Below are 72,089 nucleotides of genomic sequence, written 5' to 3'. Positions count from 1 at the left end.
ACAAAAAGGAGGACCGTACATTGAAAATACAACTAAAAAAAAACATGTCTCATTTCAAAATACAAGAAGATGGTTCTATCCACCACAATTTAAATATTATATAACCAAAAAATATTTGCTTCCCAATCCATTCTCTTGGACACAAAACTTGTTTGTACATCGACTTTCTTGGAATTGTTGCAATAAATCCTAAATAAAAGAATGTACAACCAAATACAAAAAAAAAAAAAAAAAAAAAAAAAAAGAAAAGAAAAGAGAATGAACACAGTTTAAGAAAATCAATATATTCTAATTAAACAGTAACTGGTCGTACTGTAAATGATGATTGGTTGGGATGTATATGCATACTAGATGATGATGTAGAAGGATATGTCATAATTGGCAAAGAGTCCTAAAGATGACTGTCAAACAAAAAAAGAATAAATAACAAAAAAAATCTATTATATATAGAACAATTTATACTAAGTAAAAAAATCAAATACATCATATACCTGTACGTACAAAACTTGTGTGGCACAATATATTTGCTAAAACTTGTGTAGCACAATGTATTTGCTATGACTAACGAGTTTAACCTTACTATCGAAAATTCCTAATTTAAAAAATTAAAAGTTTATTTTTGAAATATCAGTAAAGGTATGTATTATCTTCAAATTGAATATATTATAATTACATGACCCCAGTTTGACTTTGTTGATGTACTGACTCCCAGTGTGGTGTCAAGCTTGTATTTGCAACATCTCTACAAGAAGTAATTTTATAAACCAAAAATTTAAATAATAAATTAATACACTAAATCAATAAGGTCATGTAATTACCAGGAATGTTTATGTGATAGACAATTGCTTCTCACATGGCTCGTTTCTTAGTGAATGCTACATTTTCTCTTCTTTGTCAGATGTTTTTCTTTTGGATGTTTTTGTCTCAAAGCTTTAGACTGTCCCTTTGAAGGAATATGTGGAGGGTCTCGTAAAATAGTTGGACAATTTGATAATACTTGATTGTTTAATGTAGTATTATCAGGACTTCCTAAATCATCAATGTCATAAACATCTTTCATGGAAGCTCCTCATGAACCTTTTGTAAATTTTGTTCAAGATGCTTGTATTTCTTCTCTAATTGTGACCCTGCCTCTGCAACTTCCAAAAATTGATGTATAAAACTATTTCTCATTAAGGTAGAAGAAATTTGTGGCTCCACTTGTACGACATCACCAGATATGTCATGTACAATACGCTTCTTGACATTAATTGTCCATTTTTCTAAAATATAAAGTGATGGAAGAAAGTGCACAAGAGATTTCTTCCCAAAAATGGTAAGAATATGCGTACAAATAATTCCAACAAACTCAAACATATGGCATATACAAATAGCATTTATCTCAACAATATCAAGTGACACTTCATAAAATGGACTTTCTTTCCTATGAGCTACCACTTTATATATCTTCTTCACTCCTTCTTCACGATATTTGGATGCCCTATATTTTTTTACTATAAAATAACTCTTATTGAAATTTCATAAACATCTTTTTTGTATAAACTTTTGCCACCTCTGCTTCCATCTTATAACATGTTTTCAAAATTGGCTCTAAATTTTTTGTCTTTCCATCATGTTTTTTTCTCTTTAAGGTAACATGCATTCAACGCTTGCTCATATTGATACACGAAGTCACTTATGGTTGTACTTGAACGAACATAATCTTTAAAAAATTTATTCATGCTTTCACTCCTTTATGTTGTAGAATCCCAACACAAAATTTCCTTCTTAAGTAAGCTGGAATCCATTTTTCACTTCGCTTATAAAGGTTTGCCAACCAATCATTATCCCCCAATCCATAATTTGAGTTTTATATCACAAAACAAAATATTAGATTAAGCTAAAAAGAAGTTATAAATTTATGGAACCTTATATGTTTATCACTTTTAGTAAATGTGTACAACTTTTGTCATTTTTTGTGTCTCTATAATGTAAATTTATATTGTACTGTACAATATAAGAAAAGAATTTCCCTAAGTTTATAATATGAAAAAAAAATTAAGTATAGAAACAATAAAATCTAATACATTGAAAGCACTATTACAATTTAACTTAATAATAAAATCTACTTTGCAGGAAATTTGTTTTTAGAAATTAAAACCTAAAGTTTTTAAGAAAAATTAATTGACAATGATGATTAATGTAGAAATTGTATATATATATATATATTTTTTTTGAGAGAGTTTCAACCTATGGCGTCCACTCCTGATGATAGCTCTTTATCATCAAACCAAAATACCAATCAATTTTTGGTGTAGACAGGGATTGAACCCCAGATTTTTTATACAACCATTAAAGACTTTACCAGTTGAGTTAACTGGAACCCACTAATTGTATATATTCTTGATCTTGTATAAAAGTCAAAATTTTCATCTCAACTTATTACAAGATAGTAGTGAAATGGTTAATTGTAGTAATGATGTTGGTCATTTTATTTATTTATTTATTTTTTTGTTTTGGTTTTTTGGGGTTTATCACGTGGAGGATAGAATTGGATAAAAAAAATGAAAAAAAATATATTGCATTTTATTATTTAATTGATGCTATTGGTCTTTTTTTTTTTTTTTTTTTTTGGTTTATCATATAGAGGATAGCATTAGATAAAATAGTGAATAAAAAAAGAGAATATTGCATTTTATTATTAAAAATATATAAAGAGATTAATATATTTTTCTTTGTTTGTCAAACTTAAATAAACCTATTCACCAACTTAAACATTCCAAGGTCAATCGAGCATCTCTTGTACATAACCATAAATTCTTCATAACCATAAGGATAAGGTTCATCATGGTTCCAATGTCCCATTTCAGTTTTTTGGCAAGTTTGAAAGTTTGGACTTTGATACATGGCGGTTCCTATAGCAAGTAGTCAAAGTATTCTTCAACATTTTAGAAGCCTACGCTTTCCATGTTCGTCATTCAAAACTTTCAAAGGGTTACCTATACCTTCAAGATTTGATTCATAAAGCAGCATGACTCCATGAATATATGTTGCAATAAAATCATCACATCCAACAGCTTCTTCATTCAATATTTTTTTCCTCAACGACTTTTTCATTCAAGAAGTATTTGTTTGTTCCCAGTATGAGTAGTGCATGGGGATTCTTTGCTTCATAACATGAAAAGAAAAAAAAAATTTCATTTTCTTTTTTTGCTTTGGCATCTTGTAGGGCTAGGTGACTGAAATATGGAGTGAGACAAATTCTTTGGAGTACTAATCTATTTTCTGTTAATTCATTGAAGCTTTTGCAACTGATTAAGAAAAAGGAAAGAATTTAATTAATAGATTTCATAACTTATATAGAGGGAAATAAATTAGTATATATACACTGAAAAAGTTGTTTTGTTATACCTTAACTTGATATTTCCCAATTATAGTATTGCTGAATCATTTCCCACTTTTGAAAATATTTCCTCCAACATGTCATTTGGAAGATTTTGTAAAGTATTCATTTTTTTTTTTTTGTTTGAAATAGTGTTCTAATATTTCATTCACTATTTATAATAAAATGATTTTTAAAGATTTGTAGGATCATATTAAATTACAATAAATGATAAAAATGTTTTTAAGACTTTTTAAATGAATATACATGAATTTTGATAGTCAAATGATTAAACTTATCTAGATTCTTGTATTGAAAATGGTTCTTAATGAATTTGGAAGTGTGAAGTGTTTGGTTAGATTAAATTGTGGAATTGAATTGTAGTGATGCTATTGATGTTAAGCTTGGGTTATTTAATAATTTTCATGATACTATTACGCATGGAAATATTCAATTGTTACTATTCATGTTAAGAATGGTTTATTAAACATATAGGATATTAGTTTTTATCCTATGGGTAATTATATTTTATAATAAAATATGAGAATGTACTAAAAAGATTAAAAAAGTATTTTTACATTACATATGTACACAATGAAAGTAATTTCATTATCTTGTTTCTTTGATAATTCTTCTCAATCCTTCAACAGATTAAATCCATACATAAAATTTAACTATTATTATTTTACCTTTTTTTAGCTATTAATCAGTGGACATCCTAAACATTCTCTATAATTTCATAATCCATTGACTAAGAGCATTTTCATCCAATATGATAGGCCAAGAATGTATTGACCCCTTGTGATGAATTAACAAATTAATTAGCCAAGTTAATTAATTAATTCAATTAGCATGCAATACACGTGGTAGCACAAACAAATCACCATTTAACTAAATGCAGTGGAAATTAAATTGACATAGTAATTTGTTTTCAAATAGGGAAAACCTACATGGAAAAAACCCTACCGAGTGATTTTAAGGTCACCACTCCTGAGAATTCACTATTATCACAACAAGCGGTTACAAGTAAAGGAATCCCAGAACCTTATACCAACCTATAGTTGGATCCTTACCCCAATACCCAATTGGACTTATTTTGTAGTGACAATCTCTCATTTTCAATGCATGGCTCCCAGTACATGACTAACCAATTCGATGTGCGGATCTCAGTACGCAGCTTACTCACCAACTTGAGAAAGATGTTGGCTGCAAAGTTCATCAGTTCATCACACAACAAGACCAATATACATGAGGTAAATGTAAAAGAAAAGAAAAATACATAAAAAACCTCACTACATCCCTCATAGACACTCCCCCTATCACAAAAATCTCCTATGCTAACTCACCCCCTATTTATATGACTACTCTCATATCAAAACTACTCCCTTTTTTTGTCACGAGTGACAAAGGGTAAGTACATAAAGTAGACATCTCATCATCACTAGGCAAGCTAGCATCCTCATCCTCATTAGCATCATCAATGCTGGAGCCATCATTACTCTCATGCTCTGAAGTAGGTGGAGATGGAGAGGTAGCAACAGTGAAACCACCCAAGACAGCCTATTGTTGTGCGATACGACCAACACGGGTGTTCACCTAACACAACTCATCACTGAGTGTGTCAAGGAAATCATCCATGTGTAGAAGCAGTGCCATGATGGCCTCGAGAGTCATTCCACCCGCAGAAGACGAAGGAGCAAAGGTGGATGGAGCGGTAGAAGCTGGAGGAGTTACCGTCTTTGTCCGGGGCTACCTCAGTCTAAGCTGTGACTCGCTTCGCCAAACGGTAGCAGCGTCTATGGCACTCATAACCGTGAAATGAGGAGACTCGGGAAAGGAGAAAGAAAAATGGCAAAGAGGCCTTGTGATAGAGGAAGGGAAAATGAGCTTATCATGAGTCGCCGTATCCCTATAGACATTTATAAAGGATAGAGTAAAATGAGAAGGGAAGTCAATAGAAATATCCTCTAAGAAGGATAACAAAAATCGAACACAAGGCTCTATAATAGAGTTATAGTGAGACAAAGGATGTAGAATGAATGTCATCACCATGTTAAGGAATCTCGGACCTTTTGCAAAGCCCGCGCAATGGGTGTTTTGACGGTCACCTTAAGATGAAGGTGTCTCACAAAAGAGAGACGAGAGTTCGTCTTTAGACATAGTCCTCAAACGATCGCAGCTAGCATAGTCAAGATGCGCTACCCTAGGAACATGTAGTGCATCGGATACAATATTTGAAGTAACTACAATGTATGTACCTCGAACACAGGATAAAAAATGAGGTATAGAAGTATCAAATCCGTGCATATTAGAGTAAAACTCTTGTATGATCACAGTGGGACAAGTGATCGAGATGTCACACAGTAACCCCCAACCCCGACTATAGATGACAGTGGGAAGGTTAGTATCGAAAAAAATTGATAGAATGAATTGGCGTTCCGAATGAATGCCTCATCGAGAAAATTTCTCCGAAAATTCCTTTCAGGCTTTATCATCACAGAATCGTATATGAGAAGGAGTAGGGTCAAAAGAAGAAGAAGTGGATGCCCCAGAATTAAAGGGTTCTAGGACGGAGTGGATTTGTGTTTGGGTGCCATAAAGCAAACTAACGCAAGAAGGAGAGAGAGGGAGAGAGAGAGACAATCAGAAATGCACCTACAAAACAATATAAAAGATTACAAAGAATTGAAGATACGTATACATGAAAATGCATGAACATGTGACATGCAAACTTAAAAGCATCATGGGCTCAGCCCAATCCAAACCTACTAGCACACAACAATTTAACATAGTAATCACACATCTAAAATGCATGAACATATAGTTAAAATACAAATGTGATGCAATGCATGAACATTCAGGATATTCACACAAAACCCAACCCAAAAATTTCACAAAAACTTCATAATTTTGAAAAACCCCAAAAATTTTCAAGAAAACCTAAAACCTAGGTCCAAATGTGTGAAATACATGAAGAGTGAGAGATAGAGAGATCATACCAAGTGATTTAGGACAAGAAAAGGCCGAAAATCACATGGGTTGGAGGTTTTGAGAGAGAAGAGGGTGTTTGGGAGGTGAAGAGACAGATTCTATCGAGAGAGATCGAGGAGAAGTGAAGAGAAAATCGTGCAGATCCTTTATATAGAAAAACCATAAAGCTTGACAGATCGAGAGGTGTCGAGGTTTAAAACGTGTGAATCAGCTGTCTAGGATCAGTCAAGAGGTGTCCACAACAAAAGGATCTCAATGGATCGAAAAGCTATCAAGAATCTATCGAGCATTTACAAAGTTTCTCGATGGATCAAGCAGCTATCGAGAATAAGATAAAAAGTAGTTGAAAGGGCTCGATAGATAGCCTAGTTGTCGAGAGGTGTCCAGTAGCTATCAAGATTGCTTAAAATAGTTTTTCTTAAAGATAGTTTTTCAAGAAAAGAAAAACACAGATATGAATGCAATCAAGCATGCTATACAACCAAGGATCCAAACAACATTTTAAGCTCTCAAATTCATCTCTCAACAAGAAAAATGTCAAGCACATAGATCCAAAACACACACATACACACACACACATAAGAAGTCTAACCAATTTTATATTTCAAAAACAAGTTAAGATAGTTTAGTGAGCATACATTAACACATGTAATGGCCAAAACATATTGTACCTGCACATGTATCAAAAGTAGCAAAGGTTATTGTGTGTTGTGTGTGAAAAACATCACAAGCTTGCATAAATGTCTACATGTTAAGACGATTTGAGATATGAGAAAAATACTTTAACTCATACACAATCATAACTGTTTGATGGGGACTATCACCTTCGAGCTACATCCTACAACTCCCACATCTCCTACAATACACGCTTGCAATCATATATAAAATATTTTGATTCTTTTTACTTTTTATTTTTCTTTGCATCTTTTTCTTTAAAGCAAACCATGCATAGGCATATAAGAGATAGAAAATAAACACCCAATGATGTTAAACATTTGACATTCCACTTTTGCTATGCCGAAGCATACAAATGTCATTTCATGATTGGCGGGCAACAGTGGTGAGACGGTTATTTATGCCTTTCTCTTAGGATTTTCTAGTCCTTCCCGTCAAAAAGAGTGACACGAGTGTTAAGCACAAGATATTACTTAATCTTACTCATCACAAACACAAGCCATAAAGCTCACTTGCTTAGTTGTGCATAGAGATGCTCATCTAAGTTACAAAAGATACAAAGTTTAAAAAACTTTATTTCAATGGCCATCAAAGGTACACAAGTACAAATGTACACAAACACACACTGTTTTTGTATTTTTTTGATTTTCAATTTTTTTTTCTTTTTATGAAAAAAAATAAAATAAAGTAAAACTGAAAAATAAACAAACAAAAACATGTTAAACAAAACAATGCATAAAACTAGATGCAAATGCATGAGGAAGAAGGAGAAGAAGGAGAGATCAATCTATGGAGATGACACCAATGTTTTGGTGAAGGAATTCAAACCGTTTGCTATCAAAAGGTGTGGTAAACAAATCATCCTTCTTATCATTAGTGTGAATGGACTGAAGAGCAAGAGTACCATCTTCGACAATCTCCCGAATGAAGTGATGTCGAATCTTTACGTGTTTAGTTTGAGAATGTTGAACCGAATTCTTAGAGATGTTGATGGCACTGGTATTGTCACAGTAGATGGTAAGATGTTCTTGACAAATATCGTAATCATGGAGGGGTTTTTGCATCCATAGAAATTGGGTGCAACAACTACTAGCAATGATGTACTCAGCTTCTGCAGTGGATAATGAGATGGAATTCTACTTTTTGCTCATCAAAGAGACAAGATTATTATCCACATAGAAACACCCTGTCACGCCCCAAACCCCAAAGGGTCCAAAGCGTAAGAAAGAAGTCTCAAGTACCTGTAGATTTTTCATTTTTGACAATCCAATCCACATAAATCATATCAAGTACCAATATTAAGGATTATCATAATAATTCCATTGAATATACTCTCAAAGTAAGTCAGAGCTCTAAGCAATAATTATAAGGACCATTGGCCACAAAAGAATAGAGGTCTGAATACATAATTACATATCATCAGTTTGTCTCATCAGTGGGAATAACATCACAACCACTATAATATACAAAAGAATGAGTCAAGCCTATTATAAGATGTACATCATCTAATATCTCCATTACAAAAGTCAGCCTCCATCAGCAGTTAGTCTAGCTACCGCTAGCCACCAAAAAGTTGTCCCTAAATGATAGTTGCCTACTCTAAAAAAGTTTGTAAATTATTGGAATGAGACAGAGCCCAGTAAGTAGCATAATTAATGGGGGTGGGGGAAATACAAGTTTCATGATGATAACAATTTACAAATCATGTTTTAATTTCAGAATTTCCAAATAATTTCTACAAAACCATTTCCAAAAATAATATGACAAGAATGAATCAAATGTCATGGCACAAAATTTCTCAAAATTCTCTCATGAAACTACATACTATAATTTGTTGGCCACATGATAATTCTGTCACAAAGACGAAACTAATCTACCATCACAAAGATGGAACTCATCGCCGACACACAGCCAGAACTAATTATGCCATCACAAAGATGGAACTAGTCGCCATCACAAAGACGGAACTCAATAACCATCACAAAGACGGGTGCTAAAAAACCAATGTCACACAGACTATAGTATCTAGCTAGGTAATCACCGAGCAATCACATGTCACAGCACATGGGCAGAACATAAAGAGCTCACAAATTACCTTTAATTCAAAATACATAATTCACTTCTAAGAAGTTTCATAAAATATTTGAATGCCTAAGATATTCACAAGGCTCTCAAAGCCCTCAACTCATTTCTTGTCAAAATGATTTTGTATTAACTTCCCAAATAACATATGTCAAGATAAAGCATCTTTATATTTTGCAAATATTGCACTAAATCCATAAAACTCATTCTCAAGAATTTAATCAAGATGCTAGCCTTTTCCATGCTAACAAATCATGCAATTCCCCATATGCAATAAGAATATGCACTTTCATATATAATCATAAATAGTAGGGTCACAACATAACACTTTTTAGAAAAACATAGTTCCACCATTAATTTCCCAAAATTTGTTTGACCCAAAAATAATGTTTATGCAACATGGTTATTTTCAAAAAATCCCATTAAATGCTACTTACCTCACAACCCGCAAAAGCCTAATTTTCCAAGCTCCAAATGAAATTAGCTAGAACCTAAACTGTAAGGTTGAATTTATTCAACCATCTAATTGGCTTTATTCCGTGCCAAATTTGCTTGTATTTCAGCATTTAGTAACCCTGTATTTAGGTGAGTTTGATGTAAGGGTAGTGAGTGAGATAGAGTGAAGTTTGCTCAAGAGTGTGCAAGAAAACAGAGACTTGCGGCTTGGCCTCGCGGGTGACTCGTGGCTGCAAGCCGCCAGACACAGCACACGTGCCAAGCATGCCGGAAGGTGAACAGTCATGCTAGCTGGAGCACTACAGGACAAAACAGGACAACTGGCCATACGGTTATCTCGCGATTGGATCTCGCGACTTAGTCAAGCCGCGAGCCACCCCTGTTTTGTAAAACCTGACGTTTCACATTCCTCTCCCACTCCAGTATAAATACCCCTTTTACCCACGATTGTAAGAGAGCTTCCAGAGAGAATTTTGAGAGAGAAACCCTAAAGAAAAATAAGATTGATTCACCCACAATCTATACATTAGAGTCTCTTCAAATTCCTCAACTCTCTTCCTCTCCATTGTCAAATCCTTGAGAGGCATTTTACCAAACCTTGTTCTCACCATAATCATCACTGTGAGAGAGCTGTTTGGATTTCTGGGAAGCAGTTAGGAAGGAACCAATCTTCATTGGTTGATGCTACGGTCTAGTAGCGGAATCCGGGAAGCTAGAAAAGAAAAAGGTTCGGCGCAACCTCGTTGGAGCAAGAAGCTTGGAGGGCTTAGGTGCACTGGGTAGATTAGGCTTGGAGGGTCTATTGCTGTCCATGTATCCCAACTATATTTTCTAGTGGATTGTTTACCGCTTGGAGGGCGGCGGAGAGGTTTTACCCCGAGGGCTTCGGTTTCCTCTTCGATAACACATCGCGTGTTGTCTTTGTGTTTGCATCTTCCTTCCTCTTTATCTTTGCCTTTTTATTATCTGCTGTGGGTTGTGATTTTAATTTGGCTTAGATAGTTTTACCAATTCCATATTATAGCTTATGTTAAGTTTCCGCACACTAGTTGTTTGACATAATGCTTGAATTGGTTAAGTTGTAATTTGGGGGTCTAAACGTTCAAGGGTGTTTATACACATATTTGAACTTTCATAAACAATACCAAGCAAACCTATCAAAATAAGCATAAAGCTTGAAATTGTATCTAGATACCTATTAGAAATTGCTAACTAAGAAATTAAGTAGGCAAGCCTAGCATTTAACCTCACAAATAATGTATACCACTTCCAAAGTTTCTCAACAATTTCATTACAAGGCATAGACTCCAACTTATCATCATGTCATTCCAAACTTCACCTTTACCATAAGAGATCTTAACACTTTATGAATTTCTTCCTCAATATACATGTCATTTTCAAGAGACCCACAAAACAACAACATATATAACAACACCCACCATTACAAACCCCAGATGTAAATCCTCCACTAGCTCCAAATACACAATAAAATTTTAGATTCATCAACTATCTCATATTAGAAAGCCAAAACTCTCAAATCTTCACCACTTAGCTAACCACCATTGCAAAAATCATACACCCACTTGTCAAATACATCCACCAAGACCAAAACCCATACATAAGAACACATAAATATCACTTCTAATGCTCATAAATCACATGGGTATTATTATTAAAGTTTAGATAAACATAACCCAAGTAAAAGCATATAAACCCACCAAAAGATTGGGAGTCTTACCTTAAATCAAAAGAGATGAAGGTGCCTTTAAGGTTACTAGAGAGTTTTCCGGTGATCTTGTCGAAAAAATGATGGTGGATGTGGTGGTGTGGAGTGGGTACCGTGGGAGTGTGAGGGAGTGAAGAGAGGAGTGTGTGTTTGTGAGAAAAAGAAACAAAACAAATAAGGAAGGAAGGGTGGCCGACTGAGAGAAGAGATATTTTTGAGTTTGCGGTGTGTAGTGGGGAAATAAAGGGTTGGTGGGTCACGTGTGGCTCCTTAAAATCCGACCTTTTTTTCTTTTTTTAATATATAAAAAGTGGGCGGGGCGTTACACACCCCCCTAATGTACTCTTTCTATCATCAGCATTCCTAGCCCAGTTTGTGTCTGAATACCCAACTAAGACATCATTTGTATCCTTGCTATACCACACACCAAAGTCGGCAATGGTTTTGACATACTTGATGATCCTTTTCAAAGTAATCATATGAGATTCTTTGAGATTTACCTAATGTCTAGCACACAATCCCACACTGTAACTAATGTCAGGTCTACTAGCAATAAGGTAAATAAGACTACCTATCATGCTTTTATAAAGAGATGAATCTACACTTTTACCTAACAAGTCAACAGTGAGTTTAACATTTGGGCTCATAGGGGTTTTAACTGCAACGTCCCAGTCGGACCCAAAAAAAAAAAGAAAAAGAAAAAAAGATTAAAGATCAGATTTTTTTAAGTCACACATGCCTCCCAACTACCCCAGCTACCACATCACTTCCCCACCACTCATTTTCAATCTACCTTGTTCTCTCTTGGCCGGCTCAATTCATTCCTTGCTCTCTTTTCTTTTTTCTTCTTTTCTCTCAAACGCTCTTCTCTTCACTCCCTCACACTCTCCCACTGGTACCTCCATACCACCATCTCCACCATCATTTTTCCAGCAATGTCACTGGAAAATTCTTAGGAACCTCTAAGTATATTCATCCCTTTATTTGAGGTAAAAGTTTCTAATATTTTTGGTGTGTTTTACACTTTTTCTAATAATGACCCATGTGATTTATGAGCATTAGTAAATTGTGTCCTACCTCGTGTACCTATGACAAGTTGACAGTTAAACTGAGTGTGGATTTATGAATTGAAAATGGTGTATCTCTAAAATTATTCTAATTGAAGTGGACCGAAATCCAACATTGATAATGTATATCCATGTGATTTATTTTTAATCGAAAGATTAAAAAAAAAATCAAATAACAATTATAAAATTTAATAAAATAATCATTTTAATATTCATATCTATAAATATATATATATATAATTGAACACGGTTTGACTTTTGGTAGATCTTATAATTTTTTGCCACATGAGCTTTTGATACTTTAAAATTTTATATGTCATTATTCTAATATATATTTTTAATTAATTTTAAATTATATCATATATTTAAATTTCCATTAAAATTTTGCCACAACTAAAAAATAAAATTATTAATAATTATCATAATTATTAAATTTCATATTTAGACAAAATGTTAAAGAGAAACAAAATTCACATTTTGATAAACTTTCTTACGCATTACACTTTTTATATATATATATATATATATATATGTAAAAGATAGAATTCTACTCTAACTTAATCTAAATATATATGTGTGTGAAGCTCTCTCTTAGAGACTTAAACCCCAGCTCTTACCTCCCACACTCCACAAGTATTTATACTAGTGGAATGACCATCGCATCAAGGGTGTATGGTGGTAAATTACACTTATTACTAATTAGTAAATGAATATATAAATTCTTTTCACTCACTACAGGTTTGGTGGGGTCGAAATGATTTATAGTCTTTATAGTGTCAAAGTAATGATGAGATGAGATTTTAGATAATGATGAGATGAGATTTACACTTATTGTTTCTTTTTTATTTAAAAAAAAAGAAAAAAAAAAGAAAAGGAGAAGAAGGTTACAAAAGAAAATTAGAGTTGACAAAAAGATCAACTAGACCCAACTCTCCAATTGTTCACTCTTATATTGCTCTACCCAAAATTCATTTGGGATGGATAGGCTGCTACACTTTCATCCCTTGAGCTCTAATTCAAAGTATCGTTAAAAGTCATACCCTTTCCTCCAGCTATTAATATATTCTTCTAATCCAGTAATTATCACTATTTGTTTTTAGACCCTTTAAAACACAACCAGATTAACCTAGTTAATTAGCCAAGTGATTATTTAGTCAAATTAATTAGATCTAGGTTAACACACATATATCATATCAATGTAAAGTGAGAAAAATAAAGAACACAAAGATATGATGACCCAGGAAACCAAACCGGTAAAAACCTGGGGAGGATTTAACCTAGCTATCCTCAAGGTAAACCTGAATCCACTATGAAAGAATTGAGGTTTACACAATAGGGACTTAGACCACTAACATCCTATTTCTATCTCGAGTAGGAAACTTATTACCATGACCACGTGACAGCTCCGAGTCCACAGACTACTTCTTTCTTGGATTCACAACAAGTACAAGCACTCCCGCTTGTGTATCTTTAAGCTCTTATTGCAGCAACTGAATCAATCACCAAGTTCTTGACATAATCTTGAATCTTGGAAACCCTAAGTATGTGTGAAGGCAAACACCTCTTGATCTCATAAAAGATTCACACACACAGGATAAGGAGCAGCCTAAACCGTGGCTAGGGTTTTCTCTTTTATGCTTAAGACAAAACATAAAACCCTACACGTCAAACAGGCTTGGGCTAAGTTGGAAAATCTGCAGAAAAAACAATCTGCACGAGCTTCGATCGATCAAGCCTAATTTTCGATCGATTGAGCCAGGTAGATTTACATAATAAATCCTGCAGCTACTCGATTCCAACTTTACATACAACCACATACTTTGAGCAAGTCTAAACAGACTAAAATGTTTTGATCATGGTTTACCAACAATACAAATTGAAATTCTAATACATTTAAACCTAAAGTCTTAGAACCTAACAAACTCCCCCTTTGGCAATCTGTGACAAAACACAAACTAAACAAAAATGCTCAAAGTTTATAAAAATAACCCATTACAAAATGAGATGGGTTCAAGTTACACCTGGTGTAACTTTAAAGGGTTACACCTTTTTTAAACCATTGGATTTACGTAGATTCAACGGTCAAAAAAAGACTATCATTAATGCTAATATTTTAATTGATCTCATTTATTATTTCTTATTTAATACATTCTATACTTATTTCTAAACCCAAAAAAAATTATACGGCTGACTCTTTCTTTCTCCACTGCACGTCTCTCTCTCTTTCTCTCTGCACATTTTTTTCTCTATCTCCTCCAAGGCTCTTCCACCTCCATGGTCAAATTGCCAGCAACCAAAAAAAAAAAAAAAAAGCCACGGATGCTGCAAATTCAACAAATGGTGTAGTACTCGTTAATGGTAACGAGGCTAAACAAGAGTGGTGTAGAATAATAAAGGAACCCGTCTGCCTAAAAGCAATTGGTCATGGATGGAAATAGTGTCAACATCACAGAGAAAGAGTGGATACGAATTCAATAGATGGAGCAATACTTGTTAATATTTTGTCATTGGCATGGTAGCGCATTGAATTTTGTCATTGGACACATAGTATAAAATGTTTCTTAGCTTCAGTTATTATCTTTTTTTACTCTCTTTTTTAGCATATTCTGACGTCTTATCCACAAAATCTTTTGTGCCACTGTGAATGTAGAAAAAACTGAAGTAATGGCTATTATTGAGATTTATTTTTCTTTTCATTGTTCAAATTCAAAGAACTTAACATTAGCTTAAAAAAAACTATATAATCACATCAAAGTAATTATAGTCTCCAACCTATTATAATTTTAAAGGTATGGTTAAATTCAATCTCCTTAGAATCAAAGAGAACCAAGGCCGGTAATACTTTCCAACTATAATTATCATCTACATGTCAAAGGACCAAAGATAGAAATGCAGTGGAGAACAACATGTATGGCAGGCTGTGGTTTTTTTTCTTTTCTGTTTTGGCTGCCGGCAACCTCGTATGGTTGTAGGGGTGGAGGAGTCATGGAGGAGAGAGAGAGAAAGAGTCAGCTGTACAAATCTTTTTGGGTTTAGAAATAAGTATAGAATGTATTAAATAAGGAATAATAAATGAGATCAATTAAAATATTAGCATTAATAATAGTCTTTTTTTGACCGTTGGATCTACTTAAATCTAATGGTTTAAAAAAGGTGTAACTTGAACCCATCTCTTACAAAATTATTGCCCAACACAACAAATCCAATCTAACTACTATCTATTAGTTGCAAGTGTAGATAGTAGTATGACTGAATCAACTTGTATATTTTCTGAAACACTCAACAAACGCATAAACGCATGTGTGGAAAATACAAGTAAAACTTAAATAACTTCTTGATTTCACATAACACAAAATAAAGACATATATCATGAATAACCTCATAAATATAAATTAATAAGCAATGTGAAACAAGAAACATATACAATCAATGTATCTCCCCCTATCATGAATAACCCAATCAAAACAAAGAATACATCAAGAGCCAAAAATGTAAATACACAATGAAGCACCTAGATACAATCTAATAGCTCCACAAGCTCCACAAATACAAAAATTTCCCCCTAACTACAAAAACCCTCCACAAATGTACTCCCCCTTTTTGTGACGGAATGCCAATGGACAATCACACATCATCAAAAGGAGGAGGCGGAGGCGACCATCTCAAATGCTCTAAATCTGCTCGCAAGGCACGAAGCTCATCAAGTATGTCCACCAAAATCTGACCATGAGCCGCCTGAACAGTTATGACAGTCTCCAATATACGTTGAATGTCTAAATCATTTAAAGTAGAATGTGGAGGAACATCAGTAGCAACAGCAGGATCAACAGACTCCTCGACCATAGTATCACTTGTAAAAGAAGGAGGAGGAGCTGCAACATCGAAAGGCCCAACCCTAGGACGTTTAGAGCTAGCTATCATCTGAGTAGCCCTCTGCCTAAGAAAGGTGGCATCTATGGGAGCTATGATATGGACAGGCTCAGAAGCCGAAAACTCAATAAAACCTAGATGCAAAGAATCCGATGAATAAAAACGGGGAAGAAAAGAGCATGAGCAGAAGAACTACTCTTATGAACTTCAATCAAAGAGCGAATGAAAAGATGAGGAAAGCTTATAGGAGCATTAGAAAAAAGAGCATACAAAAACGCACATCTCTCTAATGGCATGGTATGCAGATGAGAGATAGGCCAATTGGAATGGCAAGAAATTCGAAAAAAGAGATAATGAGTCTCGGTCAACTCGTGAGAGGTGATCCGAGGATTGAAACCCCACTGGATAGAAGTACTAGTGATAAATGACATAATGTCATCAAGGGGTGGAGACTCATCATAAGGATAAACCGGATGCTGGACCAATGGCACCCCAAGGGCATCAGCCACTACCGAAGGGGTAATGGTGTACCCTACACCCCGTACTGAACTCCTCACTAGAGTGTTGGCATCATAGGAGTCAACAGAAAGGTTCTAATCAACGTAGCCGAAGGAGGATGAGAAATATCCAGCAGAGGAAGCCAACCCCTATGCTCAAAGTTTCTCCTAATCTCACTAACTAGCTCATCTAATAGAACCTTTCGCTCAGCCCAAATGTTTCTCTTAAGGTTAAGCTTCTCAAAGTTTTCTTGGTTTTTCTCACTCAAGAACCTCTCACTATCAAAGGTGAAGGAAGGTGAAGAAGTGGAGGTCCTATTTGCTCTAGTCTTCCTAAGCATGATGCTAAGGAAAGGACAAGACAAACAGAAAAGAACCAAAAAGGAAACAAGAAAAACCAAGGGTAGACTGTAAATTAGCACAAAACAATATAGAAAATAACAATCTATATTATGCATGAATAGTATAATCAAATGATGCATGTCTTAATGCAGTGAGAATAAGTTCAATTTAACTTTAAAATCATAAAATTGGCTTGAGCATAGAGTTTATAACAAAAACCCCAAAATTTGAAAAACCACTTGTTCAATTTTAAGGAAATTGACCAATTGATCATTACACAAGATAGATAACACATTATAATGATCAAATGAATCAATCTAACAAGCCAATTTCATCAATTTAAACCAAATTGAACAAAAACCCCAATTCGGGTATATTCAAGCCCTAGGAGTTTCAATTTCTCACAAATCACCAAATTGATCAAATTAAACCATCAAGAATAGTTATATAGCATCTTATAACAAAAACCCATTGATCAATTGTGATAGAAAAAGCTTAAAACATCAAAAACCCCAAATTTTTCAAGGTCCAAAAATAGCCCTTAAATGCATGAAATAATGAAAATAAATTGAAAAAGAAGGGTAAAAAGGTCTTACCGGTGTATGAAGATAAAAACCCTTGAAGAAGTTTTGAAGAAAACGACAAAAAACTTGCTAGGAATCTTGGACTGATCGAATAGAAAGAGAAAAGAGTTTTTGAAATAGTTTGAAAGTGACAAACCATGTGAGAAACAAAGGTTTTAAAAAACTCTCTATTCAACTTTCGATTGATCAAAAATTAGATTCGATTGATCGAAAATGCCTTCGATTGATCCAGAACCAATCGAGCATCGATCGAAACACACAGAGCCAAACCAATATTTTAAACGCATTCTCAAGCTTCATACACATTTTGCATAATATTCAAGGAATTTTCAAACTTGGTTGACCAAACCAAAATCACATACAATAACATGTACAAAGTTTAGGAAAGAGTAACTTGTGTAGTGTGTGCAACTCACAAAAGCTTGAGATACATGTGAGGTGATATGAAAATAGAAATCAAGCACAATTTCTACAAAATTCATCACATAGATTTGAAAAAGACTATCACCTAAAGAGTTACATCATATAACTCCCGCATCTCCTAGAATACAAGCTTGCAATCATGTAAGTTTCTTGATTTGCCTCATAATGTACACATCAATTTTATTTGATCAGAAACTTATTAAAATAGCCGGGATAGTGTACACACCAATTTTATTTGATTGGTTTATTTAAAGTCCAATAATGTACACACCAATTTTAGCATTTAAACCGAGGCGACACCTTATGTTCTTTTTGTGCATGTGCTACACTTTCTCGAGCACAAAGTCATATGTTATGCACTAAGGTGTTCATGATTGGCTAGTAAATAGTGGTGAGATGGTTATTTATGCATTTCTCAATAAGTTCAAGTCCGACAATCAAAAGCATGTGACTTCAAGATTAAGATCATGTGATCAAAAACTATAAACATCTTCCCACACAACATGCACTACAAGGCTCAAACTAATAAAGTGTAATAAATAAGCTCATCCAAGCTAAACAAAGTACATAAACATATTATGTAAAAATAAATTGGCCAACCTTGATTTCAAATCCAAGAAAAATAATGCAAACACATTTTGCTTCCTTTTTTTGTTTTTGTTTTTTTTAATTTAAAAAAATAACAAAATAACCTAGAATGAAATGCATGAATGTTATGCAATGCAAATCCTAGAGACAAAGAAAACAAAAACCAACAAAAAAAAAAGGTCATAAAGAGTAGAGCAATGAAGCACAAGGACCAAGAAAGCCAAGGATGATTAGGGACACAGAATCACACCAACTTGACGAAGTGTCTCAAACTTACTTCTATCAAGAGGTTTGGTGAAGATGTCAACATTCTAATGTTCAGTGGGGATATACTCAAGAGACACAATCTTTATTTCAACAAGATCCCTAATGAAGTGATATCTAATCTCTATGTGTTTAGTCTTAGAGTGTTGAACACAGTTCTTATAGATATTAATAGCACTAGAATTATCACAATAAACAACCATGGTATCCTGTGATATCTCATAATCGCTCAAAAGCTTTTTCATCCAAAGAAGTTGTGAGCAACAACTTCTAGCAGAAATATATTATGCCTCTGCAGTAGACAAAGACACAGAATTTTGCTTTTTACTCATCCAAGCAACAAGATTGGCTCCTACATAAAAACACCCACCAGTGGTGCTTTTTCTATCATTGGCATTACCGACCCAATTAGAATCAGAAAATCTAGCAAGAGATAGATTAGACTCTTTGCTATAAAATAATCCATAATCACAAGTTCCACTAATATATTTTATGATTCTTTTAACAACATTCAGATGTGAAACCTTAGGATTAGGTTGAAATCTAGAACAGACACCAACACTAAAAGTAGTATCAGGCCAACTTGCAGTCAAATACAAAAGACATCCAATCATGCTTCTATATAATGTAACATCAACAGACTCACCTGATGGATCATTGGTTAATTTTGTATTTGCAGCCATTGGTGTTCTAGAGTGGGCAGCCTTGTCCAGTCCAAATCTCTTAACTAGATTTCTTGCATACTTTGCTTGATTGATGTAGATTCCTGAGTCCGTTTGCTTCACCTGCAATCCCAAGAAATAAGTTAGTTCACCAACCATACTTATTTCAAACATTGCCTTCATTTCATCTGCAAAAGAATGAGCAAGAGAATCATTAGTAGCACCAAAAACAATATCATCAACATAAATTTGAGCTATAACAAAACAATTCTTATCCTTTCTTATGAAGAGAGTAGTATCTGCAAATCCCCTTTTGAATCCATGCTCAGTGAGATATGCAGAAAATCTATCATACCAAGCCTTGGAAGCTTGTTTCAAACGATAGAGGGCTCTCTTCAACTTGTAGACATCATCTGGTCTGTGAGGATCAACAAAACTCTTTGATTGTTCAACATATACCTCTTCTTGCAACATCCCATTCAAGAAAGAACTCTTGACATCCATTTGATACAACTTGAAATTCAGATGGCTTGCTATGGCCAAACGTATCCTAATGGATTCCAATTTGCTACTAGTGCAAAGGTCTCATCAAAATCAATCTCTTCCACTTGTGTGTACCCTTGAGCAATAAGTCTCAATTTATTTCTAATAACTGTACCATGTTCATCTGACTTGTTCTTAAAAATCCACTTAGTTCCAATCACATTTATTCCCTTAGGTCTAGGAACTAATTCCCACACATCATTCCAAAAAAATTAGTGAAGTTCTTCTTGCATGGAATTAACCCAATCAACATCTTGAAGTGCTTCATCCATCTTTTTTGGTTCAAATTGGGATAGATAGCACGAGTGAGTAATCACATTCAAGGCTTTTGATCTCAAACTCATGTTATCATTTAGACTACCCAATATATTCGTGGCAGGGTGATTCAACTTAACTCTAGAAGATAGACTTTTGACCAGAGATGTGGAGGTACCTTTCTGTTATGATGAAGGACTAAGCTCACTTTGTTCTTGTTGAGTTTCATGAACCGGTGTGGATGGTTCTGAAATTGATGGTACTGAAACTGTATCATTCAACAACAACAGCTCTTCCTTACTATGCTTCCCCACATACTCAGCAAGAAGTGAATCATCAACTTCCATATTCCTTTCTTGAACAGGAGAACTATTTTTTGAAAGACTTTCAGAACTTAATTCATCATTGATCATAACATTGGAAGATTCCATGACTGTTTTGGTTCTCAGATTGTACGCTCTATATGGCTCTACTAGGGAAAGAGTATCCTAGAAAGTATCCCTTATCACTCTTTGCATCAAACTTTTCTAGGTTCTCTCTATCACGTAGAATGTAACAGTCACTGCAAAATATCCTGAAATATTTGACCACAAGTTTCTTTCATCTCCAGAGTTCATAGGGAGTTTGCTTGGAATCAGGTCTGCAATACACTCAGTTAAGTGTATGGAAAGTAGTGTTAACTACTTCTCCCTAAAAGGATTTGGGCATCTTTTTATTGTGTAGAATGACATGTGCCATCTCTTGAACAACCCTATTCTTCCATTCCACTATTTCATTCTGTTGTGGTGTCTTGAGTGATGAGAACTCTTGATGTATGCCTTGATCATTGCAGAAGGTAGCCAGCTTTATATTTTTAAATTCTCTTCCATGATCACTTCTGATTTTGGCTATCACAATACCTTTCTCAACTTACAATTTCTTGCACAAATGTATCATCTTCTCAAGAGCCTCAGCTTTATCTCTTAGAAGCACAACCCTAACATCTACAACTACTAGAATATATTTCTTTTCACCTAAACTCTGAACTCTGGCAGGACCCATAAGATCAATGTTCAACAACTCAAGAGGTTTAGAAGTTTGAACCTCAGCTACAGATGGATGCTTGGACTTCACTTGTTTACCAATCTGACATGGTCCACATATGCATTTTTCTATCTTCTCAAACTTGGGCAAACCAATAACTACATCACACTTGGAAATCTTCTCTAATTGCTTGTGACTTGCATGTCCCAACTGTTGATGCCATAAGTCAACTTGATTAATCTTTGCACTAAAACACTTGTTGCTTATACTTGGTGTTATACCATAACAGTTGTCAGCTATCCTTACACCAATACACATACAGTCACCTCCTTCATCAAGTATCTCACACTCATATTTAATGAAGAGAACATTCAGACCATTATCACAAATCTGATTAATGTGAGTAAATAAACCTTCAACCCATCTACATACCAGACATCTTCAAAACCCGGCAACCTTGGAATGTCCACAGTTCCAATGCCTCTGATTACAGATTTGCTTCCATCTCCAAACGCGACTGTCCCAATCTTTCTTTCAAAGAGTGTCTTGAACAAAGCTTTATTTCCTGTCATGTGCATGGAACAACCACTATCCAAATACCAAAGACAAGAATCATGTGCCTTTAAGGCGATTAAAGTAGTATAACACTCACAATTAACATCACATGTAATTATATCAAAATGCTCAAGGAAAGATTTAACAAAAGCAACAAGAGTCAAAATCAACAAGTAGGGAAGATGGCATGTAAGCAATAAGATTTTCCAAGTATCTATGACAACAGGGGTTAAGGATCAACTCTTAGATCAAAAGATCTACAACAAGAGAGCTACCCGCTCTGATACCACTTGTTTGTCATAGATTAACCTAGTTAATTAGCTAAGTGATTACTTAAAACACAACCAGATTAACCTAGTTAATTAGCCAAGTGATTACTTAGTCAAATTAATTAGATCTAGGTTAACATACATATATCATACCAATGTAAAGTGCGGAAAATAAAGAACACAAAGATATGATTACCCAAGAAACCAAACCAGTAAAAACCTGGGGAGGATTTAACCTAGCTATCCTCAAAGTAAACCTGAATCCGTTATAAAAGAATTAAAGTTTACACAATAAGGACTTAGACCACTAACATCCTATTGCTACCTTGAGTAGAAAACTTACTACCACGACCATGTGATAGCTCCGAGTCCACGAACTACTTCTTTCTTGGATTCACAGCAAGTACAAGCACTCCCGCTTGTGTATCTTTAAGCTCTTATTGCAGCAACTGAATCGATCACTAAGTTTTTGACATAATCTTGAATCTTGGAAATCCTAAGTATGTGTGAAGGCAAACACCTCTTAATCTCACAAAATATTCACACACATAGCAGAAGGAGCAACCTAAAACGTGGCTAGGGTTTTCCCTTTTATACTTAAGACAAGACATAAAACTCTACATGTCAAACGGGCTTGGGTTGAGTTGGAAAAATCTGCAGAAAAACAATCTACACGAGCTTCGATCGATCGAGCCAGGCAGATTTACATAATAAATCCTACAGCTACTAGATTCCAACTTTACATACAACCAAATACTTTGAGCAAGTCTAAACAAGACTAAAATGTTTTGATCATGGTTTGTCAACAATACAAATTGAAATTCTAATACATTTAAACCTAAAGTCTTAGAACCTAACAATCACTTTTGAACAATGTATGGCGGTTTTGTTTTCATTAAAGCAACCGTAAAATTTGAACAAATTCTTCGTAGTTTTGTTTGGTATTCCAAAAGAAAAGAGCACCATGTCCACTTTGTTTGTTATTTCTATTTCTAAGCTCTTTTATGCTCATGTTGTACCTTGTGTCTGTAATTTCGTTTATATAATTCCTGATCGTTTTTGAAACTTTCCCATTCGATATTTGTCCATAGCCCTTGGGCAAGTGTACTTGGCTATCATATGGTTTAGTTACAGAAGGTTTCAATCATTGGAGTGGTACAAGGGGCTTAGAATCCAGTATAAGTTTATGAATGCTCTCATAAAAGATGTAGACCATGTTTCAAAAAAGGGGAAAGAGATAAATGAGAAATCCCATCAACATTGGGATTCACAGTTGAGACTAGGAGCGACTGTGCAACTAAGTACTGATGAAAGAGCATGGGTGGAAGAACTTCTTGAATTGGTTCGCAACGCAAAGCCTTACTTTGTTAACTTCGAAAGACTGAGTGGAAGAAGGCTATTTTTAAGTGGTTTTACACCGGTTTAATGGATTTCAGAAAAATTGGTGGCCTCCGCTCTAAAATAAATGGGACTAGGGATGAGATATTTGATCTTATTTACGCTAGGACATATAATTTGTTGTAAAAGCGGAAGATTTAATACCAATTTTTTGAGAGTAGCAGAAGCATGAATATCAATTTGTTGTGTGTGTATCCAAATAACAGTGGGTTTATGCAAAATAGAAATAGGAAGACAAAAGAAACAATCACAAGGGAACAAAAAGATTTACATGGTTCGGCTTTTGGCCTACGTCCACGGGCGGCGTCGAGGAGAAAGTTTCACTAACAAAAGAAAGAGATTACAAAGGTGGTACCAAAACACCGACGACGGCATCGCAACGTCCTTTCCCATTCCCTTTCACGATGCTTTGGCTTTCCCAATCCTCTGGCTTTCCCATCGCATCCCCACCATCGATCATCGATCATCTACCTTCTTCAGACCATTGATCTCTTCATCAAACCACCGACGACGGCATCACAACGTCCTTTCCCATTCCCTCTCCCATCACATCCGATATCTCCTTCATCAGACCACCGATTTGCCTAAGACCATTGATCTCCTTCATCAGACCACCGACAACGGCATTGCATCCACCATACCCACCATCGCATCCGATATCTCCTTCCTCAGACCACCGATTTTCCTAACACCATCGATCCACTCCTCCTCAGAACAGAAATGGAGGCCCATTTGCCGTGGGTCTTATCCAGCCCATGGCCCAGCAACTATGTCAGTCGGCAATACAACTGACCCAACCCGTCGAGACCGGCCCAAAGGTATTATCTTATAAACCTATAAAATATATATATATATATATATATATATATATATATATAAACCTTTCACGATCCTTTTTTTTTTTTTTTTTTTCACGGCTGTTCAATTTCTAGGTTTATTGCTATTGCCTTTCTCTTCATTCTTTTCCTCCATTCGAATAAGAGTTAAAGGTATGGTATTTGTTTGCCTCTGTGATAACCCCAGCCTATTTTTAGTGTGGATTTCTTAACTTTTTTTTTTTAGTTATATGTTTTTGTGTGGAAACTGAGCTATTGGTCAATTTGAATTGTTTTTGTGTGGAAACTGAGCTATGGGTTTGAATTTGTTTAGTGGAATTGTAGTTTTTGTGCACACACTTAGATAATCAATTTGAATATATGTTTTTGTGTGGAAACTGAGCTATGGGTTTGAATTTGTTTAGTGGAAACTGAGCGAGGTGGAGTTATTAGCTTGCTTCCTGATAATCTTAACAAAATTGGTGTGGAGTACGTTGAGGTTAGTTATTCATTACATTGTTCATACTGAATTATGTCTTCTTTTTTTTCTTTCTTTTCTTTTTAGATATGGAGTAGGTTTTTAATAATTACAGCAAATATTTGGTTGCTGTTTTAAATCTACTTTTATGCTTGGATATATATGTTTCTTTTCATAGATATAAATTAATTTTCTGTAACATTTTCTTCTTTGGTATATTTTGTTGTTAGAAGTATGGCTTTGATTATGTGTGGTTTATATGTAAAATTTGTATATTGACGTCTTGAATTGAGGTTGATTTTGGGTACAGTTGACATCAGATAGTTGAGTTCCAATTGACAAATGATTTTTTTTTTTGGTTCTAGAAGTTTAGTGCTCCACATCTCCAAGTCTTTCTACAACGCCACCCTTAGATGTCCTGTTTTTTATTTCTAAGTTTTTTGATATTTTTATTTATGATTTCTACAATTGGGTGGATTAGGATTGGTTAAATTGGTTGTGTCGATGATTAATTGATTTGTTCTAAATGGTGTTATGTTGATTATGTTTGCTTTCTAGATCTTGCGCTTACAATCTATTTACCAAGTTGTGAAATTTGGCAATTTTGAGGTTTTTGTGGTGTCTTATGAAACTTTCTGACATTTTTTTGTGTGATTTCAATAAAACCTTGGTATTATCAATTATGATATGAAAAACAAAAAGTTCTTTGTTTTCTTGATGATGACTATAAAAAAGCAGTTGGCCAGGATTTGGAATTGGGCAAACTGACCTATTGGAGCTTTGCAAAAAATTCTCATACCACACTTAATATAGACATGTAGGAAAAATTAAAACAATCACCAGAATGGAATTGACAACTTTGAATGGTTGGTGTTGCAATCAATAAGGCAACTGTTGACTTGATCTGAACTATTTGTATAACTGCCGCATCACATTTATATTAACAATATCATATTTATGGTCCAATTTTCTGTAATCAGCTGAAAAAGCCAACTGAAAATTTAAAAGCAATATAATGATATGGACTTCCTACACAAACTATCATATTCAAATTATTTTAAGTCTATTTTGTACTAAAATAATCATTTTATATTGGGCTGTTTGGTAAAATTTCCATGAGAGATTAAGTTGGTTGGGGGTAGATTGATTTGTTCACTCTTTCCCTCTGACCTTTCTAAAAGATTGGAAAGAGTTTCATCCTTATGAAAATCTTTGTGTCGTTTTCACCTGCTTCAGTTAATTCTATATGCCAATAAGTGATGAGTGTTGCGCATGAATGCTGATGCATGAGTAGTGATTACTGATTATGGTTTCTGCTTTGCCAATTTTGTTGTAAGGTTATCTCATTTTACTGTTTTATAGGTTCAAGTATTAGAAAATTTATTTAGTTCAGTAGTTTCACAGCATAATAATTTTATGGTTCTCCTTCCAAACTTATGATTAGGCCAGTAAGTTGTTTTGCACAAAGTTCTATATGGGTTTAGCCAAGAAAGAAAAAACAAGGATTCTTCTAGAATCTTTTCCTTGTAGTAGTTCACATAATGTCTATGTCGTTGGAAATTCTAAGGAATTTGGTACAATTTTGTTGGTAACACTGATCCTGACATCTTTTAACATCCAAAATTCAACAGGTTTTGGCTTGAAAATCTTACCTAACCCGAAAAAATAAACAAATAATAAAGTCAAAGTTTCAGGTAATAAATGACATCTTTTCTCAAGTGCCCTTCCTCTATAGTGTAGAGTTTGTGTGTTCAATTTGCAAGTGTTCTTTTTCCCCGGCAAATTACACACACACAAGTAAATCACTATCAAAAGCCCTTCAATTTTTCCCCTTTCTATAACATCTAACTGTTAATTTGTAATATATGTTTTTGCTATATAGTTATATTTATGAATTAAATTTTTGTGAATGCTTTGCTTTTAGTTTATTTCCCAAGCATGTAGACTACTTTCTATGCAAGATTGAGACGAAGATTAATTTTATCTGAAAAGAGAAATAGAAGGGGTACGATGTTAACATTTACTTTTTATATTAAAATACACAACATTATATATGTCATTTCTTTTATCAGGTATAAAATTCAATTAAAGGTTCAAGATAGCTTAGGAATGGCCACATTCATTTTATTTGATTCGGAAGCAAAAAAATTACTCAACATATCAGCCAAAGACCTTTTGAATAAATCTTTAGAGGTGAGAATGTCGAAGATAAAATTAGTATTTAATATTTACTAAACTTTACTTGAGTGTACAATTTGAAAAATGTTACTTTTGTTAGGAGCCCGATGAAGTCATCCTTCCTCTGCAAATAGAAAATTTGAAAGGAAAACAATTTGTTCTCCAAATACAACTAAATGACTATAATCTCAACTATGGATGGGAATTCTACACTGTCAAGAAAGTTTTTGACTCTCTTGAAGAAACTGACAAAGCAATTCAGCTTGATAAAATGACAGAAGTAAGTATTCTTTAATTTAGAAAAATTACAAATATGATATTTAAGATGTATATGTTGTAATACATTCCTTAACCTATTCTATTGCCAGGTTTATCAATTGAAGAAGATGGTGATTGTACAAAATTTCAAAAACTTGATGTTCAAACTAATGTGCAACTCACACCAACACCTATACTCAAGGAAAACAAAAGGGCATATTCAGGGACTACTACAAAGCAACAAAGGAAGAAGATACAAAAAACACTTTAAAGTTATCTTTCAATCTCTAAGATTTTCTATGCACAATTTGATTTTAATGAATTTGTGATTTTGATACTAAAGACATATTGGAACAAAGGAAATTTTTTTGCTTTTATACACAATTTGGTTTTAAAGAATTTGTGATTTTGATACTAAAGATGTATTGGAACGAAGGAAATTTTTTTGCTTTTATGCACAATTTGGTTTTAAATTGAAACGTAGAGGAATTAAACTCTTATATTTAGTTATTTGAGGATTTTTTTTTTAGTATAGCGTTAATTGTTTGTCTATATACATCTAATTTCTAAATATTGTAGTGTTCTCTTTACATTTAAAAAACTCATAAGACTCAATTTGAATTGCAACTTATTATGTTTAAATAATTTATTTTGAATTTAAGTAATTAATATTTGCATTGGTATGTTGTTGAGATTCAATAGTTGTGTCTTTAAAATCAAGAGGAACTGAAAAACAATATCTAAACTTCAACATTTTTTAAATATAATGAATGCATTGAATATTTAGTGGAAGACATGAAATAAATGAAATTGAAAAATAAGAACATGCTACTAGAGAATTGATGCTGAATTCCAATAGCTAATGTCACATCATTTGGAAAAAATTGGTAGCTTTCCCGTGCATCGCATGGGTTAGCGGCTAGTATATATGTAAAACCGAAGCCTTTGAAGCTCCCACAATTTTCCACGTCATCACTATTTTCTTTTTCTTTTTTATTTTAGATTCTTTTCTTTTTACTTTAGATTCTTTTTATTTTAGGTTATATTTTAAACTATAAAATTGAGTCTTCTTTTCATTAAGCAAAGGCACTTTGCATTTGCATAGACCAACACAATCCCAAAGCAAAGCAAAAACTTAGAGACACAATGAGAGAGAAAATCTGAAGCATTGAAAATAACCTAAAAAGCATCAATCAGCAAAAAATGGCAGATGATGTGGTGATGGAGGTCTCTGTACCCGAACGCACCACCATTCCCTCTAGCGACGACTCAGTCTGGACTAATGTTTCACCTCTTCTTGTATCTGCATACAAAGGTTCTTTCCTTCTTGCCCTAACTCACTTTCTCTCTCTCACTTTCCATCTCTGTTTGTTTCTTGAGAAATTATATTTTTTTTCCATCCCCTAAACCTAAAACTCACCATTTCCTTCCCCCAAAATCAAAGCCCAAAACTCCGATTCTCCCTTCTCCGCCACCGCCTCCACCACGGATCACCGCCACTATATCTTTTGGTTTTCCTCTTTGTATTATGTGGCTCATTCTCTACCTATTATTATTTCAATTGAAAATCAAAATTCGTACCCAAAGCCTAGGTACGCTTGCTTTCCTCTTTCTCTTTTCTCCGAATATAAGTTTTTCAATTGAAACTAAATAAAGGAAAGGCAGCCTACTAAATGATGCATGCAAACAGAGGATTTTTTTTTTTTTTTTTTTGGAAATATGATTTAGGTTTTGGTATTTTGGTCTGATTGGTTTTGATTTAGGAAGAACAGATGCTTGACATTGATTTGTAAAGCCTTTGCTTTTTTTAATTAGGGTTATTTTAGGCAAGGTACCAATGGTCATTTTTCTTTGAATTTTTAAATTCCTTAGTTTAAATTATTTAACAAATTTACCGTCTTTGGCTTCATGTTGATCTTTGGTTCTTTGAAGTTTAATTCTCTATAGGTCCACCAAGTTTATTTCTTTTTTCTTATCTTGTGCTTCATAATGAAATTTAGGTGAATATCAGTTGCTTATTTTGGATTCTCAATTGTTATTCAGGTTCTTTGCATTAGAATCAGTAAGTAGAGGTATTTCTTTGGTGTGTTTGTAAACTTATAATGTAAGCCTACTATGGGAATTTGATTTGGCTTCTGACTTTGTTGGGTTCATTTGATTGATAATATTGGTGGATATATGCCAATATTTTGCATCATATTTTTGCTTTTTAGTGGGAAAGATACTATCTTTAGGTGCTTTTAAGCTTTATATTATGTTGGTTGTTTTATAATAAACCATATTGATAGTGGTCATTACATGTGTTTTACATAGTTTAGCTTCTTGAAAGTATGTTTTTGGACTTGCAATTTCAATGGAATTATTAATTTTCTGTTCCAATTTTGTTTCAAGCCCTTTTGTTCTATTATAGTTTTTAGCGATATAATTTTGATTTCGTTTTTTTTTTTTTTTTTTTTTTTTTTTTTTTTTTTTTTTTTTTTTTTTTTTTTTGGTAATGAATGTGTTGTGCAGAGAGAGTTGGAGAGAGAGAGATCTACGGGAGGCCCTTCACCACTGTCAGACCGGTGCCCTCTAATGCTGATGAAGAGATTGCTATATTAATTGCTGATCTGACACAACCAAATGAAGCATAGAGTTGATTATTATGTATATGAGATTGTTCTGGTATAGGATATATTCTTTTTCTTCTCTTTTAGTTTTATACTCTTGCACAAATTGTTTGTTCTTCTCTTTTCCATTATTATTAATTTTTTTTATTTGAATGCAACCAAATGATCAATCTTTACAACTCTGGCATATTTTTTTTATCTATGTTTTATTTAATTATTAGGTGTCCATGTGCTAGGAGGAACTGGAGCATGACTATAAGAAGAAGAATGAAAAGCCACTTCAATCTGCATATTTTATAATTTTAACGAGAACCAAAACAATCACAATGAATCTAAGAGGAGATATGAAAAACTTGAAATCTTTGACTTTCAATTCTTTTATTCATTTATATATTATATGACTAAACATGTACCAAACATTGACTTTGTTATCATGCGATTTTTCATAATTGTTGGCTCATTCTAAGAAATCACAATGTGTATCACTATTGAACTCTTTTCTCTATTTAAAAAAAAAAAAAAGGGCCGGGGGGGGGGGGGGCGTATTTGGTATCGAATGTTGACTGAACTCTTTTCTATGTAAGAAAAAAAGGGGTATTTGGTATCAGATGCTGATTGGTAAAAATAAGCTAAGTGGATGTGTTTTGTTTGATTAAATGATGAAGATTACTTGGATTTTGAAAATTTTCTTGGTTTTAATAGTTGAAGGATGGGAGAGAGGAAGGTGCTAAACAAATACTACTCACCTGTCTTCAACCCAGAGGCCTTTAAGGGGTCAAGCACACATGATGCTCCCCATAAGTAGATGTTATTGGTGACAATTATTTAGGTATTCGAAGGTTTTGATTCTACTTCAAATGTATAGATGCTTTGCTGAGCTTACCATCAAGACCGACCAACAAAATTTCAACTATATTATTGAGTCTAGTGCTACCAAAAATTTTGAACCTGTGTGAAGAGGATGAGGTAAAACAAAATAAATAAAAATAAAAGTCTTGCAATCTTTTGTACATATAACATGGTTTTTGACTAAATATTTTGATTATTCTTTTAATTCATTAGGCAGCAGAGACAATAACCATAAAAGAGAAGTTGGAGAGATGGAAGATGCAATGAAATCTTTAGAGAACAAAAACCTTGGATTTGAAAAGAAAAATGGACATCATTACTACACTGGATGGGATGAAATCTATGAAGGTGTTTGATAATAACTTAATTTTGCACATTTATATCATTATTAGAAAAGCATTATCATACTTATTTTGAGTTAATTCATGCATTTTATAGTTGATTTAGGAATAATGCTAAATAATCAATTTTGTGCTTAATTGAATTTTAATGCGTAAATTTGTCTTTTGTAGGATAATGAAATTAAATAAGTGGATTTGTGCAAAGAAGAAAGCTAATGGACTTTAATTTTACAAGGTCCAAGATGAAGTTAAATAATGCCAACCCAATTAAATTAAAGTCCAATTGGAGTAAGGAGTCAAAGGAAAGTTTCACCTAATCCAAGTCCAATTCGGATTAGGATTCCAGCCTGTGCACCAATTAGTATTTGGAGCATAACGTTCAGCTCCGATGTCCAATCGAGATGATTCAAGTTGGGCTGGAAAGATAACTTAAAGGGCTACAACCTTTTAGTTTAAACAAAGTCAGAATTCGGAAGTTAAATGGGCCAAAAACGTCGGTTAAATGAAGCCTAAAAACCTGGGATTTTCTCCAAACGGGAATTCAACTTGTAATAGGATTCCTTGACCTATTTAAAGGCTCTTTAGGGCAAAATTCAGGGGGAGAGCTGCTGTAGAACATAATCTAGGTTTTCTTAAAGTTTCTTTATAGTTTTTAGAGTTCTATTTGTGTTATGGCTTAATAGAAGCCTTGCTAAGGCAAGGGGTGAAACACAATTGTTTATTGGTATGTTCTTAACAATTATTTATTTGTTTTAATGCTTATGTTTTTATGTTTTTTATTGTTTTACTCATCTAGAAAAGTGTTTAGTTCTGTATAATCCTTTGATTTATCATAGACTCCAAGCACGTTAAATGCTTAGTATTCCCTGTGAACTAATTCATTAGTTTTGTTTTGCCTAAGATCAATCAATTTCATGAAACTACCTTAGACAATTAATTCTTGAGTTTTTATTGTTAAATCATCTGACTAAGATCATCCTTCATATGAATTTTAGTTGAGTTATAAAATAAATATTGTTAAGACTACCAATAGATGTGTTGTGTGTGCATCCCTAAACCTTAGCGCCTTAATATATTTTTTATTTTCTCTCAATTTAAATTACCTTACTAAACTATCAAAAATCTCTTCAGTTAAACTTTATTATTTTAGTTTTATTCTCTTGTGGTTTGCTAATCAATTCCCTTTTCTCTGTGGATTCGACCTCGGACTTTTCGAGTTATTACTTCTTGACAATCCTGTACTTGGGAGAATTATTTAAGTCGCAGCAAGTTTTTGGTGCCGTTGCTGGGGATTAGGCGATTAGAGAAGCGTTCCACTTCGTTTGGAGAGATTTTCAGCATTAAATTTCTTCACATATTTGGTAATATGTCTCCAACTCATTTCTTTTTAAGTAGTTTAGTTTTCTTTTATAGTTGTTCTTTTATTTTTTACTTCTTTTTATTGTTAAGGGTATTTTGTTTTCTTTTCTTTCCTTTTTCTTTTTCCTTCTTGCTTTACTATTGCATGCGTGTTTGGTGTCGTGATAGTGATAATTGCTTGGTTAGAATTGAATCTAATAATTTGTTTGGCAATTTATCTGATTCTTTCACACATTCTCACACACTTAATATCATGGCAGACTTAGAGAGTAATCATGGTGATGAGAATAATTTAAATAATGAAATCTTCCATACTCACCAACCCATTAGAGCTCTTAGGGATTGTTTGCAACCCACTAGGAGTAGTGCATCATCATGCATCATTTTTCCAACTAATGCAAATAATTTTAATTTTAAGCCCGGTATGATTTCATTACTTCCTAAATTTCATGGCTTAGATTCTGAAAATCGTTATCTACACTTTAAGGAATTTGAGGAGGTATGTTCTACCTTCCATGACCAATCATGTAACGAAGAGACCATTAGGTTGAAGTTGTTCCCTTTTTCTCTTAAAGACAAGGCAAAAACTTGGCTTAATTCTTTGAGACCTAGATCAATTGGTACTTGGCAAGAGATGCAAACTGAATTTTTAAAGAAATTTTTTCCAATTCATAGGACTAATGCACTTAAAAGGAAAATAATGAATTTTTCACAAAAAGATAACGAGACATTTTATCAATAAGATTTAAAGATTTGCTTAATGCTTGTCCACATCATGGCTATGAAACTTGGTGTATAATTAGTTTTTTCTATGAAAGTTTGACTCCAAAAATGTGCCAATTTGTAGAGATGATGTGCAATGGAGAGTTTTTGAATAAAGATCCAGATGAGGCTTTTGACTATTTTGATCTCTTAGCTGAGAATGCCCAATCTTGGGATACTACTGATACCTTAGATAGGTCTAGAGCATCTACCAACCCCTCTGGGGGTGGTAAGTACCAACTTAGGGAAGATGATGACCTTAGTGCTAGGGTGGCTAGTCTAACTAGGAAGCTTGAAGCCATGGAATTAAGAAAGGGCAATGTAATATATATTGTGCCTAAAATTGATGAGGTTTGTAGAATTTGTGAGACCATGGAACACCCTACCAATGAATGTCCTACAATTCCAGCTTTTAAAGAGGTGTTGCATGATTAAGCAAATGCTATGAACATGGTGAAAAAATCATACCCTTCCCCTAATTCAGAATGTTAGGTTCTAAGGATTAGGAACTAATGTATTAGAACTTTAATTTGTATTGTTGGCAAACCATGATCAAAACAGGTTTTAGTCTTGTTTAGACTTGCTCAAAGTGTATGCGTTTTATGTAAAGTTGGAATCGAGTTACTGCAGAATTTATTGTGCAATTCTGTTTGGCTCGATCGATCGAAACTCGGGCATAATGTTTTTCTGTAGAATTTTCCAACTTAACCCAAGCCCGTTTGACGTGTAGGGTTTTATGTTTTGTCTTAAGTATAAAAGAGAAAACCCTAGCCATGTTTTTTGGGTTGCTCCTTATGTTGTGTGTGTGAATCTTTTGTGAGATCAAGAGGTGGTTGCCTTCACACATACTTAGGGTTTCCAAGATTCAAGATTATGTCAAGAACTTGGTGATCGATTCAATTGCTGAATTAAGAGCTTAAAGATATACAAGCAGGAGTGCTTGTACTTGCTGGAGAATCCAAGAAAGAAGGAGTCCGTGGTCTCGAAGCTTGCACATGGTCGTATTAGTAAATTTTCTACTGGTGGGTAGTAATAGGATATTAGTGGTCTAAGTCACTATTGTAAAACTTCGATTCTTTCATAGTGGATTCAGGTTTACCTTGAGGATAGTTAGGTTAAATACTTCCCAGGTGTTTACCGTTTTGGTTTCCTAGGTCATCATATCTTTATGTTCTTTATATTTCATACTTTATATTGATATGATTATATGATTGTGTTAACCTAGATCAAAATTTTGGACTAAGTAATCACTTGGCTATTTAATTAGGTTAATCCAATTATGTTTCAAGGGGTCTAAAAACATACAAGTGGTATCAAAATGGGTTTCTCTCTTATTGTAGATCTTTTGATCTCCGAGCTGATCCATGACCCCTGTTTTCATGGAACACGGACACTCTCTTGTTATTCTACCTCACTTTGATGGGAATAATTATGCTTATTGGAAAGTAAGGATAAAAGCTTTCCTAAAATCAATTGATGAGAGAGTCTAGAACTCCATTGAATACGGATGGCAGAAGCCCACTACTCCTATTAATGAGTGGCAAACTTCTCAAAAAGAAGCAGTCGCGTTCAATAGCAAAGCTATGAAAGCTATCTTTAATGCTATTTCTATGGAGGAATTTAAGAGAATCTCTAATTTTGAGGTTGCTCATACTACTTGAAATATCCTCCAGACTGTGCATGAAAGCACAAAGGCTGTTAAAATTAATAAGTTGCAGCAATTAACTTCTAAATTTGAAAGCATTAGGATATCTGATGTTGAATTTTTTGATGAATTCTATGCTAAGCTTAATAATATTTTTAATTCTGCATATAATTTGGGTGAAATCTATAATCAACCTAAAATTGATAGGAAGATTCTTAGATCTTTAACTGAATATTTTAAACCCAAAGTGACTGCCATCACTATTGATGAACTTGTAGGATCTCTTCAATCCTATGAGTTGGACATACCTAAGACTAGCAAATAAAAATCAATGGCTTTCAAGTCTGTTGATAATGTTGAGGCGAGTGGATTTGATGATGATCTCTCTACTGAAGGGCAAAAGGTAATAACATTGCTGAACCTAGAAATTTTAGGAGGAATTATCCCACTAAGGTTAATAACACTGAAAAACCTAAAGAAAAAGTAGGTCAACCTTCTAATAATTCAATAGGTCCTCAATGTTTTGGATGTCAAGGGTATGGTCATATGAAATCTGAATGTCCTACATACTTGACGCCTAAGGGTAAGGCTATAGCTGTAATCCTTAGTGATGATGAAGTTTCTGATGATGAGTCTGGTTTTGACGAGGATAGAAACTTCATTGCTTTCATTGCTACTGCTGTAGTCAATGAAAGTGTGTTTGCTGAAGAGAACCCTTCTGATAGGGAACTCTCTGAGGATGCAAATCTTCAAGAAGCCTACAATAAATTTTGCAAAGTTACTACAATGGATGCTATGAGTGTTGAATTAGGTTTAAAGAAAATTGCATCTCTTGAGCTTAATAAGAAAAATTTGCTTGTGAATTTATTTGATGCTACTGAACTTTTGAATAATGTGAAAACTGAGAATATGCTTCTACTTGAAAAAGTCAAAAATTTGGAACATGAACTATTTGTTGCTAGAGAACAAACTGATAGGTCTACAAGCTCCAAACTTAATCACATTCTAAGTGTTCAAAAGTCTCCCCCTGACAAAACTGGCTTAGATTTTGTAGAAAGCATTTCTGTGTCTACACCCCATTCCACAAACTTTGTTCATTCTTCTTCTTCCGAACCCCCTATGAGAGAGGTTGTAAAACCCTCTGTGAGTGAGGCTAAATCTATAGAAGTTACACCACCTGGAAAGATTAGGGTTGATCTGAAAGAGTCTAAACCTAAGGAGTCTACACTTTCTAAGGACAAGTTGCATGATAAGCTTGCATGGGTTTGTTATTTTTGTGGAAAGTTTGGGCACATTTGTCCAAACTATTTCAAGCTGCAAGCTGCTAAAGGAGCAAACAAACCAAAAGTGTCTATGCCTCAAGCACAAGATTCTATGGTACTTATTGGTGAATTGGTAAAGGCTCTAAACCTTTATTCCAATTTTGGAGTTGGTAATTATTCTCATGTGAATAAGAACTCCAATGCTCGTAGTGCATCTAAAAGGTTTTGGATGCAAAAGGCTCAATCTAAGTGAGCCTTTCTAACATGGTCCTTATGCTTCTTTGCTCTACTCTTTGTGACCATTGTTATTCGGTGTTGTTTTTTTTTTTCTTTTTTTTTTTGTTTCTAGGACATGCATTGTATAACATTCATGCATTTCATTCTAGGACTATTTTTGTTTCTTCTTTTCAAAAAAAAATAATAATAAAATGAAAAAAGGAAAAAGGGAAGCAAATTGTGTTTTGCATTATTTTGTTGGATTTGAAATCAAGGTTGGCCAATTTATTTCTACATAACATGTTTATATACTTTTTTTAGCTTGGATGAGCTTATTTATTGCACTTTATTAGTTGAAGCTTTGTAATGCATGTTGTGTGGGAAGTTGTTTATAGTTTTTTATCACATGATCTTGATCTTGAAGTCACATGCTTTTGATTGTCGGATTAGAATTTATTGAGAAAGGTATAAATAACGATCTCACAACTATTTACTAGCCAATCATGAACACCTTAGTGCATATTGTAAGATTTTGTGCTCGAGAAAGTGTCGCACATGCACAAAAAGAACATAAGGTGTAGCCTTGGCTTAAATGTTAAAATTGGTGTGTACATTATTGGACTTAATGTTAAATCAAACAAATAAAATTGGTGTGTACATTATCCCGGTTGTTTTAATAAGTTTCTGAACAAATAAAATTTGTGTGTACAATATGAGGCAAATCAAGAAACTTACATGATTGCAAGCTTATTTTCTAGGAAATGTGAGAGTTTTATGATGTAACTCTTTAGGTGATAATCTCTTTCAAATTCAATGTGATGAATTTTGTAGAAATTGTGGTTGATTTCTATTTACATATCACCTCACATGCATCTCAAGTTTTTGCTAGTTGCACACACTACACAAGTTACTCTTTGCTAAACTTTGTACATGTTATTGTATGTGATTTTGGTTTGGTCAACCAAGTTTGAAAATTCCTTGATTTTGGTGCACAATGTGTTTGAAGCTTGACAATTTAAGGAGAATTGTTTGAACATCTTAATTTTGGGAAAACTGGGTTCAAAATAAGTGTTTTTGAAAAACATTTCATCTCATACTCAAGCATTTTACTCATAAAATTCAATGCTTTGAGGAGTTTCTGCAATATTTTGCTTTGATTTTCAAAAAACTGTTTTTTCCAAAATTTTGACGGATCAAAAGTGTTTTTCAACCGATCAAAATTGTGATTAAATTTTTGGTTTGGTTTTGTGTGTTTCGATTGATGCTCAATTGGTTCTGGATCAATCGAAGCATTTTTGACTAATCAAATCTATTTTTCGATCGATCAAAAATCGTATAGAGAGTTTTTAAAACACTGAGTTTCTCATGTGTTCTTCACTATTCAAACTTTTTTCAAAACTCTTTCTCTCTCTATTCGATCGGTCCAAGGGTCAAAGCAAGTTTTTTGTTGTTTTCAACCAAATTCCTTCAAGGGTTTTTGTCATCTAAGGCTGGTAAGACCTTTATATCCCTCTTTTTTCTTTTATTTTTGGTTTTCATGCATTTTTGTCATGCATTTGGGCTTATTTTCGAACCTAAGGGAAATTGGGATTTTTGATGTTTCAAGCTTTTTCTTTGGAAATTGATCAATGGGTTTTTGTTGTGAGACAATATAAAACTGTTCTTGGTGAATTAATTTGATCAATTTGGTGAATTGAGAAAAATTAAAATTTCTAGGGCTTGAAACTACCCGAATTGGGGATTTTGTTCAAATTAAGTTTAATTGATGAAATTGGCTTGATGGATTGAATAATTTAATCATTATAAATTGTTTTCTAACTTATATGATGATCAATTGGTCAATTTGGTACAAATTGAACAAGTGGTTTTTCAAATTTTTGGGGTTTTTGTTATAAACTCTATGCTCAAGCCAATTTTGTGATTCTAAAATTAAATTGAACTTGTTATCACTGAATTAGAGCATGCATCATTGTAAGGTTGAATTTAATCAACCATGTGTTGGTTTTATTCCATGACAATTTTGCTTGTAATACAGCACTTAGAAACCTTGTATTCAGGTGGGAATCATGTAAGGGTAGTGTGTGAGAGAGTGTGAAGAAATGCTCAAGACTGTGCAGTGAAGCAAGGACTCGCAGCTGGATCTCACGGGAGGCTCGCGACTTGCAAGCCGCCAAAAGTTGAACACGCGCAGAGCATGCAGGGGAGTTGAATAGTCATGCCACCTGGAGCACTACAGGACAAAAATCCAGACTAGCCATTAAGTTAGCTCGCGGCTTGAACTCACGACTCAGTCAAGTCGCGAGGTTAAGTCGCCAGCCAACCCTGTTTTAGAAAATCTAACTCTTCGCATTCCATTCTCACACCAGTATAAATACCCCTCATTCCCACAAAATATGTGTGGCTATTCAGAAAGAAAAAACCCTAAGAGAGGTTTCTTCAAAATACCCACCCAATTAGAGAGAGCTACTCATTTTTAGAGAGAAATCTTTGTAGTCTCTTCTCATTCCCTCTCTCATTGTCATACCTATTGAGAGGAGATTTCTATCCAAACACTACCCACACCTATTTAGAGTGTTGAGTGTTTTTGGAGCTTTGGGAAGCATTGGAAGATGCCAAGGATGGCGGATGCTATGGATTATAGCAGAATCCGGTAAACTAGAAAAGAAAAAGGTTCGGCACAACCTCGTTGGAGCAAGAAGCTTGGAGGACTTAGGTACATCGGGTAGATTAGGCTTGGAGGGTCTATTGCTATTCATGTATCCCAACTACATTTTATAGTGGATTATTGACCGCTTGGAGGGCGGCGGAGAGGTTTTACGCGGAAGGATTCGGTTTTCTCTTCGATAACACATCGTGTGTTGTCCTTATGTTTGCATCTCTCTTCTCTTAATCTTTGCCTTTTATTTTCTGCCGTGGATGTGATTTTAATTGGCTTAGATTGTTTTCCAATTCTGTTTATAGCTTGTGTTCATTTTCCGCACACTTGTTGTTTGTTATAAAGCTTGAATTGGTTGTTTTGTAATTGGGGGTCTAAACGTTCAAGAGTGTTTTATACACATATTGAACTTTCAATCATGACATTTATCTGTTCATTCATCATATAGATTGTTATTTCTATATATATATATATATATATATATATATATTTTTTTTTTTTTGTGCTAACTTGCAGTTTGCCCTTGGTTTTTTTTGTTTCTTTTTGGTTCTTTTTTGTTTGTCTTGTCCTTTCTTTAGCATCATGCCTAGGAAAACTAGAGCCAATAAAACCTCCACTTCTTCTCCTTCCCCCACCTTTGATAGTCATAGGTTCTTAAGTGAGAAAAACCAGAAAGCATTTGAGAAGCTTAACCTTAGGAGAAACATTTGGGCTGAGAGAATGGTTTTTTTAGATGAGCTAGATCCTGAGATTAGGCGTAACTTTGAGCGTAGGGGCTGGTTACCTTTATTGGATATTTCTGATCCACCTCCGGCTACCTTGATCAGAGAGTTCTATTCGAACCTCTTTGTCCACTCCTATGATGCCAACACTTTCGTGAGGAGTTGGGTATGGGGTGTAGGGTACACCATTACCCCTTCGATAGCGGCTGATGCCCTTGGGGTACCAGTGGTCCAGCACCCTGTCTACCCTTATGATGAGTCTCCTCCTTTGGATGACATCATTTCTTATATCACTGGGTCTTCTATCCAGTAGGGCTCTGATCCTCGAATCACCACAGCTAAGCTCATTGAGATTCATTATCTCTTCTTTAGGATTGCTTGTCATTCTTTTTGGCCTATCTCTCATCTGCACACCATTCCTTTGGAGCGTTGTGCATTTTTGTATGCCCTGGTTACTAATGCTCCTATTAGCTTTCCTCATCTTTTTATTTGTTCCTTGATTGAGATGCATAGGAGTAGTTCTACTACTCATGCTTTATTCTTTCCCGTTTTTATTCACTGGATTCTTTTACATCTCGGTTTAGCTGAGTTTCCCGCATTTGAGCCTGTACACATAGTTGCTCCCATAAGTGCCACCTTTCTTCAGCAGAGGGCTACTCAGTTGAGAACTAGCTCTAAATGCCCTAGGGTAGAGCCTTCCGATGTCGCACCTCCTCCTCCCTCTTCTACAAGTGATACTACAGTTGAGGAGCCCATTAATCATGTTACTGATGTTCCTCCACCTCCTACCTCGGATGATTCAAACATTCGAAGTATGTTGGAGACTATCATAACCATTTAGGCGGCTTATGGACAGATTTTGGTGGACATGCTTGATGAGCTTCATGCTTTGAGAGCGGATCTGGAGCATTTGAGACGATCGCCTCCACCCCTTCCTTTTGATGATGTGTGATTGCCCTTTGGCATTTCGTCACAAAAAGGGGGAGTACACTTGTAGAGGATTTTTGTAGTTAGGAGGAGATTTTTGTATTTTGTGGAGCTTGTGGAGCTATTAGATTGTATCTAGGTGCTTCATTATGTATTTACATTTTTTTTGGCTCATGATGTATTTTTTTGTTTTTGATTGGGTTTTTCATGATAGGGGGAGATACATTAATTGGTATATGTTTCTTGTTTCACATTGCTTATTGATATATATTTATGAGTTATTCATGATATATGTCTTTATTGTGTGTTAAGTGAAATCAAGAAGTCATTTTTGTTTTACTTGTAGTTTCCACATGCGTTTATGTGTTTATTGAGTGTTTCAGGAAATATACAGGTTGATTCAGTCGTGCTGCTATCTACACTTGCAATAGATAGTGGTTAGGTTGAATTTGTTGTGTTGGGTTATGTTTTTATATTGGGCTGTTTTTATGTAAACTTTGAGCAATTTTGTTTAGTTTTGTATTTTGTCATGGATTGCCAGAGGAGGAGTTTGTTAGGTTCTAAGGATTAGGAACTAATGTGAAAGTTCAAATAGTGTATAAAATACCCTTGAACGTTTAGACCCCCAATAAAAAAATTACCAATTCAAGCTTTATGACAAACAATAAGTGTGCGGAAAATGAACACAAGCTATAAACAAAATTGGTAAACAATCTAAGCCAATTAAAATCACATCCACATCAGAAAATAAAAGGCAAAGATTAGGGAAGAGAGATGCAAATACAAGGACAACACAACGATGTGTTATTGAAGAGGAAACTGAAGCCCTCAGCATAAAACCTCCCCGCCGCCCTCCAAGCGGTCAAAAATCCACTAGAAAATGTAGTTGGGATACATGAACAGTAATAGACCCTCCAAGCCTAATCTACCTAGTGTACCTAAGCTTTCCAAGCTTCTTGCTCCAACAAGGTTGCGCCGAACCTATATCTTTTCTAGCTTCCTGGATTGCGCTACTTGACCATAGCATCAACCAATGTGAAATTGGTTCCTTCCTAACTGCTTCCCAAAGCACCAAACAACCCTCTCACAGAAATGGATATGGTAAGAAAAAGGTTTTGGTAATAAGCCTCTCAAGGATTTTACAATAGAGAGGAAGAAAGTAAAGGAATTTGAAGAGTCTCTTATGTGAAGATTGTGGATGAATAATCTTATTTTTCTCTAGGGTTTTTCTCTCAAAATTCTCTCTGGAAGCTCACTTTCTTTTGTGGGTATAAGAGGTATTTATACTAGGGTAAGAATGGAATGTGAAGTGTCAGGTTTTTCAAAACAGGGCTGGCTCGCGGCTTGGCCTCGCGGCTTAACTGAGTCATGAGTTCCAGCCATAAGGTAACTGAACAACCAATTGTCCTATTTTGTCCTGTAGTGCTCCAGCTAGCGTGACGCTTCAACTTCTGGCATGCCTGGCACGTGTGCAGCTTCTGGCGGTTTGCAGCTACGAGTCACTTGCGAGATCCGGTCGCGAGTCCCTGTTTTTCCTGCACACTCTTGAGCATTTCTTCACACTATCTCACTCACTACCCTTACAAGAATCCCACCTAAATACAGGGTTACTAATTACTGAAATACAAGCAAATTTGGCACGAAATAAAGCCAACAAGGTGGTTAATTAAATTCAACCTTACATAATATATTAGAACTCTAATTTGTATTGTTGGCAAACCATGATCAAAACATGTTTTTATCTTGTTTAGACTTTCTCAAAGTGTATGCGTTTTATGTAAAGTTGGAATCGAGTTACTACAGAATTTATTGTGCAATTTTGTTTGGCTTGATCGTTCGAAACTTGGGCAAAATGTTTTTTTGCAGAATTTTCCAACTTAGCCTAAGCCCGTATGACGTATAGGGTTTTATGTTTTGTCTTAAGTATAAAAGAGAAAACCCTAACCATGTTTTTTGGGTTGCTTCTTATGCTGTGTATGTGAATTTTTTGTGAGATCAAGAGGTGGTTGCCTTCATACATACTTAGGGTTTCCAAGATTCAAGATTATGTCAAGCACTTGGTGATCGATTCAGTTGCTGCATTAAGAGCTTAAAGATATACAAGTGGGAGTGCTTATACTTGCTGGAGAATCCAAGAAAGAAGGAGTCTGTGGTCTCGGAGCTTGCACGTAGTCGTGTCAGTAAGTTTTCTACTAGTGGGTAGCAATAGGATATTAGTGGTCTAAGTCGCTATTGTAAAACTTCGATTCTTTCATAGTGGATTCAGGTTTACCTTAAGGATAGTTAGGTCAAATCTTCCCCAAGTTTTTACCGGTTTGGTTTCCTAGGTCATCATATCTTTGTGTTCTTTATATTCCACACTTTACATTGATATGATTATATGATTGTGTTAACCTGGATCTGAATTTTGGACTAAGTAATCACTTGGCTATTTAATTAGGTTAATCCAATTGTGTTTTAAGGGGTCTAAAAATGTACACAGAGACATACAATTCAGGGTGGAGGAATAACCGAAATTTTAGTTGGAGGAATGATAATGTGGTTGCACCTCCTACACATGATTCTTCAAATTTTGTTCCCTATAATCCCCCTCCAAAGAAGAGTCTTGAGGACACTTTGCAAAAATTCATGAAAACTCAATCCACCATTAATAATCAAAACTCATAAGCTATAAATGACATTAGGAGCACTCTCACTAAATTGACCACATCCATGAGCACAATAGAAAAGGGTAAGTTTCCATCTTAACCACAACCAAACCCCCATGGTTAAATTTGTGTTGATGATTGTAGTTCCTCTAAAAATATAGTGAGTCAAGTTAAATCTGTAACTACTCTTCATAGTGGAAAAGTCATTGAAAAAGATATTCCTAAAAGCAATACACATAATGAGTCTTCCAAAATAAAAAGTAGTGATGAGGTCCTTGAGTCTAAATCTAATGAAATTGAAAGGTGTCCTATCCCTGCACCTTTTCCCCAAAGGTTGATTTCCCCTCAAAAAGTGAATCAAAATTTTGAAATCCTTGAAGTGCTTAAGCAAGTTAAAGTGAACATTCCTCTTTTGGATGCCATAAAGCAAATTCCATCATATGCTAAATTTTTGAAAGATTTGTGTACTGTTAAGCATAAGCTTAATGTACATAAGAAGGCATTTTTGACTGAACAAGTTAGTGCAATCATTCAAAACAATAGACATCCAAAGTTTAAAGATCCAGGTTGTCCCACTATTTCATATGTGATTGGTAATTCAAAAATAGAGAAAGCTTTGCTTGATCTTGGGGCAAGTGTGAATCTTTTTCCATATTTAGTGTATGAGCAATTAGGTCTAGGCGAGTTAAAATCCACTTCCATAATTTTACAACTTGTCAATCGATCTGTGATTGTTCCTAAGGGTGTTGTTGAGGATGTTTTGGTTCAAATGGACAAATTTTATTTTCCTATTGACTTTATTATTTTGGACATGCATCTTGCTTCTAACGCTAATTCTCAAATATCTGTGATTTTAGGACGCCCATTTCTTGCAACTTTTAATGCATTGATAAATTGTAGAAGTGGAGTCTTAAAATTATCTTTTGGGAATATGACCCTTAAGCTTAATATTTTTAATACTTGTAAGCAACCTAGGGATGTAGAGGATGTGCATAAAGTTGACTTAATGGAAACACTTGTTCAAGAACAATTCAACAAAACCTGTTTTTTAGATCCATTAGAAGCTTGTCTAGTCAATTCATGTGATTTTAATTTTAATGAGAATTTCGAAATTGGATATATTCACTATCTTTGGGAATCTGCATAGGAATTAAAAGCAAGCAATTGGAAATTGAAATATGAGGAGTTGCCACATTGTGAGATAAAGTTGTTGCCATCTAGTGAGCAAGTACCAAAATTGGAATTGAAGCCCTTGCCTGTTGAGCTCAAGTATGCTTTTCTAGGAACCAATGAGACTTTTCCTGTGGTAATATCTTCTAAACTTGGATCTTTGCAAGAAGGTAAGTTATTAAATGTTTTGAGAAAGCATAAGAGTGCCATAGGATGGAACATAGCTGACATTAAAGGAATTAGCCCATTGGTTTGTACTCACAAGATTTATTTAGAGGACAATGCTAAACTATCTAAGGAGATGCAACATAGGTTAAACCCTACAATGAAAAAGGTAGTTAGGACTGAAGTACTCAAATTGTTAGATGTGAGTATCATATACCCCATTACAGATAGTAAATGGGTAAGTCCTACTCAAGTGGTGCCTAAGAAATCTGGAATAATTGTGGTAAAAAATGAGAATAATGAGTTAATTCCAACACGTGTCACCACAGGTTGGCGCATGTGTATTGATTATAGAAAATTGAATGCAGTCACTAAGAAAGATCACTTCCCTTTACCTTTCTTGGATCAAGTTTTAGAGAGAGTAGCAGGTCATGAGTACTATTGTTTTTTAGATAGGTATTCTGGGTACTATCAAATTGAAATTGCACTTGAAGATCAAGAGAAAATTACATTTACTTGTCCTTTTGGTACTTTTGCATTTAGGAGGATGCCATTTGGTTTATGTAATGCACCTGTCACTTTTCAAAGATGCATGCTAAGTATTTTTAGTGACATGGTAGAATATTATTTAGAGGTTTTCATGGATGGTTTTTCTAAGTTTGGTGACTCTTTTGATGAATGCCTTTCTAATTTGAACAAAGTCTTAACTAGGTGTGAAGAAACTAATTTACTATTAAATTGGGAAAAGTGTCATTTCATGGTCACAAAAGGGATTGTATTGGGCCACATTGTTTCTTCAAAAGGCACTGAGGTGGATAAAGCAAAGATTGAGTTGATTGCTAATTTGCCTACACCTAAGACTATTAAAGGTGTGAGATCATTCATAGGACATGCTGGATTTTATAGGAGGTTCATAAAAGACTTTAGTTTCATATCTAGACCTATGTGTAACCTCCAAACAAATGACACTCCCTTTGAATGGACCCAAGCTTTCCAAGAAGCTTTTGATAAGCTAAAAGGCATGCTTACCACTGCACCTATCATGCAACCACCAAATTGGACATTACCTTTTGAAATTATGTGTGATGCAAGTGATTATGCGATTGGAGCTGTTTTAGGGCAAAGAAAGGATAAAATATCTCATTTAATTTATTATGCAAGTAAGACTTTGAAAGAAGCTCAAATGAATTATTCTACAACTGAAAAAGAGTTACTTGCTGTGGTATTTGCCTTAGATAAATTCCGTTCATATATTCTTGGTTCTCTTGTTGTTGTTTTCACTGACCATGCAAATTTAAAATATCTTCTTTCAAAGAAGGATGCAAAGCCAAGGTTGATTAGACGGATTCTTCTACTACAAGAATTTAATATCACCATCAAAGATAAAAAGGGAGTAGAAAATGTGGTCGGAGACCATTTATCACGCCTCACTTTTAATGAATCCATGGATGCATTGCCCATTAGGGATTCATTCCTTGATGAACAATTGTTTTCCATCTCTACTTTACCTTGGTATGCTGATATTGTCAATTTTCTTATCACAGGCCAAACACCATCTCACTGGAGTGCTCAAGATAAGAAACGCTTCATGGTTGAGGTACGCAATTTTTTCTATGATGATCCTTATTTATTTAAGTATTGTCCAGATCAAATCATTAGGAGATGTGTCCCTGATAATGAAATATTTAGTGTCATCTCCTTATGTCATAATGAAGCTTGTGGAAGCCACTTTTCTTCAAGGAAAACTGTTGCAAAGATTTTGCAGTGTGGTTTTTATTGGCCTAATATGTATAAAGACACTCATCATTTTTGCAAATCTTGTGAGTCTTGTCAAAATTTGGGAGGAATAACTCGTAGAAATATGATGCCTTTAAACCCAATTTTAGTTGTTGAAATTTTTTATTGTTGGGGCATAGATTTCATGGGTCCATTCCCTTCTTTTTTTGGATAACTTTACATTCTAGTGGCCGTAGATTATGTTTCAAAGTGGGTTGAGGCTATTCCTTGCAAAAAGAATGATCACAAAATTGTTTTGAAATTTTTAAAGGAAAATGTTTTGTCAAGGTTTGGCATCCCTAGGGCAATTATTAGTGATGGGAGCTTGCACTTTTGCAATCGACCTTTTGAGAATTTATGAGAAAATATTGCATAACACACAAGGTTGCCACCCCATATCACCCACAAACAAGTGGACAAGTTGAGCTTGCCAATAGGGAGATTAAACAAATTTTAGAGAAGACAGTTAACCCAAATCATAAAGATTGGTCTTTGAGGTTGAATGATGCACTTTGGGCATATTGCACTGCCTATAAAAATATTCTTGGTATGTCTCCCTATAGACTTGTTTATGGTAAAGTTTGTCACTTGCCTATGGAATTGGAACATAGATCATATTGGGCAATAAAGATGTTTAACTTTAACTTAGACAAGGCTAGTTCATTGAGAAAATTGCAATTGAATAAGTTGAAAGAAATTCGGCATGATGCATATGAGAATTCTAGGATTTCTAAAGAAAGAATGAAGGTCTTTCACGACAAACAAATTTTAAGGAAATCTTTTGAACCATCTCAAAAAGTTCTTTTGTATAATTCTAGGTTACATTTGTTCCCCAGAAAATTGAGATCTAGATGGACTGGAACTTTTATTGTTAAAAATGTTTTCCCCCATGGTGCCAAAGAAATTGAAAATCCTAAGAATGGTAACATATTTAAGGTGAATGGACATCTTAAACCATTTCTTGACAATTTTTCACAAAAGGAGGAATCCATTAATTTGGAGAATCCCATTTATCAAGACTTGCCTAGCAATTAGCATAAGAGTTTGTGTCGTAGTTTAGATTTTTTTTTTCTTTTTATTATTTTTGTTGTTTTGCTTTCTAATCCCTTTTGCAGCTATTAAAGTTTTTTTTTTTCTGTTCATTTATGTTCATCTCTTCAAGGTACTCTCTGTAATCTCTACTCTTTATTGTTTTCCTTTGTTATCATTGAGGACAATGTAAGTTTTAGGTTGGGGGAAGGAACTTGAGATGATTTGCATTTGGTTTATTTTATGTTAATTTTTTTTTGGGGTTGTTTTTAGTGATTTTTTTTTTAGTCCAATTTAAAAAAAAAAATAAAAAAAAGTGTTGCTTTAGCAAGAGTTTTAAGTCATTCTTTATGCTACTTCTATCTAAAGAATTCCACTGTTTTTCATGCTCAAGTAGTATGCACATGCACTTTAGCCACATGAACATGTTTCTTGGTTGAGTGATAGAGATGACTTTGAAAATCTTGAAAATAAAATGTAGAGACTATAACCCAAGTGAGTTCTTGAGCCATTCATTTTTTTAGAGAGTTATTTTCTTTTGACCTCCTTCTTCATTTAGAAGCACATAACTTTGTTGATGCTTAGTCTCATTATTCTTTGATTTGGCCAAATGCTAAGAATTCATCAAATTTTATGCCACACCTAAATATGTTAAAGTCATGGATTTCGAAGAACTATCCCAATCCTAAAGAGATGATTTTAGGCCATCTTTGTTAATTTTTGTTGGGGACATATTTTTATGAAATTGGCATATCCTTTGACAAAACGCACTTTACTTGTATTTGGGTAAATCTAAGTAGGTTCAAGATGATCATTACAAGTGGTTAAATTGAAGACATGAAGACTACTCAAGAACTGTTCAAAAAAAGTGCAATCTGCAGGTCTTGACACCTGCTCGATAAAATCTCAATCTGTCGAGATTCATTAAAGCTCGACAGATGCCTCGATCAATCGAGCTTACGGGTTTTCAGATTATGGCTAGCAACGTTTTTACTCTAAAAGGCTATTTGTTTATGGGTTTGTATAATCCTTATTGGACTAGGAAAACCCAAGGTTTGTGTAAACCTATATGGAATAGGAGAGCCCATTAAGCTCCTTTTTAAAGGAGGTGGGAAAAAGAAAAACCTAACCCTAGAGAGCTTCATAAGGTTTTCTTTTTGAAACCCTAGCCTCCTCTTACAGAAGAAAGAGTTCTTGCTACGTTTCTTGTACGCCTTTGGGTTCTATATCCAAGCAAAGTCTCTTGCACCAACATTGAAGATCTTATTGGTGTTTCTATGTGAAGCTGTTGCAAATCAACTACAACAATCAAAGGGTTGCTGTGGAGTTAGTCACATACTAGAATTCGTGCAAAGGAGTAAGCCGCGTACTGGGATCCGCGCAATTGGTTAGTCACGTATTTGGGAGTCGTGCATTAAAAAGGGGAACTGTCACTACAGAACAAGTCCAATTGGGTATTGGGGTAAGGGTTCAACTGTAGGTTGGTAAGGTACTTGGATTCCTTTACTTGTAACTGCTTGTTGTGATAATAGTGGAGTTTTGGGAGTGGTGACCTGAAAATCACCCGGTGGGGTTTTTGTCGTTAGGTTTCCCCCATTCGTAAACAAATCACCGTATTATTTATTTTCCGTTACATATTTAGTTTATTAGTGATTTTTTTTTTTTGCTACCACGCGTTTGCATGATAAATTGATTAATTAATAACTTGGCTAATTAATTAATTAATTTCTATCACAAGGGGTCATTCAGTTTGTGACCTATCAAGTGGTATCAAAGCAGGCACACTCTAATTAGGGTTTAATCTTTGTTGTGTGATCCATTGACCCCTGTTGTCATGGAAACTCTTAATTGTTTTGATTTGCATGATCTTATGTTGAATGATGATGATGATATTCAAGATGCCTATTGCAAGTTTTATAATTTTTGTATGAAATCTCTTGAATGTTCTACAAAATTAAAAGCTAATTTTAAAAAGGTCAAGCTTGAAAAAGATGATTTGATTGCAAAATTGGCTGAAGCCAATAATTTGAATGAGAAATTTAAAAATCAAATTTCATCTTAGGTGGACAAAATTAAAAGTTTGGAAGAGCAACTAGTTGAATCTAAAACTAAAGTTGAAAAATTAACTAGTGCCAAACTTGTTGTTAAGCCTAACTCAAAAGAAAAGGACTTTTATATTCCTCCATTTAAAAGGAATAATGAAAAGTTGAAGGCTAATATTGCTAGGATAGACAAAGGTAAAAATTTTGATGTTAACATGGAAGTTTCTAAACCTATGTCTAAAACTCCTCCTAGGAAGAATAAAAATTCTGAATTTGTTCCCACTTGTCATCATTGTCATATTGTTGGTCATATTAGGCCAAATTTCCCTAAGTTAAGGTGTCTGTCAATCTCCAAGGTTAGACCTCCTTCTCGGAAACCAAGTACTTCTAAAACTACTCATGATTGTCACCATTATGGTGCTTTAGGTCACACTCGTCCCAATTGTTTCAAATTGTTTCCTCATAAGCGAGTGTCCAATAGGTCTCATCCTTTGTCTAAAGGTTCTGTACCTATTCTTGGTGAGTTATTAAAAGTTTTGAGTTGTTTAACTCAATTTCAAGGGAATTTTAATTCCACTATGTCATTTAGTAGTCATACTAGGACACGTGCCTTTTCATCTTCACGGTCAAAGAATCATGCTGTGTGGGTGATAAAGGATCCTAAGACTTAATTGTCTTTTTTTTTGTCCTTTGCTTTAATTCTTTCTATTTAAAGTTGGACTTTCTTTCTTGATTTCTTATTTCTTTTTGGAATCATGCTTTCATGCATATGCATTTTGTTTTATGCTTTCTTTTTGTTTGTTTAACTTGTTTTTGTTTGTTTTTAGTTTTATTTATTTTGTTTTTAATATAAATAAATATAAATAAATAAATTGAAAAATCAGAAAAATACAAAAATAGTGTGTGTTTTGTATACTTTGGTACTTGTGTACCTTGGATGGCCATTGAAACAAAGTCTTCTAAACTTTGTATCATTTGTAGCTTAGATGAGCATCTCTATGCACAATTAAGCAGTGAGCTTTGTGGCTCGTGTTTGTGATGAGTATAATTAAGTTGTCTCTTAAACTTAACACTCATATCACTCTTTTTGATGGGAATGACTAAAATATCCCGAGAGAAAGGCATAAATAGCCATCTCACCATTGTTGCCTGCCAATCATAATAAGACACCTGTAAGCTTCGGCATAGCAAAAGTGCAGTGTCAATGACATTTATGTGCTTAGGCATAGCAAAATTGGAATCTCAAATATCATTGGGTATTTCTTTTCTCTCTCTAATAAGCCCATGCATGATATGCTTAAAAGAAAAATATGCAAAGAAAAATCAAAAGAAAAAAGATCAAAAAATGTTTTAAATATGATTGCAAGCATGTATTCTAGGAGATGCGGGAGTTATAGGATGTACCACAAAGGTGATAGTCCCCATCAAGCAGTTATGATTGTGTGTGAGTTAAAGTGATTTTCTCATATCTTAAATTGTCATAACATGCATACACTTATGCAATCTTGCGATATTTTTCACACACAACACGCAATATTCTTTGCTATTCTTGATATATGTGCAGGTACAATGTGATTTGGCCATCATGAGGTTTTACATGTATTAATGTATGCTCACTAAACTGTCTGGACTTGTTTTTTGAAATATAAAATTGGTTAAACTTGTTTACTGTGTATGTGTATTTTTGAAGATCCATGTGGTTAAATTTTATTTGAGAGATTTTTTTGAGAGCTTAATATGTTGATTGGATCGTTGGTTGAGTTGCATGTTGGATTGCATTCATGTCTGTGTTTTTCACATCTCGAAAAACTGCTTTTAAAAGCTGGCTCGACACCTCCCCGATACCTCCTCGATAGCTAGCTGTCTGTTGAGCTTCTTCAGCCTTTTCCAATCACAATCCTGATAGCTTCTCGATACCTGGTGGATCGATCAAGAATGTTTCTACATCCCGATAGCTTCTCGACACCTGGTGGATCGATCGATAATGTTCCTGCCTCCTCGATAGCTTCTTGACACCTAGGGGATCGATCGAGATTTTTTTAGCCTTTTGTTGATTTGTCCCTTGACAAATCCTCAACAGCTACATCTGTCGACGTCTATTATGCTCGACACCTGTCTCGCCACCTCTCGATCAATTGAGATCCTCTTGCATGCATTGTTTTTCACATGTTTTGCATCTTTCTTTTATCTTTGTGTCCATAGCATCTTGTTTCTCTTTTTTTTGTAGGTCTATGGTTCCTTGTTCTCCTCGTTCTCTCTATGTTTGTTTTCTGTCTATCTCTTGTCATGTCTTTTGGCTTTTTATGCCCTTTGACAATCGCGTCAAAAAGGGGGAGAAATTTAAGAATTGAATGTCATTCCTCAGGGGGAGTAATAGATTTAGGGGGAGAACTTCATGTTAAAGGGAAGAATGTTTTTTTGTAACTAACTTAAGAGGAGAGTTAGTTTGATACTCATTGATATTGATATATTTTATGTGTTGTGTATCTTTTGGTTTTGTAATCATTTACATACATCATGTGTAGTTTCTATATTAGATGATGATGTATGTGTTTCACTCTTTATCTCACATGTGTTGTTTCTTTTCTCTCTTTATACACATGTTTCTTGTTTATTTAACTTGTCATTATTTTCCACATGGTACCTTGATGTGCTTTCTTTAGTGCCTTTCCGGAAAGACAAGTTAAAGCCAAGTTAAGATTCCGAACCATCTTCTTGTAGCAACTTCCAAGGTTTATATCTTTTAGACTAGGCTAATTTATTTTGTAATCTTGAGTAGAATGTATTCTAGGACATTCAATGTACTCTTGTGGTTTTGTCACGGATTGCCCAATGGGGAGATTGTTGGAGACATATTTTTATGAAATTGGCATATCCTTTGACAAAACGCACTTTACTTGTATTTGGGTAAATCTAAGTAGGTTCAAGATGATCATTACAAGTGGTTAAATTGAAGATATGAAGACTACTCAAGAGCTGTTCAAGAAAAGTGCAATCTACAGGTCTCGATACCTGCTCGATAGAATCTTGATCTGTGGAGATTCATTAAAGCTCGACAGATGCCTCGATCGATCGAGCTTACGAGTTTTCAGATTATGGCCAGCAATATTTTTACTCGAAAAGACTATTTGTTTATGGGTTTGTATAATCCTTATTGGACTAGGAAAACCCAAGGTGTGGGTAAACCTATTTGGAATAGGAGAGCCCATTAAGCTCCTATTTAAAGGAACTGGGAAAAAGAAAAACCTAACCCTAGAGAGCTTCATAAGGTTTTCTTTTTGAAACCCTAGCCTCCTCTTACAGAAGAAAGAGTTCTTGCTGCGTTTCTTGTACGCCTTTGGGTTCTATAATCAAGCAAAGTCTTTTGCACCAACATTGAAGATCTTATTGGTGTTTCTACGTAAAGCTGCTGCAAATCAACTACAACAATCAAAGGGTTGCTGTGGAGTTAAGTCACATATTGGGATTCATGCAAAGGAGTAAGCCGTGTACTGGGATTCGCGCAATTGGTTAGTCACGTACTTAGGAGTCGTACATTAAAAAGGGGACCTGTCACTACAGAACAAGTCCAATTGGGTATTGGGATAAGGGTTCAACTGTAGGTTGGTAAGGTACTTGGATTCCTTTACTTGTAACCGCTTGTTGTGATAATGGTGGAGTTTCAGGAGTGGTGACCTGAAAATCACTCGGTGGGGTTTTTGTCGTTAGGTTTTCCCCATTCGTAAACAAATCACTGTGTTATTTATTTTCCGCTAAATATTTAGTTTATTGGTGATTTGTTTGTGCTACCACGCGTTTGCATGATAAATTGATTAATTAATAACTTGGCTAATTAATTAATTAATTTCTATCACAAAGGGTCATTTAGTTTGTGGCCTATCAATTTTGAGTCTTTATTATTTTCTTTCTTGATGCATTACCACTTGTCACCCATTTGAGCCTATTATTTTAGTCGTTCTTTCTCAAACCCTGTCCTAAGGTGTTCCAAGAATGAATGCAATCAAATTGTTTGATTACGATAAATTTGTGGTGAAATAGTTGGAAGAAAGGGAGGACTCACTAAAAACAAAAGAGTCATAGACAAAAAAGGAAAAATGTTGAAAAAAAAGGGGAATATAAAAGAGGAAGAAATAGAGAATAAATTTGTTGATGAAATTTTGAAGAAAAATAGAAAAAAAAAAGTGAAAGTGCAATATTCAAGAAACATGAGAGAATAAATTAATTGTCATATACTCAAAAGAAGTTGTCTCTCTAATTATTCTTGGGAACACTTTTTATTTTTACCTATACCTTTTGTTCTAAATTCCTTGTCTTTACCCTACATTACGTACCAATGAAAGCTCTACTTGATCTTAAGGAAGGTATGGTTTGGATCTTGACATGACTAATCAATGTGTGTGGTGTAATATTCTTAGTGTTTGACATCCTTTCATGAGACTATAAATATCCTTTATTTTACTTCACCGTTCTTGATCTTATGTATATGTGAGATATTAGTCTTTGTTCTATTTTATTCTGCTCACATATGTTTAAGAGTGTTACACCCTTTTCGGAGTGATTTTATTTGTTGAGTGTTAACAACTGTGAGATTTGAGTTGAAGCATAACTTTGGATAGAAATTCAAGCCATATTTTATCTTAAGACTAAGGTTGTGTTTGTGTTGGCTAAACTATTCACACATTAAATATTGATGGCATGTGGAATATCTTTGGTGGTTGTTAATGTTTTGACCTTTGATTAACTATTTCTACTAAAGTAATAATTTTTTGTTATTTTGTGTCTTTGTCTCGAGTCGCTTAAATTGCTAGGAACTAGCAATGAGCTGGTTGGGGAGTGTGATAATAGCTTAATTTTGCACATTTATATCATTATTAGAGAAGTATTATCATACTTATTTTGAGTTAATTCATGCATTATATAGTTGATTTCGGAATAATGCTGAATAATCAATTTTGTGCTTAATTGAATTTTAATGCGTAAATTTGTCTTTTATAGGATAATGAAATTAAATAAGTGGAATTGTGCAAAGAAGAAAGCTAATGGACTTTAATTTTACAAGGGCCAAGATGAAGTTAAAGAATGCCAACCCAATTAAATTCAAGTCCAATTGAAGTGAGGAATCAAAGGAAATTTGCACCTAATCCAAGTCCAATTCAGATTAGGATTCCAGCCTATGCACCAGTTAGTATTTGGAGTATAACTTTCGACTCCGATGTCCAATCGAGATGATTCAAACTGGGCTAGAAAGATCCTTGACGAAAAGTCCTAATTCTGAAGTTAAGTGGGCCAAAAACATCGGTTAAGTGAAGCCTAAAAATCTAGGATTTTCTCCAAACGGGAATTCAACTTGTAATAGAATTCCTTGACCATTTAAAGGCTCTTTAGGGCAAAATTCAGGGGGAGAGCTGCTGTAGAACATAATCTAGGTTTTCTTAAAGCTTCTTTATAGTTTTTAGAGTTCTATTTGTGTTATGGCTTTCTAGAAGCCTTGCTAAGGCAAGGGGTGAAACCTAACCGTTTATTGGTATGTTCTTAACAATTATTTATTTGTTTTAACGCTTATGTTTTTATGTTTTTGATTGTTTTGCTCATCTAGAAAAGTGTTTAGTTTTGTATAATCCTTTGATTTATCATAGACTTCGGGCACTTTAAATGCTTAGTATTCCCTGCGAACTAATTCACTAGTTTTGTTTTGCTTAAAATTAATCAATTTCATGAAACTACTTTAGACAATTAATTCTTGATTTTTTATTGTTAAATCATCCGACTAAGATCATCCTTCGTATGAATTTTAGTTGAGTTATAAAATAAATATTGTTAAGACTACCAATAGATGTGTTGTGTGTGGATCTCTAAACCTTAACGCCTTAATATATTGTTACTTTCTCTCAATTTAAATTACCTTACTAAACTATCAAAAATCTCTTCAGTTAAACTTTATTATTTTATTTTTATTCTCTTGTGGTTTGCTAATTAATTTCCTTTTCCCTGTGGATTCGACCTCGGACTTTCCGAGTTATTACTTTGCAACAATCCTACACTTGAGAACATTATTTAAGTCGCAGCAATATTATTTGCTTTACCAATTCTATTTTCATTTATTAGGCTAGGCTATCATCTCACAGTGCCATAAATGGAATCTTCTAAGTCTCAAATAGCCTTTGTAAATTTTAAGATTACGTGATGATAGATCAAGGTAGAAGGCCATGAAGGTTGTCTCTAACCTTTTAGGTATAGGTTTTTATTTTTTGGGTTGCTCTTCAAAGCATATACTTGGTTATGTGATGGCAATGTTTCTTTCAAATTTTCCTTCAAATTCACTCACTTTCTTAAAGTAATTTTTATTTTCTTTAGCTTATAATATCTGGGTCTTTATTTTTCGTTCAACTTTTATGGGTTCAGTTCTTTTTCTTTTATTTCTTGGACTTAATCAACAAACATGGTACACCCACATGGTACTGCTCTTTCTTATCAATTTTCAATTTCAATTTTCTTGGGTTTAGTCCTTATTCAAATATGTTAAAACTTTTAAGGTTTTTGTTGTAATTGGTGGTACTTGAGACTTGAGTGAGGATCTTGCAAAATATGCAAAAGTGTTAGTAGTAGGGGCTAAGCTACTAAAAGACTTGGCTCAGTCAAGCTTCCAAAATCTCGAGGTTATAGACATAGATAGGATTGAGGTAATCAATCTTAGGAAAAAAATATATCAAGTTTAGGTTTTTTTTTTTAAATCATCACACCCATGTCATAGGTAATTTAGAAGATGTTAACATATAATAATAATAGAAATTTTTTTATAAAAAAAAAAAGGTTATTTGGAAGATGTTGAAGCACTAGGGCAAAGTAGGTAAATGAGATCTATCAAGTATTTATCTTCCTATTTAATGATTAATTGTAAGCATATAAAACAAGCGGTCATGAAGGTTTCAATTGCAATAATGAAACTTGGGATAGTATTTAACATTTTATGGCTTTTATAGAAATTATGAACTTGAAGCAGAGGAATGAATTTTGTTGCCAAGTTGGGATGGGTGTGAACCCTCATCCCTCAATTCTTAGCAAAGACAACATTCCTGGTGGCTATGATGTCAAAGTTTACTTCACACTTTTTCATTTCATTTTTTACAATTTTGTGGAAAAAGTAATGGAACTGATGTTGAATAAGATGAAAGAGAGAATCTTTTTTATGGTATGGCAACGGTATCTTTTGCATCGTCACAATTTGGCATTCGAACTTCTATGATTGGTGAGAGCATGTATTGGTAACTGTTTCTTCACTATGTTGGCGTGCTTGACACAGCAATGCGTGATGAAAATGTATGGTGCTAAGGACATAGATATAATTGTTTCTTCAAGTAATTTATATTTGAAACTAAGGTAAACGATATATAGTTTCAATAATGTTTTATAAAAAGAGAATGATTGAAACTTTACTTTTAGTTTTAATATAGAGCTACATTCCATTTGCAATGAGATGTTGACTCCAATTCCATTGATGATTTACAAAAGTCCCCTCTCTATATACCTGTTATCAATAAGTTATTTATAAAATGTTTTCCACATTGTCATTTGACCCTTTGACAATAGATTGATACTTTTGTACATAGTTATGATGCCACTTAGGTTGATTACTTGATTAAAAAATTAGTCTCTTATTTGGTTTTTTTTATTTTTTTATTTTTTTTTTACCGTGTGGCTGATTAATTATCTTTTTATTTAACTAGCCTATGCATTGCACGGGTTAGCGGCTAGTTAAGTAAAAAGCCTATGCTTGGACAGCGTGAACATATTATACTTTTTTTTTTAAGGGAGGTAATCTCCAAGTTAAATAAGTAGGTTAGGATATTATTTAATATGGATACCCTTTTTTTAAAGAAAATTTAAAATTGATACCTATTAGGTGCACTACACCTAATTTAAGAGTTTAAAAAAAAAAAAAAAAAAGTTTTATCATATTTTTCATAATCTTGTCTATAAAATTTTTTACCATTATCATATATTTATTGGTTGATGATTTGCATAACATAGACATTAAATAAGAGGTAGAACTATTCAATAATTTTTTTTAAGTCATGGTGTATGAAGATTATGATTTTATATATATATATATATATATATATAATATTTCCCTAGTTAGAGTTTGATTAGTTTTAAGTTTAAATTTTTATTATTATATTTAATTGTTGATTTTATTGCACTATAAACTACTTTCAATGTCCTTTGTATAGCCATCTCTATTTTATTTCTTACTCCTCTTTACCACATTTTTATTTTTCAAATAACAGTTATTAATTGACTTTTGATTTCATTTCTTTTTTTCTTCCTTCATTTATTCGTTATTACTTTGTACTTTCCCTCGGTAGTTGTAAATTTTATGGTTATCAATAAGAAATAGATATCATGGATGGCATAAATAGTTATAGATGTAGTTATGTTAGTGGTATGGCAAAGGGTTTTTTTTTTTTTTTTTTTTTTTCTTCTGAATTTTCAAGGAAATAGGAAAGACATTTCTCTAGTTTGGTTTCAATCAATTAAGATATCCATAATATATTAACGGAAGTAATAATGAGCCTTAAATTTTTTTAATGTATGAAGTGGTTAGGATAGAGGTATGTCAAAGGTTTTATAAAAAAAATTTTAAAAATAATTCCAAGGAAACGTAAAACGCCTTTTTTTGAAAAAAGAAATTGTGACTTTTTGAATTGTAGAAATATGATTGTTTTAATTACCTTGTTATAGATTTCATTATTAAGTTATAAATATCTAAATTAAAATAGATGAATATATAAATGTAAAATTATATGTAAAGTTACAACCACATATGATAAATATGTATAGATTTTTTTTTTTTTTTGATTATTCATGAATCATTATTTCATTGTTTACTTATAAATATCTAAATTAAAGTTTTTTTTTTTTTTAAAATCTAAATTAAAATAGATGAATGTGTAAAGGTAAAATTATATGAAAAGTTAAAACTACCTTAAGAAGAATGTTTAACCACTTGTAGATATGTGTTTTTTGAAGACTAAAAGTGTACACAATTGCTTTAGCTGGAACTATATAACTATGCAAGTATTGTTGTGAGTGAATCCATCATTTGAAAATTATCAAATTTGGTGGCCTTACAAAAAAAATATTTTATATTGCAAAAAACTTTGCATGAACTCCTCTTTTATGACAATCTTTTTTTTTTCTTTCTCTTTTTTTTTTTTGCTGAAACAACCTAAGAATAGTGAGACTTAAGTTAACAAATGTGGTAGTTGTAAAACACATTAGTGATATGAAAAATAGAAATGTTTAAATATTTAAAAAACATTTTTAGTAGATTGTAATATAAAACATTTTTTTCTCAATATTTTATGTAACTTTTCCCAAAAGATCAATATTGTTGACATCCTTTAAAGATGATACATTATACTTTTGAGAAGATGAAGAAGAAGAAGAAGAAGAAGAAGAAGAAGAAGATGTAAATACGATGCTAACACATAATATAAAATTATTAAGTTTACGTGATTTAAATATGTGGCAAAAAAATATTAATTTATCTATGACAAAAGTTTTTATCTAAATGATATATAGTAGTTCATATTTTTTTAGACTTGATTCAAAAAAGTTCATTCTCAATAGCCTTTTTAAGTCTACAAATTGCTCAATCTATGGGCCTAGACAAATTCAAAGGGTGCTATCTAAATTATAAATTGTATGACCCTTTATCACACAAATATATTGATTCCCCCAATGTATTGTAAAGGAAGGTAGGTTTGTGTCTAGCCATTTTCTTAATATGTGCCGCATACTTTAATAGTATGAAGGAGGTGATTGGATTCAAATTTTGAATAAAATAAGATGAGAGGAAAAATGAGTAGAAATAAAATATATAGCAATAAACATCAAATTATCCAAGTCATTCTATGTAATATAATAACATTATATTATTATATAGTACTATATGTATAATGCAATAGGATAATATTTAATCAAAGAGAATATAAAGGATAACAACTTAAAACACAAAACTAAATTGCAACAACCCAAAATAGAATTCTAATTAACAAAAATTCATCAACCTAAAGAATTGATGCAATGAAAATAAATAAATAAAATCAAACAAAAAATGAAAAACAATTTGAGAGAGAGAGAGAGAGAGAGAGAGAGAGAGAAGTAACCTTTTTTGTGTGAGAAAACTATGCATAGAATAAAAAGTATGTTGAGAATAAGAAGAGTCAAAATAAAGGAAGACAAAAAGGTAGAGAAAGAATGATATTAAGGTAGAAAGTAGTGAGGAGATGAAGAGGTAAAAGGGAGGGAGAGTTTTGGAAAATTAAAAATAAAAATTAGTCGCTAACACATGCAATGCACAGGAATGCTAGTAATTTTTAAAATTAAAAATAAATAAAAATTATATCCATAATAAAAGGACATGAAATATCATTACTGTCCCAAAAGATGAGCATCAACTATAGTAGAAACATTAACTCGTATTATTCATTCCAGCCATCACGGTTTTCTTATTATTTATTTATTTATTTATTTTTTGGTGCAAAAATACTTACTCGCACAATTAAACTAAATATATGAGATGATTTTTTGTCCATATCATCTCTATAGCCCAAGCTCCGAATGTGATAAGAAATGTTAAAGAGGAGAACACATTAGTCCACATTTTAACTGTGAAAGAAAAAAATAGATCGTTGGAATATTAAGATGAACCTCCAAATGATGTGACATTAGAATTGTAACAACCATCAAGTAATAACGAAATATACATTATGGGCGTTCCTAGCCATTTTTCTCCTTACAAATATCATTTCCATATTTCTAGATTAAAGTTCACCTACCACATCCAAAGGCACATAGTAGGCCATTAAATATTTTTATATTCAAACAAACAAATAGGGTTAATTGTAGAAATCCATCATAAACAAAGGGGTACTTTCACTTTGCACTCCAAAATATAAATAACTTTCCATTACCATCCCAATTGCACCTAAACATGGAAATTGCACCCCATATTTTGAATGATGATTAAAATTAACGGTCACATGTAATTCACGTGACAATAAAATAATTAACGATGATTCAGTTATATCTAAACCTTCAGTATATTTTAACATCATATCTTTTGATATTTCAAGTGATGTCAAAACCAGGACTCTACCGGGTAATGATGCAACAGCAAAAGTGCCAAAACCTCTATAGAGGCAAGGGATACCATCAGTCTCCAATATATGTCCAAATATTGAAATTTCCAACATGCGAGAAAGACCAGAACTTTATAATAAAAAAACTTTGAAGTAAAGTTGTATCATCAGATAACTAAATATAAGAGTTTAATTCCTCTTTGTTTCAGTTTAAAACCAAATTGTGCATAAAAGCAAAAAAAAAAAAAAAAAATTCCTTTGTTCCAATATGTCTTTAGTACCAAAATCACAAATCCATTAAAATCAAACTGTGTATAGAAAATCTTAGAGATTGAAAGACAACTTTAAAGAGGTTTTTTTTTTTTTTTTTTTTTTTTTTTTTTCTTCCTTTGTTGCTTCATAGTAGTCCCTGAATATGTCCTTTTGTTTTCCTTGAGTACAGATGTTGGTGTGAGTTGCACATTGCTTTGAACATCAACTTTTTAAAATTTTGTACAATCACCATCTTCTTTAGTTGATAAGTTGATGCTACATTCATCTGAAGTATCACCGATGTAAGCCTGGCAATAGAACAAGTTGAGCAATGTATTCATATTTGTAATTTTGCTATATTAAAGAATACGTACTTTTGTCATTTTTTCAAGCTGAATTACTTTGTCAATTTCTTCAAAAGATTCAAAAAGTTTCTTGATGATGTAGAATTCCCATCCATACTTGAGATTATATTCATTTAATTGTATTTGGAAAAAAAAAAAATTTCCTTTTAGATTTTCTATTTGCACAGGAAGGATGACTTCGTCGGGCACCTAACAAAAGTAACATTTTTCAAATTGTACACTTAAGCAGAGTTTAGTAAATATTAAATACTAATTTTATCTTCCATATTCTCACCTCTAAACATTTGTTCAAAGGGTCTTTCGCTGATATGTTGAGTAATTTTTCTGATTCTGAATCAAATAAAATGAATATGGCCATTCCTGAGATATCTTCAACCTTTAATTGAATTTTATACCTGATAAAAAAAATGACATATATAATGTTAATATCATATTAGTTAGTGTATTTTAATATAAAAAGTAAACATTTTCATTTTGTGTACCTTGGGATCAAGAAGCATGCCTTTTTGTTGCAATTGTTGCACCATAAAAATTTATCTCTTGACTTTACCTTTTTACAACATACTTCGCAAGAGATAAAGTACTAACTAGAATTATCTATCTCAATGTTTATAGTCTTTCCTTGATAGGTAAAGATAGTTTCCTAGAAATTGAGTTTATATCAATCAATTCATAATTTTATAGTTAAATTTTGTAAAAGCGTGTCTATAGTACATAAAGCAATGTTAAGGACACAATGTTATTGTTGAAGGTTTTTTTTTTTTTCTTACCTCACTATCAAAGTCCCACATAATTTTTGTTATTTCACTTATGGTTCTTCTGTTAATGTTCATTTCTTCTTGAATTGTCACTTGTGGTTTGAATTGCTTTGGCATTTGTACTATTGGTTGGTTATTTTCCACCAACCTGTTATATTACATAAAGATATTAGACATAGTATTGTAGAGACTGTAAATACATTAAAAATGTGAATCATGTAAAAAAAGTAACAAATAGATTTCAAAAGTAATGATACCACATAATAATAAAACATACACAACTAATTTTAAAAGGCTAATATATAACAACCCAAAAAACTTGACTATGGCACGTTCCTTTTAGGAATTACTGCATTCTAATTTGCAAGTTGCAAGTTGAACTTCTTTTTGACAGGACCTTATTAAAAAGACTCATTATCCACGCACTACCAAAACAACCTTCGTATCAAATGAACACTTTCCCATATTTTGTGCCACTTAGACTTTTTACTTTAGGCCTTAAATGACTCCAGAACCTTCCTTAATGTACACTCTTCCCTGTCAATAACAGTTGCAATTTATGCAAGTTATTCATTCACAACATGCAGAATAATTTAAGGTCATAGCTTATTTACTGACTTAGGACATATGCTTTTAGTAGTATTGTAGAGACTGTAAATACATTAAAAATGTGAATCCAAAACAAAGCACTTACTAATCTTTGAATTTAGCAGTCTTAGGAATGTCCAATTAATATAAACCCTTGTTCCACTTGTTAATGATAAGTTATACTCTCTTGCAATGCACAGGATTCATTAGGACAAAAAAAAAAAAAAAAAAAAAAAAAAAAACCTACAATTATCTATATATAAACCTATATTTGTATATTATAACAAAAACCAAAGAGACAACAAAAAAAGTTGTAGGTATATAAGAGAGAGAATCAGATCAAATGTGTATTTCTATTTTTGCTTACTTTGAGATTGAATTTCAAGTCTAAATCTTAAAATCCAGAATTCCAACAACAAAAGCACACAAAAACCTTTCTATCTAACAGATCAGAAAACTCTATAGAAAATACCAAATTCAAATATGATATTACCAACTTTGCTTTGAAAGAAGATCACAAAGACATCACAATAAAGAATGAGATGGAATATACTCCTTCAATACTACCATGCTTCCAATCAGCTAGTCTTCTTTGCCACTCTCCCAACCACAAAATCCAATGCTAACTTTGCATTAAGAGGAATTTATAATAATAATAATAATAATAATAATAATAATAATAATTAAAAAAAAGAAAACAATAAAAATGAAACTTTTCGTCCTTTTCATCTAATATGTAATTGATAGATGGTCTCAAGCCTTTTTGGCACAGATTATTTAAATTGTATATAAAATTAGAAGGAAGAAATTACATGTAAAAGCCAATTCAATGGAGAGATCTATCACACACAATGATAAATAATTTAAAAACAAAAGCCTTGTAATGTATCTGTCGTATAGTGTAATCATAGAAATATGTGCTTATCTATGAATATTTCCATAACATACTTACCCTTATTTGAATTTCTAGAGGAGTGTGATCTTTTTGCCACTCAATTATTCAACTACATAAAAAACAATAATCATAATAGCAAAACTGGTCACTGTATTAAAATCCAATTTTTAGGTTCAAACCACCTTGCATCCCTAGTCCATCTCTCATTTCTGACCAATTTTTTCAGCATAGTCCAATTCAAAATGTTTTTCTTCTTCTATTCTTTTTACTTTATAAGAACTCCAATTTTCACAACAGCCAATTAAATTGTAATTAACTCAGAGATCATATGTTGACTACAAAATTGGTTCTACAAATACAAAATTTGTATTTAAAGCAATGCAAAAGTCAATTCAAGTTATATGAAACAGTCAAGACTAACACAGTAAGAGTCCAGAGCTATTAAAGATGCAATTTAAAAGCTATAAACACAATACCTCATCTGATTCAGATCATAAGGAAGTTAAAGCATGAAGATGGTGGTTTATAATCTAAATAGGTAACCTATTGATATAAATCTTGCTCTTAATTGCGTACAGTCTCCCAATCAATTTAAACACTCTTATACTTCTATAATATGCAAAAACTTGGGTCACATGGCCTACAAAAAATCTACCCCATCCAATTTTCTCACCCTTAATATCCTATTCTTTATTAGAGAGAAGTGTTTTAGTATGAGGTAATTACCGTAAAACAATCAAACTAAAAAGAATTTGCAACCTCAATCCATACTTAAAAATCCAAACTAAAAGAAAGCTAAGAAATCCAAAGTATTCTAAGTCTGAACTTAAAATAGTCAAAACATAAACCATGAAGTTGTATTTTTTATGCAAAAACTGATATAATTGATTTAGTGATATATGCCAAATGTGTTTCCACTCATTTTCACTTACTTTTCTAACTAATGAATATTCAAAATTGGGAGAAACCCAACATCAGAATCAATATAGAGAAATTATAATCAACATTAGCATTCAAACTCTCTCATGTTCCTTCAATCAAACAATAAAAAATAGAATATTGATTTAAAACAACAACCATATATTTTATGTGTGTTTAGAAGAGAGCATACCCAAACAACCTTCAAGGATCCTTTGTTGTTTCTTGAAATAATTAATCAGCTACCCAGTTTCCTTTTCTACAATTAAATGCATAAGATGAATGAATGCATCAAAAATCATCAATTATTTTATTATTATTTTTTTTTTTTGCTTTCCAAAAGAGCTTAATATCAACTATGTCAAAGAATAAGAAAATTTTCAATGATGTTAAAACTCCAAGCATAAAAGCAGAAAAACAAAATTTACATAATGTTATTATCACATTTGCCATCAATGATCTTCAAATTAGGTGCAAAATTATAACATGTCATAATCCTCAGTATTGTTAATCAAGTTAACTTGGTATAAATAAGAATATTTGAGAACCGTGGTTCTTAATGCTCATGTTTTAAATACTGCAAAGCATATATGTTTGCTGTTTCAGGGCTTTCCCTATCTTCCTAGTCACTTACTTAAGATTTCATGGTAAAAAGACTTAGAACTTGGAGATTCAGCTATTATGAAATCTACCTCCTAGGGTAGGATGGTTAATGTGCTCGTTTGAGTTCTAGCTTTAAAACATTCAAGTTAAGTCTGTACTCCAAAAGATACAAAAATTCAATTATTTATAGGTAAAGCACACATATAATCAACAGAATCATTAAAACAAAGTAAAATTCAACCAACCTTCATGACTCTTTTACAATTTTACTTAGATTGTGTGTCTCAACAGCATACCAATGCAATTATTAATTACTTAAAATTCAAAAAAGAAAATTATTTATACATGATAAGTTACAATTCAAATTGAGTTTCATGAGTTCTCTAAATGTAAATAGAACACTACAATATTTAGAAATTAGATGTACATAGACAAATAGTTAACCCTATACAAAAAAAAAAAAAAAAAAAAAAAAAAAAAAAAAAAAAAAAAATTTAGTACAGAGGCAAACGAATACCATACCTTTAACCTTGATTCAAATGGAGGAAAAGACTGAAGAGAAAGGCAATAAAAAAGCATAAATAAACTAAAAGAATACTAATAATCAAAGAACAAAAATTAAAAATGAAACCTATAAATTGAATAGCTGTGAAAAAAAAAAGACTAATAAGAATAAACTATTTATAAGATAATAGTTATAGAGTCCTAATTAAATTTGTTTATTAATTACCTTTGGGTTGGTTTCGATGGGCTGGGCTAGGTGTGATGATGTATTGCCGACTAGGCTAGGCTTAGTGTGATGGTGCATCACCAACTGGGCTAGCTAGGTCAATTTCGATGGGCTAGATGAGATCAATGGCAAATGGGACGGCATTTGCATGTGGGTGGTTTGTGTCTTGCGATAGTGCTCTTTGCCATGGGTCTGAGGAAGGAAATATATGTTGGTTTGTGGGAATGGTGGGTATGGTAGGTTTTGATTCTTTGGATGCTCTATCATGGGTCTAAGGAAGGAGATCTCTACGGTGGTTGATGGTCTGCATTTTGGAGGAAGAAGAAGTGGTCTTTGCCATGGGTCTGAACGTTGGGGAAGCTAGTAAAGGAGGAGCTTTAGGTTGAGGGAGCTAGTAGAAGGAGCTTAAGGCCAGAATTTTGGAGAAAGAGAAGGCAGAGTGAATATCAGGTTTGGGTTTTAGAAAAGCTCCTGCATTTATTTATTTATTTATTTTTTAGTTTTTAGTTTTAAAAAAGTTTTTTTTTGGGGGTTTATATATATATTTTTTAATATTGTGCTGACATGGAAAATTGTGGGAGATTCAGAGGCTTCAGTTTTATATATATATATATATATAGATAGATAGATAGATAATGGTTAAAAGATATTTTAATTTTTAAATAATGGATTTTTTAAGTCACCTTAAATGAGAAAATGTTTAAAAATATATATAGAAAAAATTGGAAACAAAAATGAGGACATGGCTGCTGATGTGGCTCAATGTGAGCGTGGCAACATTAAACGCTATGCTTCAGTTTTTAGTAATATATAGAAATTATTCGGAGTTTGTCCCATGGTTTTTCCCTTCAAAGAAAAAGGGTTTTTCACATAAATATTTGTGTTCTTATGTGTGATTGCTATTTTGGATTGTTAATATTGTGATAATATTATTGGGACACAACAAGTGGTATCAAAGCTAAGGTTAAAGTGGAAGCAATGGCAAGAGAAGAAGGCAAGGGTTCAGGAATTGAGAAATTTGATGGAACAGACTTTGTGTATTGGAGGATGTAGATTGAAGATTATCTCTATGGGAAAAAATTGCATCTGCCTCTTTTGGGGACGAAACCTAAAATTATGAAGGATGAAGACTGGAACCTTCTTGATAGACAGGTATTGGGAGTTATTCAATTAACTCTGTCAAGATCAGTTGCACACAATGTTGTGAAAGAAAAGACCACGATGGATTTGATGAAGGCTTTGTCTAGCATGTATAAAAAGCTATCAACTAACAACAAGGTGTATTTGATGAAGAAGTTATCTAATCTAAAGAAGGTAGAAGGCACTCCTGTAGCACACCATCTGAATGAGTTCAATATAATCACAAATCAATTATCCACGGTGGGAATTGAATTTGATGATGAGATTCGTGCATTGATACTTTTTGCTTCTTTACCAAACAGTTGGGAAGCCGTGAAAACAGCAGTGAGTAATTCTGCAGGGAAAAGCAAACTGAAATATGATGATATTCGAGATTTGATTTTAAGTGAAAAGGTTCATAGGAGAGATTCAAATATAGACAATGCACAAGATAAAGCTTTTGTCATGGAGAACAAGAGTAGAGGTAGAAGCAGAGGACCTAATGATCGGAAAATCAATGATAGGTCACAATCAAGAGATAGATCCCAGATCAAGGAAACAAGAGAATGCTTCCATTGTGGGAAAAAGGGTCACTTAAGAAGTGATTGTTGGCATTGGAATAAAGAACAAAATAAAGGAAAATATGAAAAAAATAATAGTGAGAAAAATACTACAGCTGTTATGATTGCTGAGGATGTTGTGGTGCTTTCTATTGAAGAGCAAAAGTGTGAGCATGTTGCTAATAATGATGTTGAGTGGGTTGTTGATTTTGTAGCCCCCCACCATATGATCCCTACAAAGGGGTTGTTTACCACGTACAAAGTAGGAGACTTTGGTACAGTGAAGATGGGTAATTCTAGTTACTCAAAAATTGTGAAAATTGGTGATATGTGCATTAAAACCAATGTTGGTAGCACTATGATGTTGAAGGATGTGCAACATGATCTAGATTTAAGGATGAATATGTTTTCTACATTGACTATGGATTGAGCTGGTTATTGTAACTACCTTGGTAATGGAAGATGGAAACTTACTAAGGGGCCATTGGTTGTTGCAAGAGGACATGCATGTTGTGGTATGTATAGGACTCATATGAAGATCTGTAAGAAGAAGTTCAATGAGATTAAAGATTTTGAGAAGACTCCAAAGATGAGTGTTGGGATTAATGACGTTGAAACATAGAAGGTGAAATTCTCATTGCCTAATAGTGCTTCAGAAGAGGAAATGGTAGGTGATGAAGAATATGAAGATGCTAAGGTTACATGGGATGATGATGAAGTGAAAAATCCTAGAGGTCTTGAGCAAGGGGAGCAATATCCCCCATTAGAGATTGTTGAACCTTGATAGGCCAAAAACGAATTGACCCCTTGTGATGAATTAATTGATTAATTAGCCAAGTTTATTAATTAATCAAATTAACATGCAAACGTGTGGTAGTACAAACAAATCACCAATTAAACTAAGTGCAACGGAAAATAAATTAACACGGTGATTTGTTTATGAATAGGGAAAACCAACACGGCAAAAACCCCACCAGGTAATTTTAAGGTCACCACTTTCAAATATCACTATTATCACAACAAACGGTTACAAGTAAAGGAATCTCAGTACCTTATACCAACCTACAGTTGAACCCTTATCCCAATACACAATTGGACTTGTTTTGTAGTGACAATTTCTCCTTTTGATGCACAGCTCTCAGTATATGACTAACCAATTGCACGGATCCTAGTACACAACTTCAATCACCAACTAGAGAAGATTGTGGGCTACAAAGTTCTTCAATTCATCCACGATGAAGATCAAGAAGATGCTTGGTCACAAAAACCTACGATACACAAACACAACAACTTCTTCACAAGAACGATGAACTAGGGCAAATTCTATCTTCGGTCACAATTTGCTTGAACAAACTTTGCTCAACACTTATGCCACTTGTGAACACTTTGACGGCCCTTAAAATAATCCTTTTATATGTCTAGGGTTGTGAGAAAAGAAAGTTCAAACACATAATCACGGATTAGAGTTAAAACAGATCTGAAAATCTATTTCTCATAAATCTCGACAGATACCCTATTTGTCGAGTTGCTGTCGAGCCACGGGGCTGGAATAGCTCTTCAAGCTCGATAGATGGCTAGCTGTCAAGCTTTAATGACAAGCACTTCTTCAGCTTGTTTCTTGGACAGACTTGCATGGTTTTAACACTTAATCTTGAAACATAGTTTCTTGAAGTATTAAACTGTTAGGATTAGTGCCCTTAAATTCTATTGTATGATGCTATGTATGATATTTAGTATGACATTATGTATGACTTAATATTATGATTAATAAATTTGTTATTATTATCTGAAATAATGATAACATGAATATTCGGACATTATCATATAGTCCATGAGATGCATAGCATATGATTTATGTGATTTAGTTATAGTAGATATAAGTCACAAGTTCTTTGTAAACTTAGAATTTTAGTTCGTAGTCGATGATGAAATTGGACATTTCATCTGCAAAGACTGTAACATTAACTACGATGATTTGTCTTGATCATGGAAGTGGAGACTTCTGGTTGATATGTTGATATGTTTTAAGAGTTAAGACATATTGAATTAGACCATTGTGAGATTTATTATTCTCCTAACGACTGTCAAATGAATAATAAATCTCACGACTTTTATTTACATGAACTCTTAATCCTGAGAGAATAATGGACCTGATCATAAAGTGTAGGTTGCTTTGATATATCAAGAGTGAGATCTAAAGTAACGGTCAAAACCTCAGTATGTTGGACAGCCACATTTAGTGTTGATGGAACATGTATTCTCAAGATGGAATTTATAGTCTCTTAACGGAGATACAAAATATTCCCTTTAGATAAGTTTAATGGGTTTGTTATTCAGAGAGTTAGGTCTAATCACTTTGGTAAGAAATTACTAAAGTATATATCTATGAACTTGGATTTTATAAATATATGATGAATAACTTAAAAGGATTAAACCAAGTACTCAAGGATTAAAATGTAGTAATCTACAAAGTGGCAGTCTACATTTATGATTTTGTATTACTACGAATATTTTATGAAGAGGTTCCATGTACAATAAAGTTTTGGGATATAATTTATAGTTTAGACCTAGAGTGCAACTATATTTATATAATGGCATTAAATATAGTTAATGGTAACTTTGGACTTGTCAAGAGTTGACAGAAAAGCCCAAGGCCCATTGGAGCTAGTGTCTTATTGGTCCCTTTTGGTCCCACTCCAAGCCACATACTAGAGCCCAATTAGATAATCAGTTATAAGGAGAGAAACATACAGAATTTTGGAATGAACAATTTACATGAAATGGTGTATGTAAGTGTTGGACACTCTCTAATTCTCCCTTGAATATTTCATATAACTGATTGAGAGACCACACATCTTGGGCATTAGTGGAATTAGAGTGAAGATTAAAAGTGTTCCCAAGTGATTATAATCTTCGTTTTGAAATTCACCACACTAAGGTACACTCTCTTGTTCTTGAATTCTGAAATTTACATAGTGCATGTTATCAATTGTGAATGAAGTAGATCCGTTAATTTTTCGCTGCGCATATGCATATTTCCATCAAATGGTATTAGAGGCGGTCTTCAATTTCGAATTGTATAACATGTTTTGTGAATTTTGGAATTAGAAATTATAGTTTCATGTTGTTAGAAGATTACACATTTAATTTTCTGCATGGTTGTTGAAACTGTGATTTGATAAAAACTAATATTGGTGTTATGATGTTGTTTAAATTTGAATTTAAGTATGTTAAATTGATCTTTAAGGCTATAGCATCAATGAAATTCAGTTTTGATATCATTCTCTGACTATCATGTTCGTATGTGAAAGTTCAAATAGTGTAAAAACACCCTTGAACGTTTAGACCCCCAAATTACAACTTAACCAATTCAAGCATTATGTCAAACAACTAGTGTGCGGAAAATTAACATAAGCTATAATATGGAATTGGAAAAACTATCTAAGCCAAATTAAAATCACAACCCACAGCAGATAATAAAAGGCAAAGATAAAAAGGAAGGAAGATGCAAACACAAAGACAACACGCGATGTGTTATCGAAGAGGAAACCGAAGCCCTCAGCGTAAAACCTCTCCGCTGCCCTCCAAGCGGTAAACAAGCCACTAGAAAATGTTGTTGGGATACATGGACAGCAATAGACCGTCCAAGCCTAATCTACCCAGTGCACCTAAGCCCTCCAAGCTTCTTGCTCCAACGAGGTTGCGCCGAACCTTTTTCTTTTCTAGCTTCACGGATTCCACTACTAGACCATAGCATCAACTAATGTAAATTGGTTCCTTCCTAACTGCTTCCCAGAAATCCAAACATCCCTCTCACAGTGATGAATATGTTGAGAACAAGGTTTAGTAAAATGCCTCTCAAGGATTTGACAATGGAGAGGAAGAGAGTTGAGGAATTTGAAGAGACTCTAATGTATAGATTGTGGGTGAATCAATCTTATTTTTCTTTAGGGTTTCTCTCTTAAAATTATCTCTGGAAGCTCTCTTTCATTTGTGGGTAAAAGGGGTATTTATACTAGAGTAAGAGAGGAATGTGAAACGTCAGGATTTACAAAACAGGGGTGGCTCGTGACTTGACCTCGCAACTTGACTGAGTCACGAGATCCAGTCGCGAGATAACCGTATGGCCAGTTATCCTGTTTTTTCCTATAGTGCTCCAGCTAGCATGACTGTTTACCTTTTGGCATGCTTGGCATGTGTGCTACGTTTGGCGGCTTGAAGCCGCGAGCCACCCATGAGAACAAGCCGCGAGTCTCTGTTTTCTTACACACTCTTGAGCAATCAACACTCTATCTCACTTACTACCCTTACAACAAACCCATCTAAATACAGGGTTACTAAATGCTGAAATACAAGAAAATTTGGCACGGAATAAAGCCAATAAAATGGTTGATTAAATTCAACCTTACAATCTCCCCCTTTGGCTATTCCGTGACAAAACCCTAATACAGACTCTAGACTTAACATGTGAGTTGGGAACAGTTGAACAAAACTCACTCACACCTAACTCTAGAAGCTGTGAAGCACTTGAATCATAAGAACATGAAACTGCTGAAACACAACAATACACCATGATCATTGTATGTAGAAAAACATGAAATGCATATGAAACAAGCTTA

General features: G+C 33.6%; 1 pseudogene; it reads left to right on the top strand.

Moving 5' to 3' along the window:
• The first annotated feature begins 40,286 nt into the window (after nt 1-40,286).
• LOC115989872 lies at nt 40,287-47,502 on the top strand (annotated as a pseudogene).
• Nucleotides 47,503-72,089: the final 24,587 nt, after the last annotated feature.

The sequence above is a fragment of the Quercus lobata genome, chromosome 5 (assembly GCF_001633185.2).
Source record: "Quercus lobata isolate SW786 chromosome 5, ValleyOak3.0 Primary Assembly, whole genome shotgun sequence".
NCBI lineage: Eukaryota > Viridiplantae > Streptophyta > Magnoliopsida > Fagales > Fagaceae > Quercus > Quercus lobata.
This window is presented reverse-complemented; position numbering and strand designations above follow the sequence as displayed.